At 42.7% G+C, this 72,089-nt stretch overlaps 2 protein-coding genes across 2 annotated transcripts; both read right to left on the bottom strand.

The window, feature by feature from the left end:
* Positions 1-4,396: 4,396 nt before the first annotated feature.
* On the bottom strand, positions 4,397-10,446 carry IL22RA2 (interleukin 22 receptor subunit alpha 2). Its single transcript, XM_057407612.1, has 6 exons — positions 10,017-10,446; positions 8,972-9,122; positions 7,950-8,128; positions 6,827-6,996; positions 6,233-6,411; positions 4,397-4,734 (listed from the first exon to the last, which is right to left on the bottom strand). Exons 1-5 carry the CDS (start codon positions 10,126-10,128, stop codon positions 6,256-6,258), a joined length of 768 nt encoding a protein of 255 aa, XP_057263595.1. The 5' UTR covers positions 10,129-10,446; the 3' UTR covers positions 4,397-4,734; positions 6,233-6,255.
* Positions 10,447-21,636: 11,190 nt separating this feature from the next.
* Positions 21,637-46,104, bottom strand: IFNGR1 (interferon gamma receptor 1). The gene is made up of 7 exons (XM_057407598.1): positions 46,013-46,104; positions 32,374-32,488; positions 31,799-31,971; positions 30,972-31,132; positions 29,512-29,689; positions 26,868-26,983; positions 21,637-22,360 (listed from the first exon to the last, which is right to left on the bottom strand). Exons 1-7 carry the CDS (start codon positions 46,098-46,100, stop codon positions 21,866-21,868), a joined length of 1,326 nt encoding a protein of 441 aa, XP_057263581.1. The 5' UTR covers positions 46,101-46,104; the 3' UTR covers positions 21,637-21,865.
* Positions 46,105-72,089: the final 25,985 nt, after the last annotated feature.

Here is a 72,089-nt window from a genome sequence, read left to right as displayed (position 1 = left end):
TCCTGGGCTGCATCAGAAGGAGCGTGACCAGCAGGTCGAAGGAGGTGATCCTGCCCCTCTACTCTGCTCTCGTGTGACCTCATTTGGAGTATTGTGTGCAGTTCTGGTGTCCTCAGCATAAAAAGGTCATGGAAGTGTGGGAACAAGCCCAGAGGAGGGCCACGAGGATGATCAGGGGACTGGAGCATCTCCCGTATGAAGATAGGCTGAGAAAGTTGGGGCTATTCAGCCTGGAGAAGAGAAGGCTGTGTGGAGACCTCATAGCAGCCTTCCAGTATCTGAAGGGGGCCTACAAGGATGCTGGGGAGAGACTCTTCATTAGGGACTGTAGTGACAGGACAAGGGGTAACGGGTTAAAACTTAAACAGGGGAAGTTTAGATTGGACATAAGGAAGAAGTTCTTTACTGTGAGGCTGGGAGGCACTGGAATGGGTTGCCCAAGGAAGCTGTGAATGCTCCATCGCTGGTGGTGTTCAAGGCCAGGTTGGACAAAGCCTTGGGTGACATGGTTTAGTGTGAGGAGTCCCTGCCCACGGCAAGGGGACTGGAACTAGGTGATCTTAAGGTCCTTTCCAACCCTAACTATTTATGATTCTATGATGATGATACATCTTGTTGTGCAGCTGAAAGAATTTAACTTATTTAGTCTTCTTCTGTAGTTTTGGCATATTTTTTTTTGTGATATTTATTAGAATGAAGCATTATTTCAGCAGGTGAGAGAATCAGCTTCAAAAAGTTATTCAGAATAAGTGTGCTATAAAGCCGTACCAAACTGAGATTGCTTTCAGTTTCTGCCGTCTCTTCACATTCCCTTGATTTAATCATTTGGGGAATTGAATTATGTATATATATATTTTTTTTTTTATTTTATTTTTCTCCTTTGGAAGCATTTTATAAAAGATTCTGAAAGGAAGTTGCAAAGCAGACTGTAACTTTCATGATGATGAACACCGGCGTCATTTCTTTCACTCCATTTTTCTGCAGAAGTACCTTTGGTTTGTGTCCTTAGTGGCAAAGCAGGTCTCAGGACTTTGGATTATATTTTAGTCTTTCTTCTGTTTTACCAGACAGACTTTACACATTAGTATCTTTGATTTTTGTAGCAAAAATTGAAATCCATAGAAAATCCACAGACACCCCCACCTATTTACAATTAATTCCCTGCAGTTTGGAATATTTGACAATGTCTGATAGATCTGTGACAGAAGCTAATGTCAATTCACAACAGCACCCCATTCCTTGGCCATGAGAGCAGTTCTTAGCTGAGATCAAGTCATGCAAGTAAATAAACCTCAAGTCCACATCTGATTACAGCAGATATATGGGGGATATGAATAGGACTGGCCAGATGCTAGACCATATGATAAACACCGAGGATCATGGCATCATATAAAACTGGGCATTTATATGGTACAGCTGGTTATGCATAATCTTCTCCTAATTTATAAGGCTGGAGCATCTGGTCCATTGCTGTTGTTCTATCAGCTTTATCAGAGCCTTGTTCTTGAATTTCTGGTAGCTGAATACTGCTCTTCTGAGTGCCAGTGGAATGTGAAGTTAAAGCCATCTACAGTGGGAGATAAGCTCTTATGCCATCTGACAGATAAGAAAACTGTCATGAAATAAAGTAGGGTAGCCCTTGTGGGATGGGCTCCACTTCAAGCAAAGGTCAGAAACTGCAAACTCTAAAAGACATAATACCTATTTCTCATTGGCAGGACCCTCAGCTGTCCATATGAGACATGGAGTCGGGCCAGATGAGGCAATTGCAACGGGCCCTGCCCATGACTGCAGATATCCCCCAGTGAGGTGGCAGTCGAGGGCTTACCAAATAAGTTGCACAAGTCCCACTTTTGTTACACTGGTTGGTCTTCCCCACTCTATGCAATAGCCCTAGAGGTCAGCATTTAGTTCTCTCTTTCCTGAATCAAAGCCAAAACCTGGCATTTGGCATTTTGTTAGAAAATGCCTTCTCTGTAAGTGACTGAAAAAACAAGAAAAGGGTGTTTTCAGCTGGGTCTTGCAAACTTACAGCCAGAAGGAGTCAAGCCAGCGGTGTAAAGGTGTCCTCCACTGAGTGATGTGCGTGTGGACCAACCACTGCGGAGCCCTGTGCTAGCCCAGGCAGCTCTGGAGGGGTGGACCCACAGCAGATGGTCTCCTTGTGTCCACAGGAGGAAGGGGAAGGAGGGCTGAAGCTCACTTTTCCAGGTATTTCCAAAATAACTTGCTTGCAGAAAAGCCCTAGCTGTAGTTTAGAGAGCTCTTCCTCCATTCCACCCTCATGGACACTTAAGCAGCTGTGCAGCATACAGAATAAGGCACAGAAAAGCTGTTTTTAAAAGCTACAGCATTACTAGGGCTATCTAGAAGCTGTGGGTGCAGACCACCCAGCCAGTATATGCTGCAACAAAGTACCTCTCCCTTCAGGAGCCCCGTCTTGCAAGCCCAGTGGAGCATGCCACTACTGCTGATGCAGAGAAAAAAATACAGCACTAGTCATTTTACCAAACCCTCCCCCAGTAAAATTACATGTCAGAGCAGAGCTGAAAGGATATATGCATTTCAAATGGGAAGAGAAAATTAGCTTTTGCAGAACATTATGATTGGCAATGATGAATCCTGGTACCGTAAGAATGGAAGTGCATTGTTCCTGCAAGTCTTGTGCTGCTTTCTGTAAGCCTGCGTTGTTGCTGAAGACATGAAATCTGGTTAGCAAACATAACAGTGTGAGACTTCTTCAGACCTTTTATTGTTTTTCCTAGTATACATGCTACATATTTTTTATAATTTTGTCAAATTGAAAAACTTTCAGGTGTCCAGCTTCTCCCTAGATCCATAGCATGGCAGCTGCTGTCCTTCTAGCCAGGTCTGAAAGCTTCAGGTACTCCTATGGCTCTGCTTCTTCTTTTTTCTTTTTCTTTTTCTTTTTCTTTTTCTTTTTCTTTTTCTTTTTCTTTTTCTTTTTCTTTTTCTTTTTCTTTTTCTTTCTTTTTTTTTCTTTTTTCCTTTTTCTTTTTTCCTTTTTTTTTCTTTTCTTTTTCTTTTTCTTTTTCTTTTCATGTCTTCTATAAGATTTGAGAACCTTAACCAGTTTCATCCTGTGCATTTGACATTGTCAGAGTCTGTCCTCTGACTAGGGTGAGTAGATGTTACTTTAAACTTCATCATTGTGTAACAACAGCAACATGAGCTGCCCTTTAGGAGAGAAGTGAATTTGAGAAAGAATTCGAATTACTACAGATAATATTTTCAGGCTGTGATATCCCACAAGTGGCTGAAGTTATCACTGCTGAAATATAAGGCTATTTCTTAACATTTTGCCTGGATTATTTTATTGTGGTTCTGCCCAGCGCAAGAGGCATGGCAGAGCAGTGCTGTATCTAAGACTTGTCATAGTGCTAAGTACTATACAGAGATTTAATAAGCCCTGCTTCCCCCAAAAAACTGATCTAAATTAAGAAACTGTGGGATATGGGATGGGTAAAAAAGTTGGAAAAATGGGAAAGAAGCAAAAAAGGGAAGCGTGGTGAAAGCAACCTGGGTTTAAGGACTAGGTATGTGCACACATCTAGACACCTGCAAATCTAGTCATTCAAACATGTCATGTGTTACAATCAGATGGTGGAAATATTTATACATAAAGACCTCTTTTGTTTTGTTAAAGGCTGACCAGCATTCACTTACTGAAGCAGAATCTCCTCGCAAACTCCTACTGCCAGCACCCTTATGCAGCCCTCAGCAGCGCTGCCTCCAAGTGAGGTGTTAGTGACAGACCATGAAAAATGCTTTGGATGTGGCTTAAGTGAACTCCAAGTCTGCTACTTAAACTGAACTGATCCACCTTTGTGCATGTTAATTAAGGGAAATGTGGATTATGTAGCAAGGGGCTCCCGGTTTTCCCAGGGCTTGCTTTGCCCTCTTTGCCCACTCCCACTTCCCCTCACTTAATTGTCAATAAAAGAATGCGCTTAAGTATTAAGATTCTCATTACTTATAGAACTTGCAATCTGGAAAAGCCACTTCACCTCTTCATCCTGGTGTGGCTTAGTGGGCATCTACCTAGACCTTGCCCAAGAATTCTTTTCCCTTGTGAGATGAAGACTACTAGAAATCACAAATGATGGTCAGCATTTGTTCATCATTTACTGAAATATATCTTTCTTCCCTTTAACTGCCTGTCACTGACTCAAAGTGTTGATCTTTTCTGTTTCCGTTTAAATGAGCTCCTGCCTAATCACATACTGGTTTCACTATCAGTTACGTTGAGGTTACTATGAAGACATTGTGAGCATGGGGTATACTCCTGTATTGTATAGTTCTTATTTTAAAGAAAAGACACTTTTTTCATCTTTTGTTGCCACCTTTGTTCTAGAAGAAATAAAATATCTGAAACTTATATTTTATAAATTGTATTTTGATTCCAAGGCTTAGAACAGAAAATCCCTAGGAACAATCTTCAGAATACTTTCACAACTGCTTTTTCCATATTTTTTAAAATATTGCAAGACTGTTTCCTTTGTGAATACAAATGTATACTATGTAAATTGTAATATAGGGCATACAAAAAACCTGTGCCTTTTTGTAGCATAAAATGATTGTGATGATCAAATCCTTTAATGCAACAAAGGTTAATTTAAAAAGGAACCGAGTACGTATTCCAAGCATGGACTAAAGATGTTGATTTACAGCTGGATCTGTGATGGGAGGCACTTTCTGCTGTTACCCTTGTATCTGGGAAGAGAAAGAGAATTGCTGCTGGAGTGTGCATTTAAACTGGACAGCATTCAATTTAACCAAAAATTAGACACATGCCATTTGCCTGCGTCTCTCCTGTACCTCCTGTACCAGCTCTAACCTGAGCTTTCCGCTTTTCACAGAACGGGGAAAGCAAGCAAAAATGCAGGAGTATCACCTAGAAACTGACTCTCTCCTTAGCCTAGACCCACTGAGGTATCAAGAGAGACCAACATTGTGCATTGTATTATGAAGCAGAAGGAAGAAAATCTGTGATAATTAGAATACTGAATTGAGAACAAAAATACAGGCTCAGACTTTAATGCTGTTCCAGTTTTTCTCCCTCACCCCTAGGAAGGACCCAAATCTCAGCTTGCTAAGGTAGATGACACTGAGGTTAGCTTGGGTCCAGAGAAGGGTAACAAAGCTAGTGAAGGGTCTGGAGAATAAGTCTCATGAGAAATGGCTGAAGGAACTGGGGTTGTTTAGTCTGGAGAAGAGAAGGTTCAGGAGGGGACCTTACTGCTCTCTACAACTACCTGAAAGGAGGTTGTAGCAAGGTGGGAGTTGGTCTTTTCTCCTAAGTAGCAAGCAACAGGGCAAGAGGTAACAGCTCAAGCTGTGACAGGGGAGACTTAGATTGTATATTAGAATGATCAGGTATTGGAACAGGCTTCCCAGAAATGGAATCACCGTCCCTGGAAGTGTTCAAAAATCATGTAGATGAGGTCCTCAAGTGACATGGTTTAGTGGTGGTGTTGGCAGTCCTGGGGTAATGGTTGGGCTTGATGATCTTAAAGGTCTTTTCCAACATAGTTGGTTCTGTGACTTAGGTCTTTATACACTCTGCGCCTTAGCATCTGCAAGGCAGAATTGATAGTAAATCTCTCTGCTGGGCATATGATACATGAAGACAGTCTAGTGATACAGGCAAGTAAAGAAACAGATTTTTCAGCCCAGCCAGTTGAGCTAGCTCTTGCATTTGGCCCGTGGAAACTCATGAAATTTGATAACTGATTTATTTTTAAACACATCACACTGCAAGAATGCCATGAAAAGAGAGGATAGCCTCATCCAAATTATACATCAGAAAAATTCCTGAACAGGATTGAAGAGCTTGCATGAGAATTGCACTTTCCTAAGGTATGAGGGCACTCATTTTCCTAGTTAATTATTACTTGACAGCAAAAGAAACCCGTGAAAGCAATACTGTGTATAACTGTTTAAAGAAAGGGAAGCAGGAGGCATTTCTGAGGACCATATCAGCACACAAATAATTATCCACACCATTCCTCTAATCTCCTTGGCCATATCATTCTTACCTGGTGTGAAACTAGCTGAGATGATGTAAGAACTCTGGCTAATATTGTCATACGAGATGGCAGTTTTTATGCTACACTTTTCTTTCTCATTTTTGAGGGTAACTGCCTTTGGTGAGGAACAGCTCTTGACTCCCAGAGTCATCTCCAGTTTCAGCTGGTGATGAACCTCTTACCTGTCGCAGAGGTGTTAATCTTGTCACTGCAGCATGGTGCACTGCTTGCTGCTGTAGGCACTGCTGCGGTCCAGCATTGGCACGTATGTTTTAGCCATGATGCAGTAGCTGACTCCAGGCCTCAAATCTTCTATTTTAATAATCTTGTGTTTTCCTTCATACACCAGGACCTTGTGTTGCTTCAGACAGAGTGGAGTAAAAACAGCTAGTCAAGCACATTACCCTAGCAAGTGTGCTGTGAGTAAAGTTTGATAAGAATAGAGGATGGAGAGCAGCACATGGACTTGCACAATGTCAATAGCATTTGCAATTTATTTATTATTTTTAAAGAAAATTCCCCTCCTGTCCCAGTTTTTTAATCTATGTCTTAGAGTATGAAATACTAAGTTGAAGGAAAAAATTAAGGGAGGAATTACAACTCAAATCAATCAAATTCAATTCCTGAAAAATAATCTACTTTGGTTTTAAATATTTGCACAGTCATCAATGTTCTCACTATCTCAGAAGACGATTTCAGATGTAAAATAAGAATAGTGTGCCCATACTTTCCTGTTTTTTCAATGGTAAAGGGTTCATATTTGAATATGCACTTACCTTGTCTATCAAGTTGTTAATTACAAAGACTTGATACAACAGATCATAATAATTTGTCATTGGTATCTTGCTGCCTCTCTTCCTTTTATAAGGAGAACGTGGAGCCTGGAGCTTTAGTATTATGGATTTGCTGCTATGAGCCACAGCTATCGTCGGAGGTCCTATCACAGCTAAGATGAAAAACCAAAGCTATGAACACAGTTACAGTTTATTAATAATGTTTCACCGAACACAATTTGAATATATTCAACAATTTACTGCTTTTGTTTACCAACAATATGTTATGCTGTATTTACTGTCAAAGTCCTTACTTCTTGGTGGTTGTTGCTTGGGCTATTTTGTGGGTGAACTTTCCTGTGTTTTAGATCTCATTTTGAGCCAAACTTTTTGGAATCTCTTAATGCTGCACATTGCTGACTGCAGGCTGGTCAAGGAAAATGCTTTGGATTCTTTGCCCTGATTTTCTACCCTGCCCCTTGAGCCATATGTACAGGAGGCTCAAGGCAGTTTGCACTTCAGGGCTGTGAAGTGCATTGACATTCACAATTCAATTTTGCACTGACCAGTGAGGTTAATTCATGGGGAACTTACTGGTAGGTATGCTGGTACTATTCAGTATTTTAACAGTCCTCCAATTTCTAACATACTATGGCACACTATGACTGTACTAACAAAAAGTTTTGTGCATGTCCTTTCTAAATACACAGCAATCAGGAAACACATAAATGTGAGAATGGTGGCCACACAGCTCTCAGTTCTCTTCTTTGTTTTCCCCTGAAGCAGAGAACATTTCCTTCTTTTCTATCTTGTGTCCAGTTCTTCTAGCAGCTCAGAAATGGCTGAAGAGAATTTGTGTAGTTCCATGAGGAAGAGGGTAGGTTAAAGACAGACAAGCACTGCTGATCCCTTAATTATTGATAAGTGGCTACTTATCCATAATTTGTTGGCTTTCAAGTGTTTATCACAACACTTCACTGAAGAGCTATTGACTCGCAAATTCTTTGGGTACTGCTTTGTGGCTAGAAAAGGATTACTCATGTTTGCAAACTGTGAACAGAAATTATATATTCCATGCCACAGAAAATCCAGTTACATTCTCAGAGACCCATATGATTGCACTCACTTTCTCTCCAGGGAGTGAATCTGCAGCTGAGGCTCCAGTTGGAATAAATGCCAGCCAGTGCAGCTTTCACTCTGCCATAGTAAGGCTCTTGGATGTCAGAGGTCTCATTTGTTAGGTCACAGACACGGTTTTGAATCCCCCAGCAGTCAGCTTTGTTTTGCCATGTGCTCTGCCCATACCTATGGAGAAAGATGAGGAAGGATGTAAGCTATAGGTATTGCTGACTGGGTCACACAGATTTTTAGCTGTCTGTTTTGGCGGTACTGACAAGCCTTCTCCTGTGGAAATTAACTCCCTTCAATTTGATAACAGGGAAGACTGATTTCAAGGGTGTTTGAGAGCTACTGGTGTCTGTCTTTTCTAAAAGAAACCTAAATCAGAGATATGGTTACCACCCCTGCGGGAAGACATTGCACACTTGCCCCTCTGGAGAGGGGACCACTTTGGCTTAACCAGTGTGTTCAATGATGGGCAGAATCCCAGTTTCCACCAACTAGCTTCTCAAAGGCAGTAGCGATTTCGGGCACTCACCAAGTGTGCCAGGGATAGGAATGTACCTCTTATGAGGACAAGTCTCTAGCACTGCCTCAAGTTTGCCATGAGGGACCCTGCAGCACTGTTGTGGGTAAGGTGGGCCACCAAAATACATTATATGTCCTATTGCAGAAATACCTGACCTAGCGAGACCTGCTTCAGGAAGGCAGTTGGACCCAGTGGCTTCCAGAAGTCCTCTGCAAACTACATTTTTCTGCACCTCTATGCTGCAATGAGGATGCACAGCATATTGCTGGAGGTGCTTGTTCCCTGCTGCCTTGGTCTGCTCATCCGCACCTTATGGGCTGTTGATAAGAGCAGCAACAACCGAGAGCTGGCAGCCAAGCAGGATGTGGACATTCCCCAGGTCATGGGATATTCTCTCCAGTATGAGGAGAATATCCTGTGACACCCGGGAAGTCCCTTTGATGTGTCAAGCATGGATGTGCCCCAGTCCAGCAGGAGGCTGGAGTTCCCCCTGTACTTACACTTTATACTGCACAAAGTAGACGGTGTCTCTTGCATCTCTGGCCCTCCCAGGCTGCCAATGCAAAGTGTTGTTGAAGTTTAATGAATGAAACTCTACCTTCTGCGGCTTAATTGAATCTTGCAGGTCTTGGTTTTCCGAAACTAAAATTGCTGCAAATAAAAGATAAGGAATGATAATATATCACATTTGTCACTGATATAAGCCTTTGTACCTAAAGCAGCAGGTATTACTGCAGCTTATTTGGCTTTGTGGTATGTTCAAAACTGTCAAAGTCACACTGACCAGACCTAATAGTTACGGAACAAATATTTTTAGTAATATGAAAAGAGCAATTTTATCTGGTTTGGTTTTGTGGAGGTTTTTTGAGTTTTTGCTTTTTAATGTTTCCTTATTTTTCCCAGTGATTTTGCTACTGTGAAAGATGCCTGATGGACATCCCAGGAAACAAGCCCTTCAGATCAGTTCACAAAGCCTGCAGTAAGCAGCCCCATCAGTAGGTAAAGTTAAGTGCTCTTTCCTCCACATGTCAGCATTAACCTGCAGGGATTATAGCTGTGTTGTCACAGCTGTGTTTATCAGCTCTTGCCTAGTAAAAAATAACCTGAGATTCACTGCTTTTCCAGTCTGCAGTACAAGATAAAGCTGTCTAACCATTTCGAAGATAATCTGTTTTCAAACTGATGGTTACTAATGGCAAAATCAGTTAACAATCTCTTTGAAGTACCCAAATCCCAATGTTTTTTCTTTGTTTCATGACCCATATGACTGCATCTTTATCCCTGGCATATAACAGAATCAGGTATGACTTGCAGTAGTTGAACTGAAACTGGTAATATAGATATGAATCATTTTAATTCTCAGCATGCTTGTTTTATCTGCATTTCAGAGACTTAAAAGACAAAATAACAGACTGATTTTGAAATCACTGGAATTTTGAAAGCACTGAAAGAGCCAGAGATTTCTTGACTCATCCACATATTCAGTAAAAGATCCATAGTCCCCCACCCTACTACGTAGGTAAAGAGCAGAAAGCCTTTACTTACTAGCTATGTTCTCCTGAAGCAGGTGCATCAGTAAGCAGAGGGAGGAAAGCATGATCCCTCTCATCCTCAGGAGAGCAGCTCCATGAATAAAGAGCATCTCTCTTGTGGGCATGGCTTATGAGGAAGTAATCATTAAACATTCCAGTTCCCCTTTCAGCAGTTCCCAAAATGCCTGGTTTGCTTTCTTTTAATTTAGCTGAGAAACATATGAGTTACTCTAAATTAAGCATCTGCAATTGGTCTTGCTTGGCAGCTGTGGTCACTCTGAAGTTTGGAACTAATTATGAAGAAAACCAGCATGGAAAAGGTCTTTTTCATTTTTAGACACTAATTCCCAAACGATGTCTGGCAATATTACTTTATCCTGTAAATTTGTCACACAAGATTGCTTGCTTGCCATGCTAAGATAGTTATTCATTTATTTATGAGTTCTTTTTTTTATCTATCTATCTATCTATCTATCTATCTATCTATCTATCTATCTATCTATCATCTATCTATCTATCTATCTATCTATCTATCTATCTATCTATCTATCTATCTATCAAATTTATGTTTCAGCTCACTGGTCACTCTGAGCTGAAGAAGACAGGAAATTTTGCGGTAACCATGTGAAAGACCTACCCATGGGATGTCACCTGATTTGTTGGCCTGTCTTAGGGGGATACGCAGACGAACAGAGTTTGCAGGTGCATTTGCGGAAGGATGTTGTCTAGGAATACATCACTGGAGGAATGAAGGGCCACGAAGTCTCTGCCAGCTGTACTGCTGGACAGCATGTTCACATCATGCTGGCTGCTGGAGAGGTGCTGGGAGGGTGGCACAGAACAGGGAGGCAAGCCCAGCCCATCAGTTCCAAGTGCCACTCTGCTGGACTGTCAGACTGCCAGGAGTCCTATGCCTGACTGGTGCAAGTGCACAACAACATTGCCTGCACAGATATTGACGTTCAGCACAGCTGTGCTCCAAATCCTGCCGTTCAAATAGGTGCACCCCTGTGAGCCTGGCCCCAGAGCTGGGGATGCCAGGGCTCCCTGATGAAAGCAGTATTGCTTTGTGTTTGTAAATGCTTTAATGCCACATGTGCACCTGCCTGGTGGGAGCCAGGTTTTGTGCTCTTGGAATGCATGGAAAGCTCAGCCAAGGCGGTTGCTGGTGAAGAGCATGGTGCCTCTGGTGGCAGCTGGGAGGCTGCTGCCAGTCCTGCCTAGCCTTGCCCCTCACTCTTCCCTCCCCAAAAGATTCCCACTGCTGACATCCACATGTACTTTGCCACTCATGCACCACTGCAGCTGGGCAAAAGTCAGGATGCATTCTCCTTCTGCAAGCTAGTGTTGACAAGCAAGAAGAGAACCTCCCAATTTCGTATGACATAGCACAGCACTACATAACAACACACGGAAAGAAATAATGGACATGAAGACTACCTGTCTGCAGAAACAGAAATTTGCTTATCATCTTTATTTTGGGAAAAGCTGCAGACAAAACACCTGTCAGGACAAAAAAAAAGTGCAAGTCCTGGTTCAAATGAAGGTATTTTTTTATTCAAAGACATCTGGTTATACTCAGCAAATTGGACATCATCTAATCAAGAAGCTGTCCTTGTCAGATACATGGGCATGGACTCTCAGTTTGGCTGGCCAGCTATATGCTATATCTCATTATCCAAGCACCAAACCTGCAGCAGATATATTCAGACACTAGCTGTGTAGCTTTGAATTAACTACGTAACCCCATTAAGGGAATTAAAGAAATTAAAATTAAAACCATGAAAACCCCACAATGGAGGTAGAAGGCAGAAAGGCCACCCTGCCATCACCAACTGGGAATTCTTCATCTATCCATTTCCCAACACATTTTCAAAATTCAGTGACCTTTAAGTAGTTCCCCACACCAAATGCAATTAGAATTTCATCACATTATATGAACTCAAGTGCGGGAATAGGGAACTTTTATAAACCGATTACTAGACTAAAAGGTCATCAAGGTTTAGTCATAGGTTGTGTATTTGCTTACTTGAATTGTACCAACACACCTTCCCGTACTCCACATAACAGCCCATTGTAAGGAGCTGAAGTGTGGAGCTTTGCCAGAATTGGTGATGATGGTGGTTCCTCCTACAACTGCAGAGCTGAAGACCAGCCCACCCAGCACTGATGGGTCTCACTCGGAAAAGGCAGCTTGGCCATGTGGTGAAACAGGGAATGAAATGCCTATCCCATGGAAAAACTCCGAGTTTCCCACATGCCTCACTCTGATAGCTCTTTATCTGCAGTTGGGTTTGGCACTCTGAGGTAATCAGTAACTCTTTACATAGTTCTTGTGATTATTGAAACAGCCACTGGTAATCCCCAGGTTACTAGCATCATAACATTGTCCCACTCATCAACTTCAATCATGTTTCTTCAGTGCTTTGTGCAGTAAAGATAGTTGCAGTCAAACAAGTACCAGCTGCACACACACATACACAGACATGTTCATACATCTTGAGTTTCGCAGAATCTGTGTATTGTACGTTTTAAAATGAAAACAATAGAGGAACACTATAGATGATGTGCATTGTAAAACAAAATTTTTTAAGAATACTCTGAAAAGTACTTTATGAAAAGATGGAAAATTCAAATGTATTACTTTCCCCAGCAGAGTCCACATAGGTAGCATACACTGAAGTATCTTTTTGATCCAAACCTTTGTGAAACAGCAGTACTGGTGTTTCAGTGAACTGACATAGAACTGTGGGCATGCGAATTTTCTGTTCCTGGAATAAAAACATATCTGAATGTTGGGTAAGCTGACATCTTTCTCTTGAGGATTGGATATTGCTACACAGAGGTGAAAGTCAAATATATTCTTGCTGGAAGCTGCCTGACTCATCCAATCTGATAGCACCACCTCACTGGTTTTGGTGGTTTGTGTTTTTCCTTTGAACAAGCTGTTTCCCATCCCCAGGAGGAGAAAATTTAACCCTGGATCTGCTTCTGCAGCACCACCTTTGGCTTTTCAGGTATCAGTCTCTGATATTTGCAGTGGATGTGAGGGTGGGTTTCGCTTACACACCTGAATGAGGTTGTGGGAAGATGAAGAAAGGGAAGAAACTCCCAAAGCACACAGAGATTACTTCTAGTAACTGGCAGAGGCCAGACAAGTCTCTCTCATACGTGTCACTTCATGCAAACTGACAATAAAAAATGGGTGGTTCATATAATTCTGGACTGAAAGACTATTCTCAGTTGGAGACGTAGTTTCCAGTCTCTTTTTAAGTAGCCAGCATGGACTCGCAGCAAAACCTGTCTTAAGAGGGGGCTCTAGAGATCATCTGGTGCACCCTAGTGCTCAGAGGGCTAATAGCAGTTCTATCCCACACTACCACTTTCAGCATGAGTTTTTCCCTCACATGTCCAAGTGGGATCCCCCCACTGTAACTTCTGACAGATGCTTTTTGTGCTTTGACTCGGGGCCTCGGACAAGTCTCTTTTCTGCCAATGTTTGTATCACTGGCAACTGCAATTAGATCCCCTCCCCAGTCATTGCCTCTCCCAGCTGAAGGGACTCAGCTCCTGGTGTGTTTGTGGCAGGACAGCCCTTCACCAGCTCAGTGGGGACTGGCAAAATTACTTCACACAGGGAAAAAACTACAATACAGGAGAAAAAAAGAAATAAAACCACAGAAAACCCCCTCAGCCAGGCAGGAGGGACTTTCTGGATTTTTTTTCCCTGCCCTTCAGGGAAGAGGCATTGCATCACATCAGTTCTTAGAGCTGTTTCTGGGGAAGCAAGCCTAACTTTCACTGCACAGTACGTGCCTGCACTGCTTCCTGCCCACAGGTACAAACTGTTTGACTCTCGCTGTTAAAGTCGGGTCAACATTTTAAAGATTACAGTTAGAAACTCCCAATGCCGTGCTGCACTTTGATAGTGACGCATTGGAACATAATTAAGATGAAGATCTGCTCAAGGCTTGCTGTGTAGCAAGTCTTTATTTGCACATACAATATTTATTTAATGATGTACAAGATGCTGAATTGTACCAGGAAGTCAGTAACCGAGCTAGCATTCATTAGGAACTATAGATAATACCAACCCTCAAAACAGCTCAAAGCCTGGTATCTAAATGGCAAGTTTCCTAAAAATTGTCAGGTTTTTTCATTTGCAAAGCCCTGTGATTTTTTTTTTCCCTACCACTAAAGACTGCTGTACTTTGTTTAAGCCCATTGAGAAAAGACCCACTTTTCCTTAGCTTTTGGGTGCCTCACCTAATAATATGCAGATGATTTGATGATAAAAATCCTACCAGTTTAGAGACGCATAGAATTAATATGCTGGAATTAACGGAATTAATATGGGATTAGTAGCCTGGGCTGCATCAAGGTGAATGTGGCCAGCAGGATGAGGGAGGTGATTCTCCCCCTCTACTCTCATGAGATCCCACCTGCAGGGCTGCATCCAGCTCTGGGGCTCCCAATATAGGGTACATGGACTTGTTGGAGTGAATCCAGAAACCACAAAGATGATCAGAGGGCTGGAGCACCTCTGTTATGAAGACAGGCTGAGAGAGCTGTGGTTGTTTAGCCTGGAGAAGAGAAAGCTCCTGGGAGACCTTAGCGCAGCTTCCAGTACCTAAAGGGGGCCTGCAAGAAATCTGGAGAAGAAGACTTAGATTAGACATTAGGAAGAAATTCTTCACTCTGAGAGTGGTGAGGCACTGGCACAGGTTGCCCAGAGAAGCTGCGGCTGCCCCATCCCTGGCAGTGTTCAAGGCCTGGTTGGATGGGGCTTTAAGCAGCCTAGTCTAATGGAAGGTCTCCTGCCTGTGGCAGCAGTGGTTGGAATTAGATATTTAAGGTCTCTTCCAACCCAAACCATTCTATGAATAATCCATAGTTTGTTGGTTTTGCTTAGGTAATCTTAATAGTAAAAGTGCCAGGTGATCACTTAGCCAGCAGAGGCCACAGATAAGCCTAGAGAAGTAGGACACAGACATCACTCATGCTTTCTTGATCCACTTACTAACTTAAAGAAAGGAAGGCTCAAAGCCTGATAGTGCCAATGCTTGCTCTCTCCGACACACTGCCACCAAATGCAGCTGAGGCAATGCCTGGAGTATTACCAGTGTGGCTGGGATACAACCCACACATTCATTTTGTTGTAGGTGGTGTTTGGAACTTTCCATGCCTGACCACTGAAGCCCTGTCCAGCCCAGCCCACAGACCATGCTGGGCTGACTCACCACACAGCACAAGAAGGGTGGAAGGCTGGCAGGCACGTGTTGGGGGAGGAGACAGAAGGAACTGGGATGCCTAATTCCGTATCTGTCACCAAAGCCTGGGCTGCAGAAGGAGCAAACACTTCCGGTAGCTACCTCATGCAATAAAACCTGGAAAGATGTACGCTCCAGATAGCCCTGGCTAGGGAAAAAACAACAAAAAACAAGAAACTGCCTTTCAATCATCTCTTCTGCAAATGGAAGTCTGTAATTGTCACACTCGCCAGCCTGTGGCTCAGTTCTGCGGTTGTGTTTCAAATTCTCAGTATCATTCAAGGGGCACAAACTCCAAACCAGGGCTCTATTCTGACAAGTCTTCACCACCACCACCTCCAAATTGAGTTTGTAAATGTACTGTAGTTTTATGAGCCTTTTTTTAAAAAGCAATGTCTCAGATTTTGTCTGGATAGTCTCTTGGCATTCAGGAATCACCATGCTGAGCATTTTAGGACAGACTTCTTTGTGCTCAGTGCGACTGGGTTTCACACTTCTCGGAGGTGTTAGTTTCAAGTTTACTCCAATGTGACCATTTTACCAGAAAAATTTAGATCACCTTGTGATACTTACTTGACAAAAAGCTTTTTCCCATGTTCTTTTTCTTACAGGAGATGAACTCTGGTGCATCTCAAGTAAAATTGATAGTTTTGCTACACACCCTGGAAGCAGCAGGTCAAGTAATTCTTAGTAATTAATCACCTAAACTCGCAGTGTTTCATTCCAGTTTCTATTCAGACCTGGGCAGGGGGCAACAGAAACTATACTAACACCTGATACAAGGCCAGAGTGATTCCTCGGATGAACAAACATGGAAGAAGGAACTAAGGAATGGCAAAGTGCCCTGTAGCCACTCAAGCAAGCTTCTGCAACCCTTCTTTACCTGTTAGAATCCCACGTTTAATCACATCTGCAGCACGTTGCAATTGTGGCTGTTGTTGTCCCAGGCCTCAACTCTTCCACATCTCGCAGCAGAAGCACACACCCCTACATATAGTTCCCATCTTCTGGGATGGGACTGCACATGCCATCCGCCCTTCCTATAATTAACTCAGCTGCTGTTAAAAGACCCCAACCCACCAAAACACTGAAAACATAACACAAAACCATCATAACCCCAAAGAAAATACTAGATTTTTATTCTTTCACTTTGTATTTTTTGTTGTTTAAGCAACCCTTCAGAGTCTGCACTATTCAAGAGATGTTGGCACAGGAAAGAACCAGATCAGACTTGACATTGCTTACTGCTCTACTGCACGCATGCTGCAAGTATTTTGACAACTGCAGAATTAATTTTGCAGAAGACATAGCAAGCTGCCTGGCAGAAGAACCTGGTTTGCTTGCTCATCACTTGCTCTGCATGTAATGCATGTCCTCTTTTAAGCTGTGGTTGTACAGCAGAAAACAAAACTGCTTTGCCCCGAAATAAATGAAAAATTAGCTTCCAGCATAATTGGCTATCCTGTCTTCCTAAGCAACCACCATGCATGATGAATCCCTGCTGCCCTGGGGATGGTTGAACATATGTCTGTCCATGCAAAGTGTGGAATTAATTCCTTGTTCTGCTTTGCTTGCGTGTGCAGGTTTTGCTTTACTTATGAAACTGTCTTTAAATCAACCCACAGGTTCTTTTCCGATTTCCTCCGCTATCCCACAGTGGGAAGTGAGCAAGTGGCTATGTGGCCAGCTGGGGTTAAACCACAACACTAAACTAGCATGACACTTCAAGACAAATAGTTGATTTCCAAGATATGTGTAAGGATGCACATGCTCATAGTTAGGAAGTAAACACCATACAAGCAAGACTTCTGTGATCATTTAAACTTAAAATACAGTAACAGGTGAGTTTCAAGGGAGCCCTTTCTTTGCTCTGTAGCCATTAATCTCTTCAAATGGTGTGACCACTTAATCCTTACCCTCAATTTTAAAACAGAACTAGAGGAGAGGCCCCAGGCTCAAGCAATAGAACTGAAGTTCTTGTAGGCTACGTCAACAACACTAAGGGGCAAAAAAGAAATTGCAAAGCCAATGATGTGGCCAGAATCAGCAGATCAGAGCTCCTGTGTGTCAGCCCTCGTACCTCTCAAAGATCCCCTACCAGAGTACGGCAAAAGTATCACCTCTTTCAAAACAAATGGATGCAAATTGTTGTCCTCAAAGTCAGACTTCCACTGCTGCCTGGACCAAGTGGTATTTTACCCAAAGTATTTCTTGACAAATGAGAAACCAACTTAGTTTAAAATTACTTCTCCTCTATGCCAGTACCTCTGGTTAGTAGAATACAGTGACTAGCTACATGTAATTAAACACATGCTATACGTATCCTCAACAGTGTTTTCTATTAATTTTCAATCATGTTTAAGCATATGCTACATACATAACTTGAACTGAGCAAGCTTCAAAAATGGATTTAGTCTTCAGTACAAAAAAAGTAAGAAAAAGTCGAGCACACACATTTGTCTTCTGAAATTCTTTTTTAATTCAACATAAAAGCATTTATTATTTACAGTATTTACAAGTAGTTCAGCTACAAATTTCAGACAAAAATGAAACTATGTTCAGCAGGTCCATTGTAGATAATGAAGTGTCTGAAGTCAGGAAAACTTGCATTAAACACCAGAAAATACTTTCTAGGTGTAAAGAACGCCTATAATAAATTGCCTGATGGGACTGTGGAATCCTTAAACAAATGGGTAGCAGGAACGATGCAGTTCTGGGGAGAAGAATAAACTGTGGACCCGTGGAGGTCCCACTTAGCCCAGTGACTGCATCCATTTAGAGAATATAGAAAGTGTATTAATAAACAAGGAATTCATTATTAAAGGACTGCATTTTTAAAACCACAACAAAGAAAACTATACAGCTCACTCCTTTCGTAAGATGAAAGGTGCTTTGTGTCTGGTTTGGTGTTTTGGTTTTCTTTGTTGGGTTTTTTTTTTTAAGACATGGTGAAACTATTCATTTGAACCAAGTATAATAGCTTTTATTTATTAATATTAAACTGTTTACATGGCACCACTTCAGAACAACCAGTTATTTCTAGCCTTGAAAAATAAACAGCTCTTCTCATGCAAGTTTCTTTTCCTGCCATATTAACAAGTGAAAAACTACATACAAGTATGCATGTCTTGTGCCCTGGTTTGAAGCAACGAAGACACAAGATATCATGTTTCCAGAGGGCAATTAAGCTAAATTACTGATTTATGCAGAAAACCCATAAAAGCCCAACTTGATACTTCTGTGCCAGCACGCAGCATCACCACAATACTTCACTGTTAACTGAAGATCTGAAAGTAAAAAGTTACAATGTCCATGCAAAAATGAGAACTTAAGAAATTCTTAGAAACGTTGTCAGGTATTAGGCTGAAGTTTTGTGATACAATTTCGCTTATGCAGGATATAATGTTTTGGAATTTTATATTCCATCATCCCCCAAATCATTTTTTAGGAGACAGGAAGGGAGAAATACTGAGCAGCCATAACAAGATAAAATTACCTGAGAGAGCCTGAAGTGGTGAAACCTTTCACGTATGTCATACTGGGCTGCTGGTATGCCTATAAAAGGCACAGATACTAACTGATTTTGAACCTGTAAATGTTTGGCACTTCGATATCCTGTGTCAAGGTATGATACATGAATATCCAGAAGCTTAAGCAAACTACTTCCTCATCACAAGAATATCCATTAATTTAAACTCATTTAGTAATTAAGTGAAAATGCATAGATAAATACTACCTGACAGCTTCCAAACCCCATGGCTTAGATATTTGGTACTACAGGACTGGAAAAGTAAGGCTTACTAGCTGTAACTAAAAGGCACTTCCCTGTCCCAAGAAGTCCTAACACTACAGGCTGCTAGACTGTACCCTAGCAGAAATATCATCATGTACTTACTCTTTTTAGGCTCTCTTTTACTATCACTCCTAGCAACTGCTGGAAACAAGACTCCGGCAAATAGAACCTGCTAACGCAAGGAACACATTCTTCTCTCACTTTGGCCTCACATTTTCAGCTAGTCACAGCTAGTTAGAGAATCTGGTGCTTTGTGCACCCTTAAGCTTCTTTATTTCACAATTATAAAGCCTGCAAGCTGCTCTGAGAAATTTAAACATCTAAACTATCCCTGTGCTACTGGCACTTGTGAAGTACACACTAGATAGGAGATGCACCTTACGTGCAGGGAGGGGTGTCAATTCAGTGGCTTTTGTAATTACAGTTCAGAAATTTTCATAAAAAAAAAAAATACATTTAGCCTTGGACAGTTACAAGAACATGTCAGTTTGTGCTATACAACATATACCTACGCACATGAGCTCTCATACTCCTGTGCTTTATTTTCAGCTTACAGAGTACCAGTGCCTTTCCATCACATGTAACTACCTGCCATATCAAATTTTTCCCATTTGCTCACGATTTGTGTATCATTTCTGATCTATCTTAACATTCTTGTCATTAACTATTATCCTAGTATCTGGCTGGTCCCTTTTACTCACATTGAACTCCATGTGACCTGAAAGATTCAGGACAATGCACAATGTAGTAATATTGCAGGGGAAAGTGAAAAGAATCAGAAACAGTCACTTGGTTTTAAAATAAATCTATCTGCCCTCACCCAGCAAAAAACACCATTCCTCTTCCAGCACAGCAGCAGAGGAAAGCCTTCCAGAACAGAGAGCACTTAGCGACCCCTTATGTTCACACAAGTCTAAGAGGCTGAGTTTTGGTTAATAATTCTTCTAACAGTGCCAGGGTTTCAACACACACAGTTAAGACTGTAAAGCTAGCATTTTCAAGAAATTACATACTTCCAGCAGGCAGATACACCAAATGGAATGATTATTGTGGCTAATTTCTGATCTTGGAGAACAGCAACCTTTCTTTTGGGGGGAGACAAAACTGACCTATATCTTCCAACACAGAGTAGAGAAGGGAAAAATAGCTACTGCCTTTAAATCTTCAGTAATTGCTTACATACCATTGTGGTTAATGTTGGATATCTGCGGGAATGGAAGCAGTCCAGAAACTGCTGTATAAACTAACTTTATCTTAGGATGTCCCATCCCTGGCAGTGTTCAAGATCAGGCTGATTCAAGATCAGGCTGGCTGGGGCTTTGAACTGCTGGCAGCTGGAAGGTCCCTTCCAACCCAAACCATTCTATGATTCTATGAATGCTCATGCCACTGAGATAGATAAGAACAGAAGTATTATGATACTTTTTTTCCTTTAAAACCACCTGCTATAACATGTAAACATTTCTAATAATCCTATTAAAAATATCTTTTAAAACAAAGATATGATTTGGTAGAAATGCACCACCTTGTGTCTGCAAAACATCCTTTTTCTTTTTTTTTCTGAACTAAGCTTCATCAGGAACTATTGCAAACATTTCCTACAATCAGAAAATACCTCTCAGATCTCAACTAAGGGGAAATAATTGGATTGCAGGCATTAGGCTCAAAAGCTTTTAAATATAAAGATAAAATCCTCATCCTTCAGTTTTCAACACTTTCATTTAATTCTACAAAATTCAGAGGGCTGTCAGATGACAACTTCTGAAATACAATTTATCACATTTTCTATTCTCTTGACATGGGGGAAATGGTAGTCATTTTCAACCTGCTAGAAAGCATGTTTGGAAGAAGTTCTGTTGATATCTACTTCAAAAAATCATATCATTCTAAGAACTGGGACAAAAATGCTCCTGAGGAAAGTATGCTTCTGCACTTTGAAAACATTTTCTCAGTATTTTGTTCAACCATGCATTACACTTTTTTCCCCAACGAGCATAAGCCAGCATGGTAACGCAGGAGTTACCCAGAATGTGACATGGTTACACAACGTATCTAGATGAACCAAACGGATGAATCTATACACAAATAACAGCACCTTTAAAATAGCTTTTTTCAGTCACAGGACTTAAAATTGAAAGGAAAAAGCCTACTGTTTACTTGCTGAAATGTACAAAGCAATGGTCTTGAAAATACATATTTCAGTGCAGAAAAGACTATAAATAACTGGTTTTAGCTACAGACTAAATTCTTAAGATACACAGGAAAAGGCTATAGGCATATTCTCACTTAAAAGAAATAGCATTTTGTTTAATACAAAAATAGTTTTCAAGAGAAAAGACAAGCAGGAGAAATATCTCTAGCAAAGACAAAAGCTCCCAAAATAGTTCTTGCACATCTCTATCATAACCAAGTGAAGGCCTTTTAAGCATTAAGTTAATTTTGAAAAGGCTTTGAAACTGAAGGAAATTAACACAGCTGCCGTTTTATACTCCTTCAAGAAGCAGCTCGTTCTCCATAGAGTACTATTAAAAAAGTGCTATTTCAGAAAGAATAGTGAATTATGTCACACAAACACTTCTAAAGTGGTTAGTATGAAATTTCCCCCATACTTTTTATGCTGTTCTCAGGCACTATCCTCAGTGCCTGATCAGGATTCCATTGTCTATACTGTGCACTGGTTATTCTCGTTGGATCAGAGCAAATACACCTTGTAGATTTTCATAATATAACCTGGACATTCCATAATCTTCAGTAATGCTGTTCCTCCTGAGTTCTGATTAAACACATCAGCTATCCTGGTTAGTCAGCTGGCCTGTAAGCAATCACAGGCTGCTCTTCACCAACATCTATCAACATATCTAATGGAACATGAGGCTTGTCATAGCCAGAAAACTTGAGACAGCTGTTTGGAATGACTGTTTGCTTTATTTCTGTGGCAGGAACATCTGGACCTGAAGAGTTACAGCATATATTCATTTGGCTACTGTCAGAAATAAAGTAATTCCCTCTTACTTTGTGATTTTGTTCATCATCAGCAGATACCTCCTCTGTGCTTTCCCGCACAGACACCTCTTCTGCTTTGGCTGGTGCCTCTGGCAGAAGAACAGAAGATATTCCTTCACTGGAGTTCTCAGGACTATCAGTTTCTTCTTTTGGCTCTACCTCCAGTGAGATTACTTCATCATTCTGTGGCAACACTGACTGGCCTGCCACGAAGCTTATTACAGACATGTATTTTACTTCCGATTTTGGTTCTGGAATGCTGTCTGTGTTCAGGTTTCTTATCACACTGACCTTAAATTGGAAAAAAAATAAAAAAATCCCTTTTAGTTCCACATAACCTACTAATTTGCTTTATCGTCTGTCAAAGTTTTGAGGTTGAAAAACAGAAAGTAACAAGTTCATAATATAGATTTAATGTTATTAAAATCAATCCCAACAGAAATTACCAAAAATAGAATCTGGCTAGGTCAATTAGACTACATCTGTGACTTGAACTGTTCCATTAACACTTTCATGCAAGCTTCTGTAAATACTTTCTATGTGCAAACAAGTATGCAAGGACCAAATCCATTTCATGTCACCCACTATATTTTAAGTTATTTCAAGTTTGCAATGTAGAGGAAACCAGTGAAGGAAGAAAAAGATGTAATACTCTGCAACTAGCTGAGGAAACCTTTCATATTTATAGCTAATGAGTGTAACTAAAATGCCTAGTATTTTGTGGCAACTGTCTCAACTAGGAGGGAAGTGAATTTTGGCAAGAGGTCTTTAAAACTACATGAGAACCTTTATGCGTACCCACTAGTCACATCTACGCTGAAGTCCTACTTATTTTCTCCTTCTTCCCCAAGCACTTCCTCAATGCTGTGACAAGCTTTTAACATTTCACTTTGAAACTCCTCCCCATGAAGAACATACCAATTCCTTCAATGGCCAGGCTGCACCTTGTTTTAAACATTTATGACATACTTTCAGGCAGTTTAGATTCTTTTATATATATATGTACGTGTGTGTGCGTGTGTTTTCAAGGGCAGTTTAGGTTCTTTTATATGTATGTGTGTGTGTTTTCAAGGATACTTATGAAAATCAAGTAGGGTAAATTTTCAACTGTCTGACAGCGTTCCCTAAAGCTAATAGAAAGCACAGGGAGAAAGGGTTATTCAACTAAAAAGCACCCTTTTCCAAATTTCACAATTCAACATATGTCTATCAGAGATGACCAAGTACTATAGATAAGCTAATTTCTTAATAAAACAGTCACTTTTTTTCTGAGATACTTTGTAAACAAACAGTCTGACTGAAAAATCAGGTTGAGACAAATTTGGAAGAAAGGGATGTAGGTAGGAGGAGGAAAGTGAAAGAAAAATAATGTTGTTTTAAGAAAAGCTACAAATAGGCAAAAAGAACCTCCCAGTCTGTATTAGTGTTAAGAACTGAGCCATCAAAATCAGATGATCAAATCTGATTGTCCTTTTCCAGAACCTTCCTTGATCAGAAGGTTGTGAGGCTGTAACTTTGCAGTCTTGCCTTCACAGTGTGCTGACTTCATTAGAACTTCCTTCATCTCTCACTTAAGCCCCATACCTTCCCCCCCAATTGCCCCGATATCTGTTGATGGTACTGTGGTTTAGGCTGGATCAATGGAACTACTGGAGCTTAAAAACCAAACACCATCACCACAAAACCCTAACAAGCATTCCCTGGAGAGCAGTTATTTGTAACCTAAGTGAGTTTTATAAACAGCTGGGTTAGCTCCACTAAAGTGAGGCGGTCCTCTTGGCTACCACTGGAAAGCTAGTAAAAACAGCATTAAGGCGGCTCTTAACACTGAGAATATACCACACTACAACCTTGCTGTCATTCAGCCATCATTCTCTCTGGATGTTCATTTTCTGCTATGCAGAAGCACTCAGAATACTATATAAGTAATGTTCAGAGTAATTTCCATGAGCATGTATGGAAACCACCCATTCCTAAGAAGCAGAATCTTAGAAGATAGTTACAGAAATCAGAAAACAATCAATAATGCACAGATACTAAAAATGTTATGAACAGCTGGTAGGATTAATGTACCTTTTGAAAACCTGTTCATACAGATATCTGAAAAAACACTGGATATTATGCTATACCAACACTGACCTTGAAGGGACCAGCACCTGTAATTTTAGGGTGAGCAGCAATACTCCAGTAGTCACACAGTAAGTGACAAGAGAAGACAATGCGCTATGTAAGCTGGAATACTTGAGGAATGCAAATGAAAACAAAATGCTACAGAAGCTATGGCTAAAAGCTGCATTTACAACTTTCCACTTCTCTCCATACCAGTACATGCTACGCTGAAGTTAAAACCTAAACCCAAGGACTTCTTGCTTCTGTTCTTCTTAGGGTTTTCATGTAGCTCTAAAAAAATCAGTCCTAAAATGTGTTAAGGGACCACACTATACTCTCTGCAGGTTCTGCATTTCACAGTGCCAGCTGGCAATACTAGAGATAGAAACCCCGAATAAAGTAAGTACCCTCTGTGCAACTACATCCAAGACTTTAGTTCTCAAAAAGGAAATTGTTTTTCTCTCAGTCAGTTTTTGACCAAAGCAAGACAATGCAAATAAACTCTTATTCCCATCCGTGAAAGAAGATAGCGATCAGAATTGAAGGACTCTTGTAAGTTTCCTGGTACCAAAGGTTCTTTAAAAGTCACTGAGTGATGACAATGTAGCAATTCATGCAATTGTTTCTAACTTCCATGAGAAGAAGTTAGTTACTGCACTAACTGGAATGCCATTCAAAAATCTCAAGCAGGCAAGAGTAATTAAGATATGACTGTTATTTGAAGAGAAGCATTTACTGTAAGCAAGTTAGTATTTTTCTTTTGTGCACATTATCTCATACTAGCAAACTGACAACCAGTGAGTTTAAGCTGGATGACAGCAGTATTTCCTGGCATGTACAGGTGCTCAGATATCTTCCGGTCTTCAGTCGCAGTACCTGAGCTTTCAGGTCTTCCTTTTCTCAACAGACTAGGAAGATACACCAGTGAAAACCAGGATAAAGGACACACATAAACCACATATCCAAAAAAAAAAAAATCCATAAAAGGTACCAGTTTCTTTCTTATTTTCTAAGGGCTCGTCCACCTACAAATTCCCAGTAATTTTAAGGTGCACATTTTCTGAGGAAAGTTTGAGAAGTCAGCTTCAAATCTTGTTAGGACCTTGACAAAATCTGCACAGCCTTTGCGTGGTCCACAACAATTTAATGCTGTGTAAATGCATGAACAGGAGACTGTGGTACTGCCCTGCAGGTGCTGACAAAGGGGGAAATATTCACAAAAGCTAACGAAGCAGCTTTTCTAAGATGACAAATTATTTGGGCAAGTATCAGTCAAAGTTTACAGGACCAATTACAATCCTCCAAATCAAAAATATATGTTCCAAATCAAAAACATCGCATAACTAAAAAAGCCAGAGTCAAACAGAAAATTCTTACATTTCATGAATATCTGTAAGCGTTCTACAAATAACGTGAGAGAACACAGCCTTGACAATTCAGTCAGGCTCACAAAAAGCATCAGCAGACAGCAAAAAAGCTAAAACACTGAAGCTGGTTCTTCTCAAGGATTCTCTCTCAGAGAGTGGATGTTTTCTACCCATGAAAATATTTGCCACTATTTAAAGAGGCAGTGGGGGAAAAAGAAGTGAAGTTAAAGCAGAGGAGATGCCTGTAGCATACCAGTAAATCAAGACCGGGCTCCTTTGAAAGTGGGTAAGCCCTTATCACAAATCTTACAACAAAAATCTAGTACAGGACAACTAACACAGAAGACAAACTGGAATGACTGAAGATGGTTGGTGGAAGAAGACAGCCTCTTGAAATACTTTTTTGAGATAAACAAAAGAAAACTAATGCCTCTACCTACAGCTGGACTCCTGTGATCCAGCAGAAGACTAGTATGATGAAGTTTTGTAAAGGAATCTGTCCCATTCACTAAATACATATCCTGGTAGGATTCTACTAGGAAGTGACTGAAATGTTACTCTTGGGAGTCACAAGCAGCACAACAAAGAGTAACTATAGAAAATTTCTTTGGATCTAAATGGCAATGAATTTTTTTATTTAATTTGGGTATACAAGAGCTGCAAGTGTAGCTGCTTGATGATTACCATTTTCTTAGTTCTCCTTCTGTTGGAGAATTTCAGCTTGCTAAAAGTCACTCAAATGGTGTTTTAGCATCTACTTAAAGCCACCAGGAAGCAGATCACCGGAAGGCAGCAGTCCTAAGATACGACACCTTGGCTAGCCTTTAAAGAGATGGAAAAATTCCCCAGGTTTCATTTTCAGACAAGCTCAGGTAAAGCACAATGTTCATAATCTGTACAGAAAGAAACATCTAGTACACATTCAAAGGTCAGGGTCCCAATTGCAAGAAGTCTAGAGACAGCTTCATACCATTAAACTTAGTATTCAGATCATTTACATTATTTATTACTTTAAATGAGTAATCATAAAATAATCTATAATTAATTAGCTAAGTACTTATTTTACAGTCCCACATTAGTCATATCTGTAGTTCGTATTTGTTACTAGAAACTTCAATGAAAATGGACATAATCGCAGAATATCTTGAAGGAAGGGACCCATGCATCCAGTTGCACAGACTTTCAGAATACTAGACTGGTACATTTATGAGACCATGGTTGAAAAAAAAACAAACAAAAAAACACAGGCATAAAGGTGTTATAGTTATAAAAGATAACTAGCTAGATATTAAAAAATCTGGTGCAGAAAAGTCTGAACTTACCAAAGACTTAGGTAGCTTTATGTTGTTCTTCCTTAGTTTCTTGCAGCCACAACATACTGTCAATATTAGGGTCAGGCTCAGAATAGCAACACACAGAATGATGATGTATTCTGTGCCTAAGGAGATAGAAAAAATCTGTTAGAAAGCACTGCTGTACCATTTAGAATAACTTCAAAAAAAGTAACAGCTCAGAATGACAAATACACATTATAGCTATGCAATTTACCACCTTTTTCACTCAAAAAAAACCTTAATTTACAAAGCATTATATCAAGTAAATAAAAATTAGAATGAAGATTTTCAATTCATATCAACAAATGATGCTTTACAGAGGTAAAAATTTTGCAATTAATTTTTTATTCCTTAGAGATGATGGGGGGGGATGAACAGATTTGTATGTTTTACATACAAATAGCTAAAATGTGACGTCTTCCATAACATAAAATTGTTAACTTTTACTATTAAGATTCTGCTAGTCTGACTGTCCTTAGCATCCACCCCCCTCAATCATAGAATCATAGAATAGTTAGGCTTGGAAAGGACCTTAAGATCATCTAGTTCCAGTCCCCTTGCCATGGGCAGGGACTCCTCACACTAAACCATGTCACCCAAGGCTCTGTCCAACCCGGCCTTGAACACCACCAGCGATGGAGCATTCACAACCTCCCTGGGCAACCCACTCCAGGGCCTCGCCACTCCTACAGTAAAGAACTTCCTCCTTATATCCAATCTAAACTTCCCCTGTTTAAGTTTTAACCTGTTACCCCTTGTCCTATCACTACAGTCTCTAATGAGGAGTCCCTCCCCAGCATCCTTGTAGGCCCTCTTCAGATACTGGAAGGCTGCTATGAGGTCTCCACGCAGCCTTCTCTCCTCCAAGCTGAACAGCCCCAACTCTCTCAGCCTCTCTTCATATGGGAGATGCTCCAGCCCCCTGATCATCCTCGTGGCCCTCCTCTGGACTTGTTCCAACAGTTCCATGTCCTTTTTATGCTGAGGACACCAGAACTGCACACAATACTCCAGGTGAGGTCTCACAAGAGCAGAGTAGAGGGGCAGGATCACCTCCTTTGACCTGCTGGTCACGCTCCGTCTGATGCAGCCCAGGATATGATTGGCTTTCTGGGCTGCAAGCGCACACTGCTGGCTCATGTTCAGTTCCAACACCTCCAAGTCCTTCTCCAAAGGGCTGCTCTCAATCTCTTCTCTGCCCAACCTGCAGCTGTGCCTGGGATTGCTCCAACCCACGTGTAGGACTTTGTACTTGGCATGGTTAAACTTCATAAGGTTGGCATCAGCCCACCTCACAAGCATGTCGAGGTCCCTCTGGATGGCATTCCTTCCCTCCAGCGTATCAACCGAACCACACAGCTTCGTGTCATCGGCAAACTTGCTGAGGGCACACTCAATCCCACTGTCCATGTCAGCAACAAAGATGTTGAACAAGACCGGTCCCAACACCGATCCCTGACGGACACCATTCGTTACTGGTCTCCAGCTGGACACTGAGCCTCTGACCACAACTCTTTGTGTGTGGCCATCCAGCCAGTTCTTTATCCACCGAGTGGTCCATCCATCAAATTGATGTCTCTCCAATTTAGAGACAAGGATGTCGTGTGAGACAGTATCGAACGCTTTGCACAAGTCCAGGTAGATGACATCAACTGCTCTACCCCTGTCCATCAGTTCTGTAGCCCCATCATAGAAGGCCACCAAATTGGTCAGGCAGGATTTCCCCTTAGTGAAGCCATGCTGGCTGTCACCAAGCACCTTGTTGTTTTTCATGTGCCTTAGCATGCCCTCCAGGAGAATCTGCTCCAAGATTTTGCCAGGCACAGAGGTGAGACTGACTGGTCTATAATTCCCTGGGTCATCCGTTTTCCCCTTCTTGAAAATGGGGGTTATACTTCCCTTTTTCCAGTCATCAGGAACTTCACCTGACTGCCATGGTTTTTCAAATATGATGGACAGTGGCTTAGCAACTTCACTCGCTAGCTCCTTCAGGACCTGCGGATGGATTTCATCAGGTCCCATGGTACCATTTCATCAGGTACCATTGCTTTTGTGTATAAAAAAAGGAACACAACTGCGTCTATCAATTTTATCTCTCTTTTCTATTTTTGGGCCATAATGAAGTAACATTTAAAATTTTCTAAGAGGTTATTTATATTATTACATAAAGTTATAACTTTATATAATAAAGTTATCCCAACTTGATGACAAGTTTATAGCTGCTTCAAACTCAAGGAAGTGTACATACATGCTCCAAAATGACGAGACTAAGCAAAAAGTAATTTGTTAGAAGTGAGACAATGTTTCTGAAAACCATGCAACTTAATGAATGATCCATTTGTCATTTGTTAATTACACTAATCATCAGGTGCAATGGAAAGAGGTCTTGTAATACCAGTGAAGCAGGAAAAGCACCCAAAATTAAGGGTTACTTAAAAATAACACATGATCTTCAAAGGTCTGTAGAACTGGAAAGTGCTTTTGAGAAAGAATGACGATGCTTTCCCTTTTTTCATATTCCCCCATAAGCATCCAAGTCATTCCATGGCTGTATCAGAGCTTGAATACTTAGCTAGATCAGATCTCTGGTCAGACTCAGCATGTTTGTACTAAAGCTTTAGAATCCTCTTACTCAGTGTCCACTTGAGAGGAATATCAATGCAGCTTTCTTCTGATGGGGCACCAATTATCAGATTGCCATATAGAGTTCCCTTTGCTGAAACACAGTAAGTGGAACCTTCAGCAGGAACTGGGATGTTGACGCTACATTTATACATCGTACAGCTGTCTTCTGAGAAGAATTTTTTGCTCTGTAACAAAAAATTAAAGTCACATATCATTTGAGTCAACACAATATAGATATTACAGTATCTACCAATACTTCTAAAAATCCTAAAATAGTATTTGGTATGGCTCCTACATCACCTATATGCCTTGCAAAAGCTGTGCAAACTTCAGCCATCACTTTATGAGCTACCTTCAGATGTTCTCTCTGATCAGGCTTCCAGGTAAAATTTGTGCTGTTCATGGTCTAGATTTGCAGCCCTAATTCACTTATTAAACTTCTACGCTGTTGTGGCTTAACCTCAGCCAGTAACTCAGAACGATGCAACCACCTCCTCACTATCCACCCGTTTTCTCCCCCCACTCCTAGAGGGAAGGGGAGGAGAATGGAAAGAATGTGACTCCCACAGGTTGACATAAGAACAGTCCAGTAACTAAGGTATAACACAAAACCACTGCTGCTACCACCAATAATAATAATGATAAGAGAAATAACAAGGGAAGAGAATACAACCGCTCACCACCCGCCAACTGATACCCAGCCCAACCCGTGCAGTGATCTAGACCTTCCGGGTAACTGCCCCCAGTTTATATACTGGGCATGACATGCTGTGGTATGGAATACCCCTTTGGTTAGTTTGGGTCAGATGTCCTGTCTCTGCTTCCTCCCGCCTTCCCCTCCTCCCCAGCAGAGCATGAGACTCAGAAAGTCCTTGGTCAGAGTAAACATTACTTAGCAACAACTAAAACCATCGGTGTTATCAATCAGTGCTGTTCCCAGGCTGAAAGTCAAAACCACAGCACTGCACCAGCTACTAAGGAGAAAAGTGACCGCTACTGCTGAACCCAGGACATATCCATATGAAAAGGTAACTGTAAATAAACACATCTATTACAGTTTTCCTCAAAAACTAAATAAAATTATTATTAAATAAAAAGAGTTATCAGTTTCTTGAAAGGTAATCTTCTTAAATGGAAAGTCTAGCTAGACAAGTAAAAGGTGCATGAGTTACTAATGTTTTAGCACGCACGCAGAAACCATACCATGAGATCCAGTAACTATCTTGTATACAACTAATACAGTAATCTCATGTTTGTTGTAAGACATCCATTTGGACAAGTAAAATCCAGACCTTCCAGTCTCGTATCTCACTGTGACACACTCCACATTTTAGGGCATCAGTGGTCCTGTGTTACGTTCAACTGTTTTCTTGGTATCTGTTCCTCTGTGTCACAGGAGTGAACATCTTGTTTGTAAGCTTCAGGTAAACAAGTATTTTTAATTTGCAATTTTCATCTGGAACTCACCTGAGTTTTACTATCCCAAAAAGTCACCAAGTACATGATCTCTGAATAAATGTCTTCAATCCCAGGAAGAAGCTCCACTGATGGGAATGCAGGATGGTAAATATCAACCACAATTTTATCACCACGCCTTGAGAGATTCAGTTTTGGTGGTCCTATTTTGCCTGCAATACATTGCACCTTTGCTATTAGGCCAAAGCTTTTAACATAAAACATGCTATTTATAGGTACCTTTCAAAAATTCAAAGATTTGAGAAGAATTACATGCTTATTTCAATGCTGTTAATATTGAGTAGCTATGACACTTAAGAGGTATTTGGATACATTCATGAATCTACTTCTAAAACAGAAACAGATTGTCTGCGCAGAGCTTCATTGTTAAGTAACCCAACTGTCCTATATGCATAAAGCCATAAAAATTCAGATCACTGAAAACCAGAAAAATCTAGCAAAGGAATTAAACTTACATGTGAATAAGAACAAACGACAAAATACTTCTGACTAGATCCCATCATAAATTACACTCAACTAAAAACAATACTGTTCTGAAACAAAGGTTACCTGAAAATCTAAACAAATCTCATCTTGAGCAACAGTACTCAGGAAACCTGATTCCCCATGGAAATGGGCTATGTGAACTTCCAGCATCTAATAATCTGACTAAACATATGAGTTCCAGCTAAACAACTTTCATACTTCATTTCATCCCAGACTCCTGAATTTATGACATTCATTCCCAAATGAGACACAATAATACAACAAAAAGGATAATTACTAAGTTTTTTAATCTGGGGGGAAAATTTCGAGGTTTAGTTTATGATGGAACTTACCATGCTTTTGCAAAATAAACTCATTTGTCTCAACATACTCAGACTGTTGTGACCCAACAACAGCTTTAACCCGAAGCCAGTGAGAGGCAAAAGGCTCATATATTTCCCTTGAGAGATCACAAAAATGAGCTGAAATGTTTACACAAGTTGAGACGATCTTATAGTAACCTAAACTGTAAAACAGATGAAGTAATAGTTAATACAATTTGAGCTGCACAGTATTGTACAATACACTGCCTGGACAAAATATCTGGGAGGGTGACAGAGCACTGGCACAGGTTGCCCAGGGAGGTTGGAGTGTCTCCATCCCTGGATATATTCAGAAGCCATCTCTACATGGCCCTGGGTGACCTGCTCTAGATGATCCAGCTTGAGCAGGGGGACTGGAGCTACAGAGATGGCCTCCAGAGGTCCCTGCCAACCTCAACCACCCTGTTATTTGACAATTTCTCCACGAATTTACACATAGACAACCCTCACCCCATTGAAAGAAAATAATTTACTATGGACTGATTGCTTTTTTATGCTTCTAGAGACTATCAGATACAGGAAATGACAAAAGACTAAGAACTTACTTGTAAGGTTTGATTTCCACAATAAAACGAGGCGTTTCAGACATAGGTGGGTACTGCCAATGCAAGATAGTTTTGAAATTTTCTGATGTTACTGTGATCTGCATTGGTGAAGGCACTACAAGAAATAGAAAAATTGCACTTTCATAAGCAGACCCAGACAAACGTAAGAACAGGCAAATATATTTTCTAAATTACTTGGAAAAGGCAACATACTAGAAATGACTGAAAAAATGAGACTATTAATAATCACAAATACTTCCCCTCAAATGGACTAGTTTGTCAACAGTATGAGTAAGTACTAGTCCCATAAGATGATTTATTAATGTTACCTACAGAGACAGCTTTCTCAATGTTTGCAATCCAAAACCTATATAACACACACACGTTGAAAACAGGTCCATCAGATAGCCCATATCAGATTCTTAATCTATGGTGATTATACCCCTATGTTGGTATTATATGGGTATACCAACAAGACACATAGTATGAATCTATTTAAGTCAGAGGAAATTAACACAGCTCCTGTAGATTTCTCTTGCTCTTGGAAACTGAAGGAGGAAGAAAATACCAAAGCTGCAGTACCAAGGTCTGTGGTTCAGAGGTGCCCTACTGAATCCTACAGTCTCCTTCCTAACTCAGGCTTGCCAAAAACACAACAGGCCTGCCAGGGAACACCTGTATTCAACACGAATTGCTGACAATGACATTTTTACCACTCCTGTAGTATTTTCAGAAAGCTGTAATGATGACTATAATAGACTACTAACATTTGTAAGGAATTTGAATACTGAAGCTGTAATACAGTTCCATATACAGGAAAGTGTTTAAAGTACATTCAGTAAACATCAAAGGTAATGCAGTAAGACATACAAAAATAAAAAGCAGCATGGATAGAAGCTTGCTGTATTAGACTATTTTAAGCACCAACAGTAACAGGGATATTGGGGAAGCAGCTCCAGGGGAAGGAAATTACATGATTTTGTAATTATTGAAGGCTGTCACGAGGGATTCAGAAGGAGAAGAAGGAACCCGATGGTCACTCAACCTATTTTAATAGTTACTTCTTAGCTTCTCAATGTCTAGTTTGGCTTTCTTAATATATCTTTTGTGAAATTATGACAATTAACTCATATTTGACCTGCTCTACACTGCTGCTTGTTCATAAAGCGTTCCAGCTTCACTCTGTGATATACTGAGGGAAAGTAAACATTTTTCACCTCTTGAGAACAAGACCACAAAGATGACACTCCACAGAAAGTAATACACAGAGGCTGAGATATGCTATTAACCACGAAGACATGATACACATAACACACATCATTGCAAGTGGTGCTGTGGTTTAGTTAAGTTTTAATACATTCAGAAGTGGTATTTCAGTTACTGGAAAAAGGAACACAACCATCAAATTCTCAACCACAAGAAAAAAAAAGGTGACAAGTTGACAGAAGAGGTGTCAAAGTACACAAGTGTTACCTCAAATTCTTAGCATTACTTCAAATTTTTAGTGTTAAGGCACAGCAGTAAGTCTTACAAAATTTTACTTTTCTGTACTCTTATACAAATAAAACTACACTTAACAGAAGAGTGGAAAATGATGTCCCAGAGCATATCTGAACTGACAGTAGATGCTACATGGCTTTTAGTTATGCTATTACATACCACCTTGCTTTCTCCTCCCTCATTCTTCTTCCCAACCCCACATTTTTGTGAGTTTTTTGTATACAGTCAGAGTTGCTACCCTGGATGCAAAGAAAGAAAACTTTAGAGCTACTCAGGGAGCTACTTAGCAGTATCCCCTGGGGATCTGCTTATGAGGGCTGGTCAGCTTTTAAGAGAGACCTTTTAGAGCACAGAAGGAGGTAATCCCATGGTGTCCTAAGTCAAGCAAGCAGGGCAGACCAGCTTGGCTGAACAGGGAACTCATGGAGCTCAGGAGGAAAAAGAAACTGTATGACCTCTGGAAGCAAGGTCAGGCTTTGCAGGAAGATTACAGAGCCATGGTTTGGAGGAAGACACAAGAAGCCAAAGCTAGTTGAAATTGGCCAGTGTTGTTTCAGATAAGAGGGCTTTTTTAAGTACATTAATAGCAAATGGAGTTCTAAGGAAAACACTGGACCAACTTGTTGAAGATAGTCACTTAACAGGGATGAAGAAAAAGCAGATCCATTCTATGTTGGGGTTTTTTGCAGGTTTTTGGCTGGCCTTGTGTTGTTGGTTGTTTTTTTTTTCCTCAGTCTATAATAATCATAGAATCACAGAATAGTTAGGTAGACCTTGGGATACCTGATCCTCTAAGTCAGAGGACCCTGAGTGAGGGAACAGTGACTTATTTCAGTGAGCACTGAAACTTTGAGTGGCCAGCTGTATCAGCTGAATGTTCACAAATCCATTGAGCCTGAAGGGATTCACCCCACAGCACTGAAGAAGCTAGCAAATGTTAGAGTAGGATGTTTCTTGATCATCTGCCAAAGTCCTGGGGAGGTTACTGTCGACTGGAAACTAGCCAACACTACTCCAGTTTACAATATGGGCATGAGGAAAGACCCAGGAAGCTACAGATCTGATAGACAACTTCAGTACCTGGAAAATTTATGGAGAAGATCATACTGGGTGCAACTGAAAGACATTTAAGAACACCACAATCATCAGGCACAGTCAACATAGGTTCAAAGGAAAAGCCCTGTTAAACTAATTTAATATCCTTCTACAATAAGGTCATCTGCCAGGTGGATGAGGGGACAGCAGTAGATGTAGTTTTCCTCTGGATTTCAGTAACGCTTTTGCTAGTGTCCCTCAGAGCATCCTTCTGGACAAATTGTCCAACTCTGAGATGAGCAGGTACCTGATGCTCTGGGTGAAGAACTGGCTAAACAGCAGGGCTCAAAGGGTTGTAGTGAATGGGGCTACATGGGGGTGCCTCAATTCTAGGACCTGTTCTTATCAGTATTTTTGCCAATGATCTGGATGCAGAGGGATCTACATAGATTAGAGCATTGGACACTGATTAATGGGATGAAATTCAAGAAGTCCAAATGCCAGATTATGCACGCCGGGCACAAATATAAACTCAGAGGGGAGTGGCATGGCAATGTAATACTCTGACGTACTTGTAAACTTCAACTCAACTAAAAACTAAACAACTAAAAGCAACTAAAAAGCAACTAAAATGACTCTACTCCTCCACAGCTTCATGAAAGACTACTCAACCTAAGCCTCTGCTCTTTTACCCAGAGATCATTTTTAACACACTCCAGCTCTGAGACCTTCTTCACGAACTGTACCACCATACAAATCACCTTACCAGGCACCAGGAACATCGCCATCAATACCTCTGATGGCACTACAAGTTGGCTTCGATCACTTACCGGAACGAGTTTTATACAGACTGCTACCATATGGTGGCAAAGATTCAGTAGGTGGGACTACTATGTGATGTGTGTATTTATATATACATAATCAAATACCTTCTCCATGTGCAATTATCATAGAATCATAGACCAGAAAGGACCTGAAGATCATCTAGTTCCAACCCCCTGCCATGGGCAGGGGCACCTTATCTAGACTGTATCAGCCAAGGCTCTGTCCAGCCTGGCCTTGAACACTGTCAGGGATGGAGCATACACTGTTTCTTCGGGCAACCCATTCCAGTGCCTCACCACCCTCACAGTAAAGAGCTTCTTCCTTTTATCTAACCTGAATTTCCCTTTGTGAAGTTTAAACCCATCATCCCTTGTTCTGTTGCTACAGTCTCTGATGAAGAATCCCTCTCCAGCATCCCTGTAGGCCCCCTTCAGCTATTGGAAGGCCGCTATGAGGTCTCCATGCAGAATTCTTTTCTCCAGGTCGAACAGCCCCAATCTTCTCAGCCTGTCTTTCCACAGGAGGTGCTCGAGCCCCCGATCATCCTTGTGGCCCTCCTCTGAACTTGCTCCAACAGCTCTATGTCCTTCGTATGTTGAGGACACTAGAACTGCACACAGTACTCCAAGTGGAGTCTTATGAGAGAATTAACTAATGTATTTCAGTTCTGTTAATGTATTTAACATCTTCAGGAAACTTGCATAGCAGACAGGAAGGACATACATGTGGGAGGAAAACCAATGCAACCAAAAAGACTTGTTTTACTGCAAATATGGGCTGCTTGGTTTCAGGCTGCTAAGAAATAATGGGGTTTTTTGGTTTGTTTCGTTTTTTCCGAAGTAACAGGAACAGTATACCTAGTTGCATCTTCTAAGACTAAGGAAGATAACTCATACAACTAATTCACTAGTTGCATACAATATATGATACAGTTCTGCTTCAAAAGCATTCATCAAGCCAGAAGAAATGCTTACTTGTATCTACAAGAGAAGTCTAGTCTAACTTGTCTTGACTTGTCTTGCTTTGTACATTCACTTCCCCAAGTTGAAAACGCCACACTACACATCTTTCACAAATCTCATGAGGGTCAAAGACATGCAGAAGATTTTTACACTAGCTTGAAACTACTCTACCTTGTTCACTATATAAAAGCTCCTGAATAACACTATGTATAGAAAGGACTCATGAAACAGAAGTTTGAAGCAAGCATATATTCAATAAAATCTCTTTTTAAGCATATACAGAAGGACTTGATTTTTTTATATATATATGTATGTATATATGTAATACACATATATGTAGATGCCTCACCAGACCATTAAGCCTCAGCAATGCATCACCCAACAGCAAAAAAATCAAAACAATGAACTACAGAAAGACAAGCTATGAAAAAAAAAAAAAAATTGAAAAGATCTGTTGAAAGTCTCCTCCTTTCTTCTGGATTTCCATGAAAACCCAACAAATCCTTATAATCCCCAAGTGATACACCACAGGAAAAGAGTTTTAAGTCATTTCGATAGGCCAAGAGGGACAACAGTTTGAACTCTCCTGTGGATTCACGCCAAGTGTGTAACTCATTATTTAACCAGCTGAAAGACAGCCAGACACACCATGCTAACAAATCAGTCCCTTCTGGTCCTCTGACTGGGAATACAGTGTGCTTTCCTTATGCCAGCCCTGTGCTCCACTTGAGCTCCTATATCCACTTCAACTGCATCCAGAAAGGGTAGCAGCTTTGGCGACTGCACAATTGTGAAAAACTAACTCTCCTCAGCTTTCACCACCACTGAAAGAGAAGACAAGGGAAAAGACATCAGAAAAGTCCACACTACCCAAGAATACTCTCACAGGACTTTGCAGCCATACACAGTGAAGAAAAAGAAAAAAATGCAAGTGTCAAAAAGGCAGCCAAGGCCCTGAAAAACAGGTTCAGAGAGTAGTAAATCAGGGCCAAGAAGGGTGAAAAATAGCACATAAAAAGAATTAGTCTGTTTCTAAAAGCTGCATTTCCTTCGAGAATGGCCCTCTTTAATAATTTAGAGTCCCACTTCACTCTGTTCTGAATCAAGCAAGACTGGCCTGTATTAAAGCAGAGTACAGCCACCTGGTGACTAGAAGAGAGCTAGGAGCACTGCCCAGAACTGCAGGACAGAATTTTAGCTGCAAGAGGTTGGCACTTAGCACAGGCTGCAAGAGCGTCAAGCACATGCCATAGGAAGAAACTGGAAGTGACTGATATATTGATGTTCAAGTATTGGCTCTGTCCACTGCCACATTCCCCTTCAGGGCAGCATGCCTGGGTTAGCATGCATCCATCTCTACTGTGCGCTTCTGGCACTGAAGATGAACAGCCCAGCTACTGCTAGTCAAGACTGCTGGAGGGTAGAGTGCCTGTTTGGCTGGCTTTGGTGGAGTGTGAGACAACCGAGATCACATTCCATCATCCAATGTCTCAAAGATTGGTGTGAGGAGCCAAAGTTCACTGTCCCAAAGATGAATGCAAGGAGCCGAGATCACATTCCACTGTCCATTGTCTCAAGGATTGCTGGTGATGGGAAACTGCTGCTGAGACTACACAGTCAACATGTTCAGCAGAAACAGCCTGACTACAGACAGGCACAGCTAAAGAGTTGATTGCAAGATCAATGAAAGTGGATGTGGGGGATCAACCAGGAATGTGCAATACTTCATATTGCCATGGAAATTAACAATAAGAACACAGGTACTTCCCCCTAATGCATAATAAAAGGGGACAAAGGTAATCACTGCTGTAGCCACCTACTACCAAAGACTACGCACCCTTGGAACGCTGCTGGATCTACAGTGGTGACTATCTCTCCACACTATGTTCCAAATACTTGCTTACTTCCTATCTTCTTTTCTGATCTGCCTATTGCTATTAAATAATTATCTTTTTTAATAATTATCATTTTATAATAAATTGACCAATTGCAGTACTTGACCTTGTTTGTGTCTTAATTCTCAACACTGGATTTTACCCAGTCAGACCATGACAGGAGAGGAACTCAACAGAGCAGCAAAAAACAAGCAGCAAGGTGGCAAAAAAATTTGTTCCAGCTACCTGATCGACCGCCTTCTAAGTGGCAGCACCCACACAGCATATGTGGAAAGGTTTGCATGTGCCAGCCTTCACTCATTTCCATTTGTCCCTCCAAAAGCAACCCAGAGCACATACATCTCTTGTAATGTTGCTCCTATACCCTGATTGTACTTAGTTACTAAAACCAATCTTAAATTACTGCAGGAAACAGCAATTTTATGCAGATCATTCTACCAGAAGTTCCCAAAAGATCTTAAATTAAAAAAAGGAAACCACGTTTTATTTACAAATCTATTCCCTGCTGGTTTCGTCCTCAAGCCTCACAACAAGCTCAAACAAGATAAATACTTCACAGGATACAGAGAACACTTTCAAAGAGTCACCCTATGTTTGGAGGTGGGACACAGGATCACAGACATATTTCATCACTAACTTTGCAAAGCTTCGCATCAAGCTGAATAATGGGGATATACCCATAGATCCAGATGAAGTTGAATGTACACGACCCATGTGGCGAAAACTTACATGGAATGCACCGTCATCATATGCCCATTCATTGGCAACAGTAACCTGGAATGACATAGTACCACTAACAGTGGATGAAATGGTTCATAAACTCCGAGAGTTCGAAGACAATCTCACCCCTTCCATCATCTCAGCTGTGGAAAAGCTGTCCCAGGATCTCAAACAATTGAGGGACGATCTGTCTGATTTATCCAGCTCCTCATGTGTACCAACACACATCTCAGCTATTAACAAAAGGTGTCCTATTGTTCGAGAGAGGAGATGCAGGAGGTATACGCCATGGGGTACCCTATGGTTTTACCTGCAGGATCATGGAGAAGACATGACAAAGTGGGATGGAAAACCTACTTCAGCTTTGGAGGAACAGGTCAGTGAATTGAAGAGGGGAGCAAGGGCCAAGACTGATCACAAGAGCTACGGCTTCAGTCTCTGGTGAGCAGTTTCCCAGATGGAGTGGAAGAGCTGATTTTCCTCCAGCTCCTGTGATAACGAAGAATAATCCCTTTCAACACAACTTAAGTGTCCAACGCTGGGATGACCATTAGAGGGGCCCTGCCTCCAGCCAGGTGGAGGTAGGGGACAATCAGATTTACTGAACTGTGTGGATCAGATGGACTGGCACATCAGTCCCATAGAAGAAGGCTCTAGTAGATACCGGTGCACAGTGTACCCTGATGCCATCAAGCTGTCAAGGGGTGGAACCCATCTATATTTCTGGAGTGACAGGAGAATCCCAAGAGTTGACTGTGCTGGAGGCTGAAATCAGCCTGACTGGGAGGGAATGGCAAAAGCACCCTATTGTGACTGGCCCAGAGGCTCCATGCATCCTCGGCATAGACTACCTCAAGAGAGGGTACTTCAAAGACCCAAAAGGGTATCGGTGGGCTTTTGGTATTGCTGCTTTGGAGACTGAGGAAATTGAGCAGCTGTCCACCTTGCCTGGTCTCTCAGAAGATCCCTCTGCTGTGGGGTTGCTGAAAGTTGAAGAACAACAAGTGCCAATTGCGACCACAACAGTGCACCGGCGGCAATATCGCACCAACCGAGACTCCCTGATTCCCATCCATCAGCTGATCCATAGACTGGAGAGTCAGAGGGTGATCAGCAGGACCTGCTCACCCTTTAATAGCCCCATATGGCCAGTGCGAAAGTCTAATGGAGAATGGAGACTATCGTGGCCTGAATGAAGTCACACCACCATTGAGTGCTGCCGTACCGGACATGCTAGAACTTCAGTATGAACTAGAGTCAAAGGCAGCCAAATGGTATGCCACGACTGATATTGCCAATGCATTTTTCTCAATTCCCCTGGCAGCAGAGTGCAGGCCACAGTTTGCTTTTACTTGGAAGGGTGTCCAGTTCACTTGGAACCGACTGCCCCAGGGGTGGAAACACAGCCCTACCATCTGCCATGGACTGATCCAGACTCCACTGGAACAGGGGAAAGCTCCAGAACACCTGTAATACATTGATGACATTATTGTGTGGGGCGATACAGCAGAAGAAGTCTTTGAGAAAGGGAGGAAAATAATCCAAATCCTGCTGAAAGCCAGTTTTGCCATAAAACGGAGTAAGGTCAAGGGACCTGCACAGGAGATCCAATTTTGGGGAATAAAATGGCAAGATGGATGTAGACAGATCCCCACAGATGTGATCAACAAGATAACAGCAATGTCTCCACCAACTAATAAGAAAGAAACGCAAGCTTTCTTGGGTGCTGTGGGGTTCTGGAGAATGCACATCCCAAATTACAGTTCGATTGTAAGCCCTCTCTATCATGTGACCCAGAAGAATGATTTTAAATGGGGCCCTGACCAACAACAAGCCTTTGAGCACATTAAACGTGAGATAGCTCACGCAGTAGCATTGGACCAGTCCGGACCGGGCCAGATGTAAAAAATGTACTGTACACTGCAGCTGGGGAGAATGGTCCTACCTGGAGCCTCTGGCAGAAAGCTCCAGGGGAGACTTGAGGTCGACCCCTCAGCTTTTGGAGTCGGGGATACAAAGGATCTGAGAACAATGGATACTATTGCCCAGGTTATTCATGAGCGTGAAACATGTGCTGCAATTAAACAAGCCAAATGGTTAAAGCCTCTTTGGTATGGGGGACGATGGTTAAAGTATAAATATGGGGAGGCCTGGCAGATTGACTATATCACACTGCCACCAACCCGCCAAGGCAAGCGCCATGTGCTTACCATGGTGGAAGCAACTACCGGCTGGCTGGAAACATACACTGTGCCCCATGCCACTGCCCGGAACACTATCCTGGCCTTGAGAAACAGATTTTGTGGCAACACAGCACCCCAGAGAGAACTGAGTCAGACAATGGGACTCATTTCCAGAATAACCTTATAGATATTTGGGCCAAAGAGCATGGCATTGAGTGGGTATATCACATCCCTTACCATGCACCAGCCTCTGGGAAAATTCAACAGTACAATGGGCTGTTAAAAACTACACTGAAAGCAATGGGGGGGGGTGAACTTTCAAGCACTGGGATACACACTTACCAAAGGCCACCTGGTTGGTCAACACCAGAGGATCTGCCAACAGGGCTGGCCCAGCCCAGTCAGAACTTTTACATATTGTAGAGGGGGCAAAGCTCCCATGGTGCATATGAAAAATTTGCTGGGGAAGACAGTCTGGGTTATTCCTGCTTCAGATAAAGGCAAACCCACTGGGAAGATGGGGAAGTCCGAAGTATACCTTAAGGGGATTTGATTTTAGGGGAAAACAGCCAATGAACTTAATTGTATGCTGTTGCCTGCTGTGTAATAAATACTTTTATAGCCCATCAACTAGATGTCTTCAGGTCACCAGCAACTAGCCCTGACTTCCCTCAAACCATCATCCCAACAGAGAATGAACTTTGATAGAACCGGACGAGTTCTGCAGTAAAGGAACAACCAGCATCAGCAGGCAACAATCCAATACTGCACACAGGCTTTCCTGCCCTGAAAGACTGTTACAAGAGATGGAACCTGACATCATGGACTGAATGGACTCGGCAGCATTATAGGGATTGGTCCATGCACTAAGAAAATGACCTCTTTCTCTTGGCCTGTGTGTATATGGATGTATATATGTGGGAGAGCAATGGTGTATTGAAAATGTGGGATCTGAGCATGACGTGAATGGTATGGAATAAGGGGTGGATACTGTCCTGGGTTTAGCAGTAGCAGTCAATTTTTCTCCTTCGTGGTAGCTGGTGCAGTGCTGTGTTTTGACTTCCAACCTGGGAACAGTGCTGGTGATATTGATGTTTTCAGCTGTTGCTAAGTGATGTTTACCCTGACCAAGGACTTTGTGAGGCTCATGCTCTGCCAGGGAGGAGGGGAAGCCGGGAGGAAGCAGATGGGGCGCCTGACCCAAGCTAGACAAAGAGGTATTCCATACCACAGCACGTCATGCCCGGGGTGGGGGGTAACTGGGAGTTACCCAGAAGGACACGGGGGCTTCTGGGTCGGACTCGTTTCCCAGCAGGTGGTATTGTATTCTCTTCCCTTGCTATTTTCTCTTATCATTATTGTCACTGGTGGTAGCAGTGTTGATTTGTGTTGTACATTGGTTGCTGGACTGTTCTTGTCTCAACCCATGGGAGTTGCACTCTTCCGATTCTCCTCCCCATCCCTCTGGGAGCAGGGAAGGGGAGAGCCTCCGGGGGGGGCCTCGATTGCTTCCAGCCCGGCACCACTCACTGGGAGTGAGTCCACAAGCTGTCTGGCTAGGGTTTAAACCACGACAGAAGTACAAAGACCAGGGGTACAATTTAAAGCTATTAATTTTTTAAATATTTAGTAAAATTAACTTAATGATTTCATGAGAATCAGGAATAAGACTATACACAGTATTTAATGCACTTTTGCAGGTTCTAATTACAGGAGGTTTTCATTTCCTCAGGGCTCAGAGGTTTGACACTGTTCCACAAAACTCTTAAAAATCATTGCTTACAATAAAAATCTCAAGGTGGTATGCCGTACTGAGAAGGGGGGCAGACCTAGACCACCATCTTAAAAATACCACAGGAAGTTGCACAAGATGGACATTTTAAAAACTACTGTAGTAGTAGAAGCTAAATACTGTTTTATCTATTTTATGACTATTCTTCCCTTTTTGTTACAGCTGATATTCAAAACCAGCACTTTCTCATCTAATCTGTTTTTGTTCACAGCTGGACAGACAACTGCTATAAATTGCCAATAATCTGAATCACAAAAGAACAGGTCAAGACCACCAAGGTTATCAAACACACAAGAGGAAGTCAGCCACAAAAATTAAGCGCACAAATCTCCTTGGAAACCTGGCTTTCAATGTGCACGAAACACCAGAACCTCTACCATAGTCTCCAAATCTTCTACTGCTGTAATCTTGACCAGGGACCTCCTCTTCCAGGATACTATAATGCAGACTGAGAGTTCCCATCAGGGAGTGCCCAGCTCCACTGGTGAGTCACAGGCCTGTCAATGCAGGCAGGTTAGGCACCCAGTTGTAGGAAAGGCAGAGGGTGTTCACAGCTACTCAACTGCTGTTAGGTTGTCTGGCTTTTCTAAGGAAAACTGTGTCCTAGAAAAGATGATAAAGATGACTCTGCATTTCCTCATTGCACACTCAGCCTTGAGATACATATTACACTACTGGCACACTGAAAGCCCTTCTGAGATTTAGTAATTAAAAAAAAAAAAAAAAATCACCATAAAACTGCAAAGGAAAGCATCTTAAACAAGCTTTGGAATTCCCCTTCTATTTCTACCACTCCACTGTAAGCCAGCATCTCTGCTTGCATCAATGTAATAATGGAGTAAGGACAAGGTATTAGTTTGTAATTATAGCTATAACCAGCATTTTCAATCAGCTAATATACAGCAGTACCTAACAGAATTCCCTTCATCATGTTTTTGTTCACTAAAAACCTAAGGCTTTGCTTAAATGGCAAAGTCTCTGTAGGGTATGGTTATAGAGGATGTGACCAACCTGAGTGCAAGGCACCAGGAAAACTGCTTGTGTTTTCAAAACACAACTTCGAAGCATATTCTACTTCTTTCATCTGAGGGTTTGCTGTACTCACATGAAGCAAAATCAGCTTTTTTGCTTCTAGAGAGGTTGCTACATCAACTAGACTTCAGCACTGCTCTGTAGTCTTAGACTGAGGTAACTGATGTGCTAGACTAGGCTGGATTACGACAGGTTTGTTTTACAACAAGCTATTTACTGGCATTGTGGTTTTTTACCTTAAAATTGCATAATGCAATGTAAAAGCAGCATATTCTACTAGCAATAAAAGCAGGCCTTTGAAAGAAGTGAAGTCAGATCTTGAAAGCCAGTATTTAACATATCAAGCCTCTTTACTGCTAAAACATGAAAAATAAAAGAGGGGAGATTCCCTGTGAGGTTTACAGATAACAATTAACCACCAAGTCCAACAAACTGGATATACTAGATGTAAACTACCAATGGAGAAGTCAGCAGGCATATGACCATTTTTATTGCTCCTAGTCCATACCAGGTAAAAATAAACACGCTTCCAAAGTCCCAGTATGTTGTGGCCTACCACCCGGGCATGGATCTAAACCGCATAAAACCCCAGCATACCTGCATTATGCAGTTGCACATTCCAAGGAGCCTGGGCACCTGCAATCACGTGGGTAAAGCTCAGAAGAGTACTGCTACGCTACCTAACATGTGGACACGGTTCCTATTCAACCCCTTTCATGAAGGACATAACATGTAACACTGTGTACAACTCTCAATAGTGTTAAAAATTAAATGCATGTTCTCTTTTGACCTGAGCTATTAGACAGCAACCTCTGATTTTAATGAACTGATCCACTCTGAGGTGAAACTTACAAACCAGACTGAACATATTTCTTTCATAATTTACTTGCAACAACTCTGACCAAACAGGCAAAACCCTGTTCTTTGCTGGCAGTGCTTGGCTGGAAAGTGCCCCCCCTTCTGAAGTCAGTATCAAGGGCTTGTCTGGACCCCCCCCCGACTCACACTCTTCATCTTTGCACTGAAATTCCCAATTTCTCCAGGTTTTTTTTGACACGCACATTTATACAGCACCGTGGAGTCGGCCTGATAGATGCACACCCTGCATCACTCACCTTACAAAAAGTACAAACACCAGGGATTGACAGACACCTTACCGTAAAGACATGTACCTATTTATTGAGGGCGCCATAAAGGCAGTAACCAGAGAGCAGGAACACGTTCAAAACACACCGACGGCGCGGTGCCACCGAACGGGTTGGCATGCCACTTCAGCACTTCCCCGGCAAATCTCTGTCTCGCAACCCAAAGAGCTCAACCGGTACAGGGTCTCCTCGGTGGGACAAGAGGGCACAGACCTCTGGCAGGGGAACTATCATATCTGTGCGTGAAGTCGAACAATGCGCGACCCAAGCCACAGCCCATCGTCCAGGCGCAAAGCCAGGGGCCTCCGCTTCCACTCCGGCTCCCTGTGCCCGCGGAGAACGGCGGCAGGGACGCGTAGCCGGGGGCCCCAACCGCGGCGCTAGCTCTCGAAGGGCTCCAGGACAGGGCAGAGTATCAACGGAGCCGCCAGTTACGGGCTCGCCGCCCCTCTCCGCACCCCTCGGGGGACCCATGCCGACAGTCAGCCTCCTGCCCACACCGTCCCGTCCCGTTCCATCCCCCCTCCCCGTCCCGTCCTTGCCCCGCTACCTGCGGGCGGCTGCTCGCCCTGGGAGGCTGCGCTCCGGCGGGGTGCCATCAGCGCCGCCAGCGCCAAGAGGGCCACCGGCACCCGCATGGCGCCCGCCGAGGTGGAAAGCTCAAGCCACCGCCTTTCCTGGTCCCCCGCCGCTCCCCGCTCGGCTCCCTCTCGCGCCTGCGCGCTGAACTCCCAGCCGGCGAGGCCGGAAAGGGACAGACGATTCCGCTCACAGCGGGACGCGTGGAAGCGTGGGGTAACTGGCGGGCATCGTGGGCAGGGTTTGGGCAGGGGCAGGGGCGGGGTGGGTTGGGTTTTGTGTCTCGGGGCGCCATGATGCCTATGGGGCTGTAAGGGCGGAGTTACAAGGACTGTTAGCGCTCGCGTCATACCTCTAAGCCCCAGCCGCCCGCCGAAAAGCTATCACCCTCCTCCTAATCACGCTGGGGCTTGAGCGCTCTCCCGGTCTCTTAAAGTACACAAAGTGTCCATCCTGTGAAGTTATTTCAGAAACACTGCTTTGAGTTCATACGTGTAGTGGAGTTGTCATGTACACTGAGAGATTTTATTTAACCTGAATTTACACGCACTTCAAAAAACTAAATGAAGTGCTGCCAAGCAAGATGGAGATGCTGCTTTTTCCATGCCCCTGTTTCCGTGTCACAGTATCACAGTATGCTAGAGATTGGAAGGGACCTCAAAAGATCATCTAGTCCAATCCCCCTGCCGGAGCAGGAACACCTAGATAATGTTACACAGGAATGTGTCCAGGCGGGTTTTGAATGTCTCCAGAGAAAGAGACTCCACAACCTCCCTGGGCAGCCTGTTCCAGTGTTCAGTCACCCTCACTGAGAAGAAGTTTCTCTCAAGTTTAAGTGGAACCTCTTGTGTTCCAGTTTGTACCCATTACCCCTTGTCCTATCATTGTTTGCCACTGAGTAGAGCCTGGCTCCATCCTCGTGACACTCCCCCTTTATATACACTAATAAGGTCACCCCTCAGTTTCCTCTTCTCCAAACTATAGAGACCCAGCTCCCTCAGTCTTTCCTCATAAGGGAGATGCTCCACTCCCTTAATCATCTTCGTTGCCCTGCGCTGGACTCTCTCCAGCAGGTCCCTGTCCTTCTTGAACTGAGGGGCCCAGAACTGGACACAATATTCCAGATGCGGTCTCACCAGGGCAGAGTAGAGGGGAAGGAGGACCTCTCTCGACCTACTAACCACCCCCTTCTAATACACCCCAGGATGCCATTGGCCTTCTTGGCCACAAGGGCACAGTGTTGGCTCATGGTCATCCTGTCGTCCACTAGGACCCCCAGGTCCCTCTTCCCTACACTGCTCTCTAACAGGTCGTTCCCCAACCTATACTGGAACCTGGGGTTGTTCCTGCCCAGGTGCAGGACTCTACACTTTCCCTTGTAATATTTCATCAAGTTATTCCCTGCCCAACTCTCCAGCCTGTCCAGGTCTCGCTGGATGGCAGCACAGCCTTCTGGCGTGTCAGCCACTCCTCCCAGCTTAGTGTCATCAGCAAACTTGCTGACAGTACACTCAATTCCCTCATCTAAATCATTGATGAATATATTAAATAATACTGGTCCCAGTACTGACCCTTGAGGCATTCCACTAGTTACAGGCCTCCAACTAGACTCCGCCCCATAGACTACAACTCTCTGGCTTCTCTCCTTCAGCCAGTTCACAGTCCACCTCACTACCTGATCATCCAGACAACACTTCTTCAATTTAGCTGTGAGGATGCTGTGGGAGACTGTGTCAAATGCTTTGCTGAAGTCAAGGTAGACCACATCCACTGCTCTGCCATCATCCATCCACCATGTTATTTCCTCATAAAAGGCTAAGAGGTTGGTCAAACATGATTTCCCGTTGGTGAAGCCTTATAACCCTCTTATCCTTGATATGCCTTAAGATGGCACCAAGGATAAGGTGTTCCATCACTTTCCCAGGGATGGAGGTGAGGCTGACCGGTCTATAGTTACCCGGGTCCTCCTTCTTGCCCTTTTTGAAGACTGGAGTGACATTTGCTTTCCTCCAGTCCTCAGGCACCTCTCCCGTTTCCCAAGACTTGGTAAAGATGATGGAGAGTGGTCTAGCAATGACTTCCGCCAGTTCCCTCAGCACCCGCAGGTGCATCCCATCTGGACCCATGGATTTATGGATGTCCAGATTGCTCAACTGGTCTCTAACGCATTCCTCATCGACTAAGGCAAACCGCTCCATTGACCTGACTTCATCTGAGGTCTCAGGGGTACAGGGCTCTTCAGGACTGCCTGCAGCAGAGTACACAGAGACAAAGAAGGCATTCAGTAACTCTGCCATCTCTGTATCTTCTGTCACCAGGGCACCCATCCCGTTCATCAGTGGGCCTACATTGCCTCTGGTGTTAGTTTTATCTGCCATGTATTTGAAAAAGCTCTTTTTGCTGTCCTTGACCCTTCTCGCCAGGTTTAATTCTAAGGAGGCCCTAGTCATCCTAGCTGCCTTCCTACATCCTCTAGCAGCAGCCTTATATTCCTCCCAAGTGGCCAGCCCCTCCTTCCATGACCTGTAAACTCTCCTCTTCCACTTGAGCATACCCATCAATTCCCTATTTAGCCACGCAGGTCTCTTGGCCCTCTTCCTCGACTTCCTACGTGTCGGGATGCTCCGATCTTGAGCTTGGAAAAAGCAATCCTTGAATGTCAGCCAATTATCTTGGGCCCCTTTACCTTCAAACAGCCTTGCCCATGGGATTTCCCCTAGCAATTGCTTGAAAAGGCCGAAGTTTGCCCTGCTAAAGTCCAGGGTTGCAATTCTACTTGCTATTCTATTAGTCCTACCACACAAGATCCTGAACTCCAGCATCTCGTGGTCGCTGCAACCAAGGCAGCCCTCAACCCTTACTGCTTCGACCAGATCCTCCTTGTTAGTGAGGATGAGATCCAGCAGCGCTCCTCTCCTGGTCGGCTCATCCACCATTTGCAGGAGGAAGTTATCATCCATACGCTGGAGGAACCTCCTGGACTGTGGCTGGGTTGCTGAGTGATCCTTCCAGCAAACATCAGGGAAGTTAAAATCCCCCACGATGACCATGGCCTGTGACTGTGAGGCCGCTCTCAGCTGCCTGTAGAAGGCCTCGTCAACTTCCTCACCCTGATCTGGTGGTCTGTAACAGACACCCACAACAGTATCGCCCCTGCCAGCCTGCCCCTTAATTCTCACCCCCAGACTCTCAACTCGCTCGTCATCTGTCCCTGGACAGAACTCGGTGCATTGTAGTTGCTCCCACACATAAAGAGCAACCCCACCACCCCTCCTGGCTGGCCTGTCTTTTCTGAAAAGGACACAGCCCTCCATGACTATATTCCAGTCATGTGAGCTGTCCCACCACGTCTCTGTAATTGCCACCAGATCATAGTCTCCTGACTTAACACAGGTTTCCAACTCCTCCTGCTTATTTCCCATGCTGCGCACATTGCTGTACAGACATTCCAGGGAGCGAGCTGAGCACACCGATTTCACCCTAGGATTATAGGAGGCCTCCCAGTCTTCATCAATTCTGGAGTGCTGCCCCACTGAGGCAAGCCCAGCTACAACCCCATCCCCCTTCGAATCTAGTTTAAAGCTCTCCAAATGAGCCCTGCTAATTCGTGTCCCAGCATCCTTTTGCTCTGTGAGAAAAACCTTTCCCACTTGTCATTGTCCAGAATGGTGCCCTATAAAACCAGCTGTTATCAAAGAATCCAAAGCCCTGCCTGTAGCACCAGTCTCGAAGCCAATCATTTATGAACTGAATCTTCCCATTCCTTCCCACATCATCAGTGGAAGATGGAAGGAGTGAGGAGAAGATCACTTGAGCCCCAGACTCTTTCACCATCCACCCCAAGGCCCTGTAGCCTTTCTTCATCCCCCTCAGACTGCGGGAAGCAGCTTCCCCCTCACCTGTCTGGAATACCAGCAGCGGGTAGTAGTCTGTCGGGTGCACCAGGTTGGGGAGCGCCCTGGTGATATCCCTGATCCGGGCTCCAGGCAGACTACACACTTCCCTATGATGAGGGTCAACTCTGCATATCGGGCCCTCTGTTCCTCTCAGAAGGGAATCACCTACTACAATGACCCTTCCTTCTTTCTTATCAGAGGCAGTCTTGAGGTGCAAAGTCGACCGCCTTTTCCTATGTGGCCTTGTAGGCAGGCCTTGTCCCACATTCTCACCTACCTCTCCTTCAAGATCCAGGGCCTCGAGCCTATTACGGAGGGACACCTGGGGAAGCAGGGCAGGAAGGGGGGAGGGTTTCCCACGACGCCGAACTGGAACTCGCTTCCAACCCTCGTCGTCTTTTTGGTCCCCTACCTCTGTGCAACAGCTACAGGGCAGGGAGTGTCTCGGGCCATCCCCCTCTGTCTGAGAAGGCAGGGGGTCCTTCCCCTTTTGGGGGGTATCTCCCTGGAACCGTTCCGACTGGCACACCAGGGAGTTACTCCACCAGTCGATCTCCCTTTCACACTCCCTGATGGTCCTCAGCGTCTCAACCTCCTCCTTAAGTCTTGCCACCAGGCTAAGCAGATCTTCTACCTGCTCACACCTCACGCAGGTGGAATGCTGTCCTCCCTCCCCCGGCAGCAGCAGGCTCTGGCACTCCCTGCACCCAGACCCCTGAACAGCCACGGTTTGGGACAGGGTCTCTGTCTGAGTTGCTGCAGTCATCTTACTGCAAGCTCTCCTTCTGGAGGCGACCATATTGGTCAGCAGTCTGGGACACCAGCAACAGGGGCAGCAACACGACCTGCTTGTTCCTCCCTGACCTGGTGGGCAGCGACCTGTCGCTGCGCTCTCAGAGGCTCTTTCAAGGCAAGCGGTAGGGGAGTGGTCACGGTCACCGTGCCGGCTGTGGCTCTAGCTAGGCTAGCTCCGATCAGCTGACTGTCTCCCACCCATTGTCCAGTGCTAGATAATTATGCACATTAACCATTCAACCTCAAGGTCACCCTGGGCCAGGTGAAGAGGACGCAGGGAAAACCTCTTCTGCTATGCAGCTCCCCAGCTGTAAGGAACATGTAGCAGCTTCTTAGGCTCTTGTCAGAGATTCTGCACATAACCTTTTCTAGACCTAAAATGGAGATAGCTTGAGAAATCCTTGACATGCTGCTTCTCAGTGAAGAGTGGGGTTGATTGAAGAATAGGGTGGACTGAAGAATGGGGTTGACTGAAGAATAGGGTTGTTTGGAGAATAGGGTTGTAAATAAGTAACCTCAAGAACCTTGTGCTTTGTTAGGAACTATAGAGAAAACGAAAATTACTAAGATAAGTTTTGCCAGAACCTCCTGGTGGTTACTGATATGACAATGATCCTAAAACAAAGTGATGAAGAAATAACTACCGGGGGTTGAAAAGCCCACTACCACATCTTTGTATGCATACAGGAGGCATTGTCTAAGAAGTATGATGTAATGTATGTGATCTAATGAATATGTATGTTTAAGGACAATTATAATCACAGCCTGGTTGATGCCTGGGAGAGACACACTTGGAGGATCTATTCCCCGTGTCTCCTGGCACTGCAATAAAAAATACCTGCTTGTCAGCTTAAAACTTTGTTGGTGAGTTCCTGGAGTTTTCTCCGAATCATTTGGCACCCCAGATGAGACACTGTCTGCTCAGCTGCAGGACCTGCTGAGGACTGGGCTCCCTAGGGCCCTCTGGAGTTTTTCCCGGAGGGACCCCTTGACTCATTCAGATCACTGCAGGAGCAGACAAGGACCATCTCATAAAAGGTATTCTTTTCTTTTACATAGTCTGTAAGATGCAGGGGTTTGGTAAATTGGTTTGGTAAGCGTATGCATGGTTTGGAAGCCTTCCGTAAATCAAGATATGAAGTCTCGCGGGTAAAGGTGTATACCCGGCTGCTAGTGTCCATTTGGTATACACCCACAAGAAGCAGAGGGCATCTTGTGGTTTGGGTCCTGCAAGACACAGTGGGTGTCTTGTAGAAAAGGGTTTGGATTTTACTGGTATTTGACTTATGTCGTGGCTTGTTATAGTTATGATTTTGGTCTTGTGATTTTGGTATTGGTGACAGACTGTTATAACTGCATTATTAATTGTTGCTCATTTGATACAATTTTTGTCTCTGTCTCAAGTGTTGTAACTGTGTGGAGTGTGTCTGTGGGATCCTGTGTGTGTGTGTGTGTGTGTGTGTGTGTGTGTGTGTGTGTGTGTGTGTGTGTGAATGCGAGATTAATAATGGGAAATCGGCAGAGTGGAGAGATCTTGAAAAAGAGTCCTTTAAGGTGCATTTTGGCACACTGGAAAGAACTGGGAGGGTTTCCTGGGGGCTCAGTAAATAAGAAAACGGTGGTGAAATATCATAACTAATGCTGGCCATTGTATACTCTGGGGGATTGGGAGAAATGGACTAAAAATGGAACTCTGAATTATAATACATTGTTACAATTGATGTTGGTTTTGAGGCGGCAGGAAAAATGGGGATTAAGTGATGTATGCAGATATGTTTTTCACTTTAAGAAACCACCCAGAGTGGCAGACAGAATGTGAAATTAATATAGCTCTGCCAGATCCCAAATTTTGGCTTTGGAAAAGTACAGGGAAAAACAGAAAGCTAAGCTGGAGAGATGTTGTTCAGCCTGTGATATTGGGGAAAGATGTTTAAAGTTAAAAAAAAAGAAAAGAAAAAAACCCAAAAAACCCCAAACCAAAACCAACCAGAGTAATCAGGAAGATAGGTTGGGGGATTATGTATCACAGGTACCTCTGAGAGGAGCACTCTCGGCATCTGCCCTGTTATTGAAAAGGAGGAAGAGGTTGCTGTCACTGGCAACAGAGCAGAAGGACTTGAGAATGTTAAGGAAGTGTGGAGAGTGTATTGAAATCGGAAACATGTAGAGAAGAAAGAGCTGAGTCATGCTATAGGCATGGCTACAGTGGCTGCTTTGGGACAGGTAGAAACTGGTGGAGGGACTAATGTGAGAGGCCGAGGCAGAGGTAGAGGAGGAATGACAGGCAGAGGTGAGAAATTGAATTCTCCTGTGGGATGGGATCAGTGTGCATACTGTAAGGAGTTTGGATGTTGGAAGTGAGACTGCCCTGGGGGGGAGTGCCATGGGATGGCTCCCGTGACTGAATTAGAACTAGACTGACAGGGACCTGGGGAATCTACCCTAGCAGATCCACTAATTAAATTAAAACAAGGAACTAGAGGAAATAAAGTGGAATTTTTAAGTGGATACAGGAGCAACTTCTTTGACATTAAATCAGAGGAAAAGAATTTGTTACAGATGTGAGAGTTACTGGCTTGGAGGAGCTATCCCCCATGTCTCCTGGTGCCACAATAAAGAATACCTACTTGTCAACTTAAAACTTTGTTGGCAAGTTCCTGGAGTCTTCTCCGAATCATCAGCCTTTCAGAAGTCAGAAAGGAGGTGACAGAGCTACTTGCCATTATGCTTCTCCTGTTTTACACCTCCCTTGGAAATATACATCAGCAGCTTCCTTGCCTTTACTTCCTATCCCAAGCTTTGCCCTACTACCTGGAGAAAGGTGTGGAGGAATTGCTTTTCTTGCCGTCAGCGTTTAAAAAACTGAGGAGACAGTATGATTTGCTGGAGGGGTTGGGAATGAATAGCAAAGAGAGGGGAGATAGGAAGCCAGCACTGCAAGTTGAACAAAGCACCTCACTGGTATGGCCTCAGAAATGGTGGTGTGCCCAGAGGTGATAAGGTGCTGCTGTGTTACTACACTCACAGACTAACCTTTGCGCTTAATGCAAATGCAGTAACGAGTTTCACAGCCGCCGAGCGGTTAACTGTCTTGATTGAAATACTGACTGCTCACTGGCATGTGGATTTTAACTTCCTGAAGGGTAGCATGCTTGCGCGGTATTTTCTAGCACATAGAGATAGGAGGAGAGGAAACGGCCTGGAGCTGTGTCAGGGGAGTTTTAGATTGGATACTGTGAGAGAATTTCTTCAGGAAGAAGGTTGTGAAGCATTGCCCAGGGAGGTGGTTGAGTCACCATCCCCGTAGGCCTTTAAAAGGTCAAAAAAAGTATAGTGTGCTGCTTAGGAACATGGTTTAGTGGTGGACTTGACAGTGCTGGGTTAACAGTTGGACTTTATGACCTTAAAGGTCTTTTCCAACCTAAATGAATCTGTGATTGAAATGGTATTTTACACAAAAGTAAGTGAGAACAAGGAATGACCAGCTCTGACTAGAGGTTGGGTATTGGACAGTCATATCAAGGCCTGACAGTGTGCCTCACCTATGTGTCACATTAATGGTGTTTAATAAGGCTAGGGTGTTTTATGACAGTATGCACAGACTTGGCAGGACATTATGAAAGGTGAAAACAATGAATAAAAATTAAGTCATCTCTCTACAGAGAAACTAATTCTAGTTATGAGAGATGTCCCCAGCACATCTTCTGCCTGTGCCACTAGAAACCCTGTAAACACAGCTCCCAGCAGAGCTGCTCTCACTGTGCAGCCAGGGGAGTCCACTCCCACCAAAACATTACAGACTTACTAGAATTTCTTCTTGAGTTCTTGCACATTGGAAACAAGAAAAAAAATTGCCATTATGATGTAAAGCGTCTTGTAACTTCCTCCTTTGCACTCATTGTTCTCAGCCTAAGAGGTGGTCACATGCCCCTCTGTGAGAAAGGTCTTGACGAAATAAACAACTTCTCACATCATGGGACAAGTTTCTGCAGCCTTTTGCTTCCTTGCTTCCTTGCTTGTTTGCTTGTTTGCTTCTTAACTGTCACTTAATTGTGTCACAGTTATTGTGCCTTTGTGCCCATGCATGTACAGTAGCATTCCTTGGGGTTTTGCTGGCCTTGCAGAAGTAGGTACAGGATGTTCACCTCACTTGGTCTGAAATGCCTACTCCTCTGATTTGACGTAACAGTCACTACAGTTACCTACACACTTTCTCACAGGCTACATTATGGACCTTCAGGGCTTTGAAATACTGCCCAAGATCCTTTGAAAAACTCGGATAGATACAGTACCAATGTGGAAGCAAGTCTGGAGTCTGTATGAGGCTGTTTAAGAATATTCTTAGGAAAAGTATGTTTTAAAGGTAGCACCACCTTTTCTTTTAAATCCGTCATAAAAAGAAATCACAGACACAAAGAAGTTATCTCGAGCCAGAGCTTTCCCCTAGTGCTTAAAACTTCTAGCTGTAGCTTTTTAGGGACTTGCACATCAGCTCACAACCTTTGGAAAGCACCTTTCCCAAAGATATTCTTGAACAGCCTTGTACAGACTCCAGACTTATTCCCACACTACTACTGTATCTACCTCAGTTTTTCAAAGGATCTTGGGCTGTATTTTATAAACTAATGAATTGATGTTGCCTATTTTGTTGAATGTCATGAATTTCTAATAAGCATTTTCATAGCATTTTCAAAGTATCACAATTGGAGACACTGCAATTCTACATGGTACCCAGTGATTAAAAATTCATAACAGAACCATCATGTATAGCCAGGATAAGCATTAATCAATTCAATCCAAATTAAGTATTGCTTCTTGTAAATCGATGTAGGGACTATTCAAAAGCAGAATGGAATTATAAAGATACTTTCAACAATACGCACGATTCAGAACAAGATGTTTTTTGGGGGGAAAAAGTAAGTAAGAACCTACCTTTAGGTTCTTTTTAATCCTCGTGACTTAGGTTTTTAAATCCTCATGATTGGGTAGATTGTAACTGTAATTCCTGTATGCTCATAATGTTTGTTATGATTATACTGATAATATTTATTATATATTAAATGTAATATTTGTTATGATTATACTTGTGAGACCTCACTTGGAGTATTGTGTACAGTTCTGGTGTCCTCAACATAAAAAGGACATTGAACTGCTGGAACAAGTCCAGAGGAGGGCCACGAGGATGATCAGGGGACTGGAGCACCTCCCGTATGAAGAGAGGCTGAGAAAGTTGGGGCTGTTCAGCTTGGAGAAGAGAAGACTGCGTGGAAACCTCATAGCAGCCTTCCAGTATCTGAAGGGGGCTATAGGAATGCTGGGAATGGGCTATTCATTAGAGACTGTAGTGACAGGACAAGGGGTAATGGGTTAAAACTTAGACCGGGGAAGTTTAGATTGGATATAAGGAAGAAGTTCTTTACTTTGAGGGTGGGAGGCACTGGAGTGGGTTGCCCAGGGAGGCTGTGAATGCTCCATCCCTGGCGGTGTTCAAGGCCAGGTTGGACAAAGCCTTGGGTAGCATGGTTTAGTGTGAGGTGTCCCTGCCCATGGCAGGGGGGTTGGAACTAGATGATCTCAAGGTCCTTTCCAACCCTAACTATTCTATGATTCTATAATTCTATGATACTGTTACTGTATTTGGGATCTTTTTTTTATGTATTTATTTTAAAATAATCTAAGAAACATTTCCAGTGAGAAGAAGCTATGCAATATATTCTCTTTGGGACAGCCAAAGAACATATCTAACTGCAGCATGTGTGGACTGATTAGCCAAATGGTGGGTGTATAACTCAGATTGGCCACCTGAAGTATTGGGTTTGCATAGTGAAGTGATCACAGGTGACGTGATGTGAGGATGGGACTTGGGAAACAGCAACATAAATCAGTAGGAAAGCAGGCTTTATTAATTGTGCTGCTTACAGTAAAATTTGTTATATGAATATGTTTTTGCTGAAGCAAATTCTGTTATCTTGAAAAAGAAACCGTAATTGAAATGAGCACCAAACAAAGGTGGAGTCGAATAGAAAAATCACATATTAAAAGGCCAGTGTGTGTACTGATACCAGACAAACTTTTGTTTCTTTTCACAAACATTCAGGGAGAATTAAAGCCACTGCAGTAGATCTCCTATAGTTAATTAATAACAGGAAGAGGAAGCTTAGGATTTCCATATGCCGTTTGTACACAATGTTATATTGTTACCCTTTGACAGATTTGAGATGAGGTAGGGCTCAGTTCAGGATCCCAGAAAGAATGGGAGTATTCCTGAGCCAGGATACTGTTGGGCTTGGCCATGGACATGCGTTGCTGAGAGATGTCTCAGAGGAATGGCAGAGATTAGTCTTCAGTTAATTTTTTTAACATCTTTGACATCTGAACCCGCCTCACCAAATTTGTCAACAATCCTTTGTTACCCCCTTGTTAGATAGAATTTGTTGGTTTTATTCTTCTGTTGTTTAAAAAGAACTACAGCATATTGTATAAATTAGTGGTGGGCTGGGAAACTGGCACATCAGCTGAAGCTGGAACAAACACTTGGTCTTTATTTTATACAACAAACTGTGGACAATGGTATTTGATTTTTTTTTATTTTTTTTATCAATTATTAGACTAATCAATTATTAAGTGTGTTAAACCCAGCAGAGAGAGGGAAATACCAATTCCAGAATCTGAGGAAGCAGCTAGGTGCTGAACTTATGTGTAAAGATAAAATCACTCCACTAAAAAGTGTCAAGCTGTCAGGAACATAGAGGTATGGCTTGTCCAGAATATACAGGCATACTTTTTTATTGCTTTTTCTATAAGCTACTTATGTTCTAACCCATTTTCCAGGAAAGCCAGGTCACAGTGGGCTGTATGTGTACTGCAGATTTAACATCAATGTATGACAGGTGAAACGTAACTTTTGTCAGTGCATTTTATTTGGTAGTACAAACTTCTGTAGATAGAACAACAGACTTGAAATCATGCAGGAGAGCAGCTGACCACACACATGGACTATTTCACAATTTGGTTCCCTAACGACCCTGTAATTCAGGCAAATCTTTAAACCTACACAGTGAATGTGTGAGACAAAACTAGCCACAGTCACATCAGAAAATCATGTACCACCTTATGTTCTCATTCAAGGTATTTGTTTTTATGGAAGCCAACCAGGAAACTAAAATTCTTTCAAATATCTTAGATAAGAAATGTACCTTTGAGCTTGTTGTTTCAGTGCAAGTATTTAGTATGTGGGTATGTACATCTGTAAAGACTTGCACATTTACAAGTGTACAGAATGGGTTGTAGAAAAGCAATCATTCTTGGCTTGATGATCATAATTAGGGTCATCTACTCACTCTGTAACCATCCACTGAGTAAAAAGAGAGGATGAACATGGAAAAATTGCAAGTCAGATGCACAAATTCCTAATTCCTGCTTCTGTCTGGAAAGCAAGCAAGGTGTTAAGGGATGTTAAGAGAGTGGCTGCTTCCTCCAAATAAGGCTTTTCCTTTAACAGGACCCACAAGTAGGGCTTACATAAAATACAGACAGAGAAGACCCCCTTCTTGGTCTGGCAGAGGTGGAAAGTCACTAGTGCAGTCACACACATCACACTCTCTGGGTTCATAAGCACATGTGCACCCATGGATCCCTTGAGCACCAGTACAACCCCTCTGCCTGCCCAGCACCCTGCATGCATTCCAGCTCCCCTTACCTGCCCCACAGGTATCCCACTTGCTCACTGCAAATACACATACACTCACTCCGTCATCCCACAGATACCCCATGTTCACAAGTCTCCCCAGGCATAGCAGCACAGATCGGATGCCCCTTTCTTGCTGGCTGGTCCAGCTTAAGGTTTGCTGGTGAGCACACACTTTGCTGGTTTGGGGGAATTCCTGTCCTGCCAGGACGTAATGGATGGGAACATAGCTGACATTTGATTCTCTCATGACTGAGAGCCAAAACAAAGTTTGGTTTTTGTCAAATCATATTCGGTAGAACATATTTAAGTTTATCATGACTGTCGGAAAGAGGCAGGAAAAGAGAGGTGTGCAGCTGCTCTATGACCTTCACACTTGGCCACACTGGGGTGCCTGGCCAACACTCTCAGTGTGGACAACAGTAAGATCATGAGCAACTGCAAAACCTCATGAGTAAACAGTAAGAGATATGGCATAAAGCCAGTTGTTTTTCTAAGGGTATAAAAGCAGGACCCTATTGTGGTCGAATCCAAAGCCTCACCTGCAGGTGGTGGATGCACCGTGTAGGAATTTTCCCAATTGCCTGAGACTCCTGGCATCAGCTGCAACGGGGCTTCCCAGCTTGAAGTGTGGGCCTGAACGATGATTTGGTGGTAACTGGTGATGTATTTCTTCTTAATCACTGTTCTGCCTATGCAGTAATGATTTGATGGATTGCTAAATTTTCTCTATGCTATATATATATATCTCATTCACTTTATTGTGCTTATTTACTAAATATATAGATACATACCTGATTCGTGTTAGTGTGCTTGTTTGCTTTAGTGTGCTTTTTCACTTTAGTGTGCTCGTTTAATAAACTGTGCATGTTACACAGCTAGTGTGTGATTGTTTTGTTGCATACACTGCCTGTTAGCAGGACAATTTGGCATAGTCGGCAGGATACAAAACAAAATGGCTTTTTTTTTTTTAAGATAAAGAAAACTGTTGCTAAGACAGATGTGGAGCTGGATATTCTTGGCTGGTAATGGTTACCTTACCGTACCTTGGCTGCTGAGCGGTTGTGTCATGGTTTATGTGAGAATTTGCGCTCCTGTTTTATGGAGGCAGAACCCCTTGTTGTAGTGAAATGTTTACAAAATGTTTAAGTGAATGCTCTGAGGAGATGAGGGTGGATTCTTCTGGCTGCATACTGAAAGCAGCATCAGCAGAGGAAGTATGTAAGGATAAGATTGATTTGGAGAAGCAAGTATGCGAATTGCAGGGAAAAATATTATGTTGTAGTGCCCAAAGCAACTATTAATGGGTAAATTGGATACTTATCAAACAGTAGTAGAAAAAGCAGCTGTAGCCGAATATAAATATTGAAAGTGAAGGGGTTGAGTAAACAGGAAAAAAGTGTATGCAGTTATTGCAGAGGCAGGAATAAATTGGAACCCTCAGAAATGGGGCTGGAATGTGTGGGATTCAACCAACTTATATAGTAGTTCAGAGGGTGAAATGTTTGCTGGCATGCTTTAGGGGCTTCAGGAATTAGACTGGATTCAGAAGACAGTAATATATTTTTAATGTTAAGCTCCAACTCATTTGTTCAGGATGCCTTCTGAGGCACCAATGGGGAAAGTAATTTATTAAGCCTGTAACAAAAACATACCCCATGGAAGGGGAATAGCCCAGTGACCTGTATGCCAACTGTCCTGGGTTTAGCAGTAGCAGTCATTTTTCTCCTTCGTGGTAGCTGGTGCAGTGCTGTGTTTTGACTTCCAGCCTGGGAGCAGTGCTGATAATACCGATGTTTTCAGTTGTTGCTAAGTGATGTTTACCCTGACCGAGGACTTTGTGAGGCTCATGCTCTGCCAGGGAGGAGGGGAAGCCGGGAGGAAGCAGATACGGGGCACCTGACCCAGACTAGCCAAAGAGGTATTCCATACCACAGCACGTCATGCCCGGGGTGGGGGGTAACTGGGAGTTACCCGGAAGGACACGGGGGCTTCTGGGTGGGACTCTTTTCTTGGCCGGTGGTATTGTATTCTCTTCCCTTGTTATTTTCTCTTATCATTGTTGTCATTGGTGATAGCGGTGTTGATTTGTGTTGTACATTGGTTGCTGGACTGTTCTTGTCTCAACCCGTGGGAGTTGCACTCTTTCGATCCTCCTCCCCGTTCCTCCGGGAGTGGGGAAGGGGAGAGCCCCCGGGGGGGGGGCCCTCGATTGCTCTCAGCCCGTCACCACTCACTGGGAGTGAGTGAACAAGCTGTCTGGCTAGGGTTTAAACCACAACACCAACATACACAGCAAAGGACTGTACCACATACAATATGAGGGCAATTGAATTGGGGAAAATTACCAGGGCAAATGCTAAGCTGGCAAATGGATTATATAGGTCCTCTGCTAGCCCATCAGGGTTCTTGATATGTGTGTACAGCCGTGGACGCATACTCTGATGTTTGATAGCACATCCATGTAGATGAGCAGACCAGGACAGTACAATTGATTACTTTATATTATGGCTGTCCTTTGCAAATTCAGAGTGACAATGGCTCACACTTTAAAAAACAGAAAGTGCAACAATTTGCTGATATGCATTTATCAGCAGATATATATATCCCTCGTCCAGTCACCAGCACAGATCCCCTCGCTCACCTCCCTTACCCCTGTGGAGGACAGACTGTGGTGATCATACACAGAGCTCAGCCAGACAAGTACACTGACTAGACCCATTTTACATGTGATTGGCCCCCTTTATACCCTTTTTTGCATATCCCTCCCCTTGTTCCTCCCTGAACTCCTTCCTGTCTGGATCTCCCAGGGATTGTACAGCTCTGCCCATTCCTGCACCCTGGTTTACAGTCCCAGCCATTACAAAGTCCAGACTGATCTTCCTGGAGTGGTGCCAGTAGTTTCTTGATAGGCCACCAACTAGTGTGGTAGGGTTATGTCATTGTTTTGCCAGATCTTTGTCTCTTTTTGCCTTATTCCCAATTGACAAGGTCCCCTACCAGATAACCTTGCTGGAATAAACTTTCCTATGCTGTCACTCACCGGAACAATTAGTGTGACTGACAACGTCTGGTTCCCGTCACTGCTTCCTTCACCATTTGTTGGTCTGAGTTGTGTCTCCATGTCTTGTGTATGGCTTCATCCTTTTCTTACTGTCATAGAATCATAGAATTATATAATAGTCAGGGTTGGAAGGGTCTTACCCCTTTTCTTCATTGAATAAGGCCCTTGTCCAGATGCCCTTGAAGGAGCAGACACTTTCCTCCCACTTACCTTTACACAAAGATTGGAGTATACATTGGCAGGTCTCCAGGAGATAGAAAATAACTAAGTTTTCAATTTTCAAACTAAACGTTGTTGTTATTCTGGAGTGATCTTCACATTTACTATTTTTTTGAGTGCAAACTGAAGGAAAATGAGTGTGGCCTGAGAAGTCACGTACTGCCATAGAAAAGGTTCAGGTCCAGCTGGGTGAAAGGGAACAATGTCCCAGGTTTTGTTTGTGGGGTTTTTTTGCTTTTGTTGTTCCCCACCCACTCCTCTCCCCACCCCCCCGCCCATCAATTGTCTTACATTGCAAATATGTGGTAGGAGTGTATATTCCTTGTATCATCACTTTGGCCCGCCCTTTAGGATAATTCCACGTGTGCTGAGCTTACACAGGTAAGTCAAGGTCCTTGTGTCTTTTTAAGAACTTAGGTTAGTGATTGCTTGCTGTAGCATGGACTTACAGGGCTGCAAAGTGGAGAAAAAGATCAGAGAATTAAAAAACACCACAGGTGCCATCTGTATTTGCAGGAAATTGAGCAAGACAATGACATTATCCAACAGAAAATTGAATCAGTTTCTCATGAAGTCTTGCCTGTGAGCACCCTGTTTCCCAGCAAAGGTTGGCCAGTTTGCCCACACTTTCTTAATTCAAAAGTTTGTTAACACAGAGAGAATTCCTCTGATTCCTCTGTGAGGTTTGTTCGGCTCAGCTCAACTCAACTTCATGGCGCAGATAAACAGCAGTGAAAGTGAAGAGGAAGATTCAAGGTGTCAGCTGGAGAAATCCAGGAGATTTTAACCTCAGAAAAGTACCCAACAAGACTTTAAAAGGAAGCAGAAACAACCCTAAAATGAGAGAAAGAAGAAGCATAACTTGGAAGTGTGGTTGATTTGTAAATTTTGCTTTTCTGCAAATATTCATGTGAAGACATCCAGATGGAACTGTCATTAAATGAAGATATGTAGCCATGCAGCTGCCTTTTGTCAGGTGCTGTTTTGTCTGTTGAAGGAGGCTGATGGTATTCAAACAATCTGTAATTTGCAGCAGACATAGTGGAGAACAAGGAAGTTTGAAGAGCATCCTTGAGGATGTACTGTTTCCAGATACGTGAAAGACACAAGGCATCACTGGCCAAAAGAGGTGGCTGACTAGGTTGCTACCGCATTGCCATCTGTTTTGTGAATAACTGGATAATAAGTGTCATGGTGCCACCAGCAAGAGCCGCAGCCCAGGACTCCCGTTCTCCTGAAGGAGCTTCATCACTGGCCTCCACAGCCAGGCTGCCTCTCTCCCTGGACACATGCAGCTTCACATAGGGAATAGGGAATGGGGAGTGCCACACTCCCAAGACCTTCTGTGAAGATGCTCTATTTCTGTTTGTATTGGAGCCCCTCAATCAAGAAGAAAAGTTTTGCTCAGGAAAATGTGTAATGAGAGGCTAGATGTGGCAGGATCTCTATGTGTGAATGCTCTTTTGGGTTTTGGCCTCTCTACATAGCTGCATATGTGCCATTTGCAATCTGTTGTTACTTCTTTTCCCCTCACTTTTTTGGGCTATACAGAATGTCATGCTTCTGTACTTCAGTGGGATGATGAGCAAAACTGAGAGAGTAGGTGTTTTAATTACTGACACTGTGAAACTTCCCTTCAGCTATTGCGCATGACTGCAGTCCTGCATTGAGGGCATGCATGCTTTTTATAGCTGAAAAAAGCAGGAGCTACTGTTCAAATACAGGCTGCTGCGCAAATCAGAAGTTGAGCTTTGTGAACGTGGTAAACAAGGGAGATGTGGCTATGAGCAGATATCCCTGCAGAAACACTCAAGAAGCACATGGAGAACAGGAAGGAAAAGTAGAAAAGCCCCCAATGAACAGAAGAAAGAATTAGTAGGGAATAAAACAACAAGCTTCTGGAAAAACTTGAAGATATTAGAAAAAACATTTCTTCTTGTTGTTTGTTTCTTAGAATTTTCAGGTTCTGTTAGAAAAGAAATCGTGACTCAGTCTCAAATTTTGCCCATAAAGGAAACCAAAATCACTGTAGTTTTTCAGAAGTTAGAATAAAAAAACAAAATAGTATGTTCAGTAAATATCAGCAGATATGAGGTATACAATGGAGACCAAAACTAGCTCTTCATACACAGTGGATCTTGTTAATATAAAGCAAATACCAATTTTGATTTTACTTTACAGATCAAAGGTGAAGTCTTTTTTTTATTGGTATCAAAACACCAATAATATGGTAAGAATTAAAAAAATGCTCATTTTTAATTTCCTTCCCTTTTCTTTCAATGCTATGCATTTTGTGCAAAATTTAATAAATGTTAAGATGTAATGAAAACCCACTCAGTTTAACTCATGTTAAACCATGACATAAAAGTGCTCAACAAAAGACTCCCTTCCAAAGGATCTTCTTTCTCACAGCAGATACATTGTGCCAGGGCTGAAGTTTATCAGCAATGTCTGGCTGCAAGAAGGCTCCTGTACTCTCTGTTAACTTTTTTAGCTTCTGGATGAACGCCAAGGATGTATCTGTCATTTCTGATTATTTGGTTTTTGGCAGCCTACCAAAGTGCTGACAGGTTTCACCATGTGCTGCAAGCCCTGCCTTGATATACTGTCAATGCACTGTATACACCAGACTTTTGAAGAGGCATTTGTGGTGTTCCTGCTGTGTCTGGGAGGGGATTGTCTTTGGCTGAATGCATGAATAAAGCTGTAGGTTACAGAAATGTGGAGTGGGTCTAAAAGAGAGCCAGAAGTAATGACTTAGTTTTAAAAAGGCAGGGATGTAGTCCCAGAGAACTCTGCTCGTTGCCAAGTCTTTGAATTATTCTGACCAAAGAGGCTGAGGGTATATTTTCCTCAAGAGATGGAAATTACAGACAAGCACTGGCCTACCCAGTCTGTGCTATTCTGAAAGATCAGTGGCTTGGTTGGCAAAAGAGGGTCAAGCAGCTGAATGTTACTCTTTGTGTTAACACTTCATGGTAGCTTTCTGCTGGAAAGCAAATATAACTACTGCTATGTTTCAAACAATAAAAAGTAGATGATGAGATTTAATCATCTATCATAAAGTAGATGATTAAATTTCCCCTGTATTTAAATGAGTGGTTGTGTTTAATGCCCAAGAGCTGTGTTTTTGACATTCGTTGTTGGAAAAGAGAGGCAGGCAGATAGAATTTAATTATTAAAACCGGCATACAAACATTTATTTACACAGGAAAATTAACATAAACTAGGTAACTGCTTTTCTTTTCCTGTCTGAATACAACTTAGGGATCCGTTTTGCAGCCAAAATGCTCCTCACAACCTGACCGTAACAAAGGCTTTGCTATATGAATGTCTCTTGGGGGATACCACAATACCAGAGCTGGGTGGCTGGGGAGAGAGGGCCACTGTGTTTGCCTTTGTGTTGCTTTGTGGTTGTGATGACTGGGCAAAATATCTACATGCTTTTCATAGGAGCTTGAATGAGTCAGATTTCCTGTTAATTTTCAAATTGGGGGCTGCCAGGCTTATCATATGTTCTTCAGGACAAATAGAGCAAAATTGCATGAAGCTGTAAAGAGACTGTAAAGAGAACCAACAAGAAGTACTAACACAATAATGCCCAAGCCAGCCTCAGGTGCACAGTTTCAGAATAATGAAGATAAAACCACTGACAGTGTATTACTAAACCACTTCACCCTTCCAGAGTGCGGAACAGAAGCTTTTACGGGATTTTTGAGAGCTGCCTAAGTGTGTTGGTGAAAAAGCTAACTTGCTGGTGTGACCTGTAAAAAGGGAGGTAATGTTGCAAGAAGTAAAGGGGGAGTGGGTGGGTGGGTTGGTTGGTTGGGGTTTTTTGCTTTGGTTGTGGGCTTTTTCCCCCCAGAGATGAGGAATGTTGTCCACGATGTGATAAGAAAGTTTAAGGGACAGGACCTGTAGATCTGTTTCATGGTTTCATGCTTTTGTTTTTCATGCTTTGTAGCTTTAGGTGAAAGGATAAATGATACTTTAATCCGGAGAAATGGATAGTTAGTCCCTCTGAGCAGCTGTGTCGAAGGTTTTTGTGGAAAACCCTAGGTGAGTCTGGCTACAAAATAAAGGGGTGGCTGGTGACTCTGAGACTTTCAAAGTCAGAGACTTTGGGATCATGTCCCAGGACAGGCAGAGATTTATCAAGGATTACAAGGGCTTCTGCTCATTAGCTATCATTTCACCATGATCTCCTCCTCCTGCTGTGGTACAGGCAACTTGTCCACACAGCACTGCTCTGCAAGCCCTTCAGCTTTGCTTCAGCTCCTCCACAGCTATCAGCCTGCACAGCAGCTTCTGTCACATCTAGTCCCTGTGGTTTACCCCTTCTGCTCCTAAAGGCAGTGGAAAAAAACCCAAACCTGAATTACCTTTCTGTCTACAGCTAAGTGCCCTTGAAGTCTTCATTAAAGTACATATGCAGGGAGAAATGAATGTAATGTGCACTTTTAACGTTTTAAAATCTGCAAACTGAGCACTGAAGGGCTGCTAAGTGTAACACAAAGGGCTTTACGTCTCATTTAAGTTGACTGACTACAGTATCATTACTTTAATGACAGAAACATTCTCAAGAAATAGTTTCTATTCTCAAAACAGGTACTGGAAAACTAATAAGATCCCATGTATATGGTCTGCTGGAGGTAAATGTATGTTTGGCTGAGATTACAGCAAGCCATTTTATTTTAACTTCATAACACTTGCTTCCTGTTTGTGAAAGTCAGAATATTATTAACACAGATAATTTAATAATATTATTAACAATATTATTTAATAATATTATTTAATAATATTATTTAATAATATTAACAATAATATTTAATAATATTATTAACAATATTATTAACACAGATAATTCTATAGGAGAACAGTAAACAGTCAATGGATAAATTCATAGGTCTTCCATCCTGCCAATGAGCACTCAGATCAAGATGAGTTTTGCAGGTCTGACCTTTTGTCTTGCTAGCTTCTCTTTAAATTTAGTTGCACCACTTCCATCCAAAGTCAAAATGAAACCTTGTATGGGAAGAGTCTGAGGCCATGAGCTGGATGCAGTTCAGATTAGGAAAATCTTGAAGTGTTATCATTGAACTTATTTTTTGGGGCATATACTTTTGGTGAGGATTTTAATTTTAATCAGGTCTTTGTACTACTCCTAGCAAAATTGTACTCAGATTTTTTTATACCTTTGTTTTATAGGGGGCGGGGAAAAGAAATCAAGCTTGGGGAAAAAAAAGAAATCAAGCTTACGAAAAAAAAAGTATTGAAAAAGCACTTCCTCTCTGTCAAACCACGACTTCAGAAGAGCAGCATGTTTGTGAGGAAGATGCCCATCATGCTGTTTAAAGTAACAATATCAAATATTTGCTTACTTTTCATTCAAATCAAGTACAGTTGGCAATGTGTATATCAAGTTACTTGGGGGGGGGGGGGAAGTATTAATGCTTACCTGTTTAGCATCATGTGGTGCTGGTAATGGATCAATGTGGAAAAATTTGAGTTTATTGATAAAAGTACTTTTTCAGAGGGTTTCTCATTATGTGCTCTGTATCTAAATAAGTGCATATGCCCTATTCTGAGCAACTACATACTGTATCCTATGTGCTACTGTGGGGATAAGGACTGGATGGACATCTGGTTTTGCTTGGGATGCTGCTTCCTATGAGCTCCCAATAGGACTCTGTATGTCAGAGAGCTAATCTAATTCTAGAATGCATAAGCAGAAGAACATCAGTCAAGCTTGGAAGGGATACTATGTTATAACCATAGATAAAATAACTGGTGTAGATACTTCAACGTTGTGACTATTTATGGTGCCTGGATTGCTTAAAAAGTTGCAGAGCATCCAGAAAAGAATAATTTGATAGGGAAATTCTTCCCAGTAAAGAGAAACTAAGTTGGTTAGTACAATTTATCTGACAGAAGGCAAATTATGGTCTCTCTAGATGTTTCCAATAGAAAATTGATCTTCAGTCTAAGGGAAATCTTGTAAACAGATGCAATACAGAAAAGGTATCTGTCGTGGTTTAAGCCCAGCCAGTAACTCAACAGCATACAGCTAACCACTGTCATTTTCCCTCCCACCTCTGGGCAGGATGAGGAGCAGAACTGAAAGAATGTAAACCCCACAGGCTGAGATAAGAACAGTCCAATAACTAAAGTATAATATAAACCAACTACTAATAACAATAAAGGAAATAAGGCGAGAGAACATAAAATTTAAAGGGGAAAGAAAAAAAAAAACAAAAAACCAATAAACACAAGTGATGCACAATACAATTGTTCACCACCCACCGATACCCAGCCTGACCTGAGCAGTGATCAGTCTCTTCCAGATAACTCCCCCCGTTTTCTATACTGAGCATGATGTGCTCTGTGTGTGTGTGAGTGTATATATATATAAATCAACACGCATACATCGTTCCTCAGTCCATGGCCCATCCTTGTAAAGTTTGTTGAATTCATTCAGTGCACGATGTCAGGCTCCATCTCTTGTAGCAGTCTTTCAGGGCAGGACAGATGGTGTTTAGTGCTGGATTGTTGCCTGCTGATGACACCTCCATGCTCATCTGCTCACTGCTCAGCCGGTCTGGTTTCATCAAAGTTCATTCGTTGTTGGGGTGATGATGAGAGGGAAGTTAGGGTCAGTCGCTGGTGGCCTGAGGACAGTTCTGCTGCTGCTGCTGGCCTTTCCTGTGACTTTATTCTCCACTGATGATCATAACAGCACATATCCTCTTTTCAAAGCTCAGAGTGGTGAAGATGGGTATTTAGCTGATGGGTTATAAAAGTGTTATATAGCAGGCAGCAGCATATATTTGAGCTCATTTGCTTTTTTCTCCCCAAATTAAATCTTCTTGAGGTACACACGGGACTTCCCCATCTTCCCACATTACCCACCAAGTATACCTGGGTCCCTGAGTGAAAGCAATCCCACAAGTGGGTTTACCTTTACCTGAAGCAGGAATAACCGAGACTGTCTTCCCCAGCAAATTCTTTATGTGCAACACAGGAACTTTACCCCCCTCTAGCATATGTAAAAGTTCTGATTGAGCTGGGGCAGCCCTGTTGGCAGATGCCCTAGTGTTGACCAACCAGGTGGCTTTTGGTAAATGTATATCCCAGTGTTTGAAAGTCCCACCACCCGTTGCTCTCAGTGTAGTTTTTAACAGCCCATTGTACCGTTTGATTTTCCCAGAGGCTGGTGCATGGTAGGGGATGTGATATACCCACTCAATGCCATGCTCTTTGGCCCAAATATCTATAAGGTTATTCCGGAAATGAGTCCCATTGTCTGACTCAGTTCTCTCTGGGATGCTGTGTCGCCACAAAACCTGTTTCTCAAGGCCAGGATAGTGTTCTGGGCACTGGCATGGGGCACAGCATATGTTTCCAGCCATCCAGTGGTTGCTTCCACCATGGTAAGCACATGGCGCTTGCCTTGGCGGGTTGGTGGCAGTGTGATATAGTCAATCTGCCAGGCCTCCCCATATTTATACTTCAACCATCGTCCTCCATACCAAAGAGGCTTTAACCGCTTGGCCTGTTTAATTGCAGCACATGTTTCACACTCATGAATAACCTGGGCAATAGTGTCCATTGTTAAGTCCACCCCTCAATCACGAGCCCATCTATACGTTGCATCTCTGCCCTGATGGCCTGAAGTGTCATGGGCCCACTGGGCCAAAAATAATTCACCTTTATGTTGCCAATCTAAGTCCATCTGAGCCACTTCAGTCTTAGCCGCTTTATCCACTTGTTGGTTGTTCTAGTGTTCCTCAGTGGCCCGACTCTTGGGTACATGGGCATCTACATGACGTACCTTCACCACCAGGTTCTGCACCCGGGCAGAAATATCTTTCCACAGTGCAGCAGCCCAGATGGGTTTAGCTCTGCGTTGCCAGTTGCTCTGCTTCCATTGCTGCAGCCATCCCCACAGGGCATTTGCCACCATCCATGAGTCAGTATAGAGGTAAAGTACTGGCCACTTTTCTCGTTCAGCAATGTCCAGGGCCAGCTGGATGGCTTTCACCTCGGCAAACTGACTTGATTCACCCTCTCCGTCAGCAGTTTCTGCAACTTGTCGTCCAGGACTCCATACAGCTGCCTTCCATCTCCGATGCTTTCCCACAATACAGCAGGACCCATCAGTAAACAAGGCATACTGCTTTTCACTTTCTGACGGTTTATTATATGGTGGGGCCTCTTCAGCACACATCACCTCCTCCTCTAGTGGAATTCCAAAATCTGGAATCCCCCATCACTCCAGAAATACATATGGGTTCTACCCCTTGATGGCATCGGGGTACACTGTGCACCAGTGTCTACTAGAGCCTTGTACTCCTGTGGGACTGATGTGCCAGGCCATCTGATCCACACAGTCAAGTAAACCTGATTGTCCCTCTTCTTCCACCTGTCTGGAGGCAAGGCTCCTCTTAATAGTGATTGCAGATTCTTCACTTACTTCTTGTACAAAGTGGTTAGAAATCCTTTTCATAGGAGTCAGAGTAAAATCAGATCTTTCACTCCATCTAGGAAACTGCCCACAGGAGGCTGGAGCAGCAACTTTCTTGGTAGTATCATCATTCTTTTTGCACTGCACCAGCTACAGCTGAAACAATATCTATATATTGTTTAATAGTATGTCCAGTCAGGAAAAGTTATACAGGGAATTGACAGGATCTTTAGCACTTGATGTTTAATCAAGAACAAGCATCTTTCTAGAAAATATAACCTAACGTAACAGAAATTCCAGGATTCATGTGAAACGAAGTATAATTCAGACATTAAAAAATGGTTACACTGTGCAAAAAGATGGACTAGGTGACCATTATGGCCTCTTTGAATATTTGATTGTACTAGAGTACATAAGAGCCTGCAAAAATTACCAATTGTGGCTGGAAAAACAATGCAGAGGACTCACATTGTGCAAGTGCTACACGATACTGGGTGTTTCAACTACCACTTCCCTGAAAGAGTTTTGAAATCCTTTTTCTGTGTTGTCTGAGGAACTGTAAAAATAGAAGAGAACATCTGTTCCTAAATAAGCTGACATTACACACTACAGGACGTGCAAAAGACAAATGAACCCTCAGAGGTTTCATAAAATCCATTTCCTGACCCTGATAGGGCTGACCACGTTGTGCTGCCTCTTTTTGACCCAAGCTGCTGAGCTTTGAATGCCAATGACACCTAGTAGGTAGGAAAACTGATGACAGAGCAAGTTATTTCCTGAAGAAATGATGTTTATTTGCAGTAGTGTTTTTGGTTTGGTTTGGTTTTGACTTGGGACATAAAGAGCTGGAGATAATCATCCTGCTTGTTGCTCAGGTTTTGTGTGTGTGTGTTTTCCATTTGTTCTTGGAAAAATTGCAGTTGCCTCTTGAGACAAGGAGGGATGCTATGGCAATGCAGAGATGTTTGATGATGCTAGTTGAGTAGTTTCATGTGGTTTAGGTTACTGCCATGATGTACCTTGTTTTCATACTGTGTTTTTGTACTCTTGCTGTTTTCTGCTCTTTTTCTCCTGGAAGCTGTGATTCATTGCGCAGGACTCTGGGAATGCAGCTTGAGAGACTTTGTCCTCATGATCTTAGTTTCTGCCCCTTTCCTGATGTTCTGACCACCCTTCCCCTGCTCCCTTGGCTCCTTGGGTTGGTGGTTTGACTCTGGTGGTGATGGAGTGGATGTTGAGGGATGTTGTCAGTGTCTGGAGTCCTTCTCTGGAGGAATATAATGTTCATGATGGTGGTTTCTGCTTCCTCACTCAATGATCCTCTTTAGGTCCTTTTTATATGTTTGCTAACGTGCTTCTAAACCTTCCTCTTTCTCTGCTGATCTGCAAAACATTCTGGTTTAAACATTCAGTGTATGTTCAGAGAAACACTTCTGAGCCAGGATTTCTCCAGTTTTAGAAACTAGTTTCTACTCTACCCTTTCTTATTAAAACTGTTTGCATTTACTGGAGTATAATATAAATCTTCTCCCCCTTCCTTCATGATCAGGCATTCATCACAGCAGCCTTCCTTAGGAAATCCCAGCACAGGCCCTCGTAACAGCACACCTCTTTTTCTGTGATGTAAGTGCCATTCTGGAACTGATAACAAGAAGTTTGGTCTGCCTGTAGAGGTCTTGTTCTTTTAATTTAAAAAAGATACCACTGTTGCTTAAGCTTTCCTGTGACCTGTGCTGCTTCTGGCTCTAGGAAATGAAGATACGAATGTACTGGTCACTCTCTGAAAGCTGTTCTTCCTCAGCCTCACAAACACATGGTAGCTCTTGAGAATAAGAATATTGGGGGGGGGGGGGGGAGAATAACAGAAAAAATAACATTAGCAGAATAAGTACAGTTCAACAGCAGGAAAATATGGAAATGAAA

The sequence above is a fragment of the Pezoporus wallicus genome, unplaced genomic scaffold (assembly GCF_028554395.1).
Source record: "Pezoporus wallicus isolate ANWC-B61680 ecotype Strahan unplaced genomic scaffold, APGP_CSIRO_Pwel_v1 contig_3817, whole genome shotgun sequence".
NCBI classification, from domain to species: Eukaryota; Metazoa; Chordata; class Aves; order Psittaciformes; family Psittacidae; genus Pezoporus; species Pezoporus wallicus.
The sequence above is the reverse complement of the archived record's forward strand: the minus strand, read 5'-3'. Positions and strand labels throughout refer to the sequence as shown.

What these genes read in the sequence shown, in the direction of transcription:
- IFNGR1 (XM_057407598.1), bottom strand. Translation starts at nt 46,100, where the DNA reads ATGCGGGTGCCGGTGGCCCTCTTGGCGCTGGCGGCGCTGATGGCACCC. An exon ending in GTGGAAATCAAACCTTACAA is followed by an intron (nt 31,972 to 32,373) that starts GTAAGTTCTTAG and finishes TCTGTTTTACAG; the next exon opens with TTTAGGTTACTATAAGATCG. An exon ending in TAAAGCTACCTAAGTCTTTG is followed by an intron (nt 22,361 to 26,867) that starts GTAAGTTCAGAC and finishes TTCCAATTTAAG; the next exon opens with GTCAGTGTGATAAGAAACCT.
- IL22RA2 (XM_057407612.1), bottom strand. Translation starts at nt 10,128, where the DNA reads ATGCCCACAAGAGAGATGCTCTTTATTCATGGAGCTGCTCTCCTGAGG. An exon ending in GCTTCAGGAGAACATAGCTA is followed by an intron (nt 9,123 to 10,016) that starts GTAAGTAAAGGC and finishes TTTTATTTGCAG; the next exon opens with CAATTTTAGTTTCGGAAAAC. An exon ending in TACTTTGTGCAGTATAAAGT is followed by an intron (nt 8,129 to 8,971) that starts GTAAGTACAGGG and finishes CTTTCTCCATAG; the next exon opens with GTATGGGCAGAGCACATGGC.